General features: G+C 53.1%; 2 protein-coding genes and 2 long non-coding RNA genes across 5 annotated transcripts; 2 read left to right on the top strand and 2 right to left on the bottom strand.

Annotated features, from left to right (window-relative positions):
* Window positions 1–22,829: 22,829 nt before the first annotated feature.
* PHLDA3 (pleckstrin homology like domain family A member 3) lies at window positions 22,830–26,668 on the bottom strand. The gene is made up of 2 exons (XM_054024677.1): window positions 26,106–26,668; window positions 22,830–24,287 (listed from the first exon to the last, which is right to left on the bottom strand). Exons 1-2 carry the CDS (start codon window positions 26,455–26,457, stop codon window positions 24,163–24,165), a joined length of 477 nt encoding a protein of 158 aa, XP_053880652.1. The 5' UTR covers window positions 26,458–26,668; the 3' UTR covers window positions 22,830–24,162.
* Window positions 24,294–34,589, top strand: LOC128835308 (uncharacterized). The gene is made up of 2 exons (XR_008444629.1): window positions 24,294–25,249; window positions 32,779–34,589. It is a non-coding gene; the product is annotated as an uncharacterized LOC128835308 (long non-coding RNA).
* On the bottom strand, window positions 33,507–63,819 carry CSRP1 (cysteine and glycine rich protein 1). 2 transcript variants are annotated; one of them, XM_054024675.1, is made up of 6 exons: window positions 63,778–63,819; window positions 45,589–45,701; window positions 42,141–42,309; window positions 39,715–39,844; window positions 36,659–36,752; window positions 33,507–35,146 (listed from the first exon to the last, which is right to left on the bottom strand). In XM_054024675.1, exons 2-6 carry the CDS (start codon window positions 45,698–45,700, stop codon window positions 35,070–35,072), a joined length of 582 nt encoding a protein of 193 aa, XP_053880650.1. In that variant the 5' UTR covers window position 45,701; window positions 63,778–63,819; the 3' UTR covers window positions 33,507–35,069. The 2 variants fall into 2 exon arrangements, with proteins under 2 accessions (XP_053880650.1, XP_053880651.1); XM_054024676.1 differs by lacking the exon at window positions 63,778–63,819 and adding an exon at window positions 54,004–54,105.
* Window positions 63,820–64,143: 324 nt separating this feature from the next.
* On the top strand, window positions 64,144–67,066 carry LOC128836663 (uncharacterized). Its single transcript, XR_008444820.1, has 2 exons — window positions 64,144–64,193; window positions 66,128–67,066. It is a non-coding gene; the product is annotated as an uncharacterized LOC128836663 (long non-coding RNA).
* Window positions 67,067–69,935: the final 2,869 nt, after the last annotated feature.

Raw genomic sequence — 69,935 nt, 5'->3', positions numbered from 1 at the left:
GCAGGGCTGTGTGGGGAGCTCAGGGCTGGGATAGCTGCGGGCTGCGGGTGGGAATGAGATTCACTGCTAGAGCAGAGCCGCCTGCGCTGTGCCTGCCAGCAGCTCTCAGTCGAGGGTGACCAGATGTTCCGATTTTATAGGGACAGTCCCAATTTTTCACATTTGCTGTCTGGTCCCCCTATCTCAATCCCAACTCTTTTTACTATCAAATTCACTGAAAAATGAAGACAAACCAAAGAGCAGCGGGTACCTGCGTTGCCCTTAGTGAGGGCTCGGCTGCCCCCCCCACAAAAGCCTGGGCTCCTGTCTCTGAGCAGACCGGGGGCTCTGGGAGGCCAGGGCTGCACCTGTTGGCCTGTGTATTTTTAGGGAAGATCTTATGAGCGAACAATGCACAGATTATAGCCCAGCAAGGACAATGCCTGCTATGTTAATCCCCGCGGCTATTATGGTCATGGCAGGGCACTGGCCAGGCTGTGCATATCCTAGTGGGGGAGGGGGCGGGGGGGAACAGCTGGGAGTGAAGGGAACCCGCCCCCTTCCCTACACTGGGCACAGATCACTGGGGTAGGGAGTGAATTCACCAGCCCCCAGCTCAGCAACTCATCTCCCCTCACTGGTGCAACTGCTGCTGGAATGCTGTGTCCAGTTCTGGTGCTCATAATTCAAGAAGGATGTTGACAAATTGGAGAAGGTTCAGAGAAGAGCTGCGAGAATGATTAAAGGATTAGAAAACCTGCCTTCTAGTGATAAAGAGTCAAGGAGCTCAATCTATTTAGTTTAACAAACAGAAAGTTAAGGGGTCACTTGATGACAATCTATAAGCATCTACATGGGGATCAAATATTTAATAATGGGCCCTTCAGTCTAGCAGAGAAAAGTCTAACATATCAATGGCTGGAAGTTGAAGCTAAACAAATTCAGGCTGGAAATAAAGTGTACATTTTTAACAAATTAAATAATTCATCATTGTTCCAAATGTACCAAGAGTCCATCCTGATTGGTCACCTCGCTTCTGCTCTCTGATTGGACAAATGAGCTGTAGAAAAACCCAATAATGTGCTTTCCAGAGCAACTCTTTGGACAAATCATCATTGGTCCAACACTGGTGAAACTGTGATTTGTGAGCATTCTGGCCCATGCCTACCGGCTGCCTGAATCCTGGGTTTCTCCACCACTTACAATTTTTAAATCAAGATTGAATGTTTTGTTTCTAAAAGCTCTGCTCTAGGAACTATTTGGGGGAAGTTCTCTGGCCCGTGCTATGCAGGAGGTCAGACTAGATGATCCCAATGGTCCCTTCTGACCTTGGAATGTATGAAAGCTGTTAGATCCAGAGCTCAGTCTGGACTCAGAAAACCCCAGTGCTTTGGGCTGTTTGGCTGTGGGGGTTTGGTCTGGGCCTGTCTCTACTTCAGGAATAGAGCTGGGATGATCACCCAAAACTTTGGGTCCCTTTGCCCCACCCCATTTCTCCACTCAATCGCTCTCTCCTGTAGATTTTGTGCTGCTCATCTGTGGGAGATGTATCAGCCACCTGTGTCTCTGAACCCCTTGGTGAACTGGCTGAGAGCCTGGACCCCACATTCTGTCTCTTTGGAGAGGCACCTTCACCTGCGAGCCTCCTCTAACACAAAGGGGGCATCTGGGAGTGTTGTCTAATCTCCCTTGACATTTCAGAGCTGGCTGTGTAAATAACAGGGCCCTGGGGGTGGGGAGGATGGGCGTATTGGAGGCATGCTCTCCAAGAGGCTATCTTTACAGACAACAAAAGCTCAGCTGTTGTTTCTAAGTCTGTCCCGGCACTTTGGGAAGGTACCTTTGTAAAGGTCAGTGGGGACGGTTAAACGAGCCTTTGCTGGAGGGGGCTGGCTCAGGGGGCTGGAAATGGGAGAGTCAGCCTGACACCTCGACATCACTGCCTCACGTCTGTGTCAGGCTGGGACTATCCGAGCAGCCTAGGGGATAGTTGGGCCCTAGTCGAATTTCACTGGGCATTTGGGTGCCTGACTCCTTCAGGAGTCCTTGAAAGCCCCCGCCTCAGAGCTGGTGCCATTGGTGTGCTCAGTGTCTAGAGCTTTGGTGGCCACGCCAGGCCACCTGCTGGGCAGGTGTCCAAAGACCAGCCCCAGGACAAGCATGCACCTGGTTGGTCTCACGGGCCCGGAAGTCCAGAAACGCTAGTGGCGGAGGGCATGCTCATGCAGAGAGTGACCAGGGGCCGTTCAGAGCAGGGGGATTATAAGACCAGGGCCCATCTATGCTAGCCCTCCCATTGCTGGCAGCTTGGTGGGGTTCCCAGTGGCACTGGTGGAGCAGCATCACGGCTAGAGCAGTGAGGGGAGGATTTCAGCACATCCTCAGCGCAGGGAGTCTCCGGAGAGCCGGGCCGTGGCAGCATGAGACCTGAGCTCGGTTCCCCACCCAGTGGCGATGCCTGAGAAGGGCTGGATCTGATTCCCTGTGATTGCTCTGACAGTCCTGGGCTCTTGCCTGGCTGTGGGGACGTGGATCTGTCCCCCCAAGAGACAACGGTCTCTGCCCTAAAAGGTCTCAGGCTGGAAAATTACCCGCCCTCCTGCTAATCTGCGGGCTCCCCTGCTCAACCCATCAGGGGAAGGGCTGGGAGGGAAAGAGAGGGGAGGGGACAGCAAATGGAATGGCACAGAGATAAGGTGGGGTTTATCTGTCTGTCTGGGGAGGGGCGGGAAAGGGGGGCTTTGCACTGATTGATCCTAACACCTGGTGTGGGTGAGATGGGATGGGCATGCTGGGTAGGGACAGGCACCAAGGGATGGGTCTGGCCTCTCAGTGGCCAAACAAATGCAGGGCTGAGATCACATTGTGGTCAGAGATCCCATGCGGCATAGGGGGATGGAGGAGTCTAGATTTCCCCTTTCAAGCATTCAGGGGTAGGACCTGGCTCTGCTGTCTCTCTGATATTCTGGATGAGCCCTGGGGAAGGGGAAGGGGGAGGGGCACTTCCAGAATCTGGAGGTGGGCTCCCACCTCCCAATCTGAGGTGATGGTGGGGAAACCTGGCTCAGGAGGGGACACACCATCCATGTTTTACACAGTCTCCAGCCTCCTGGAGGCCTGCTGTGAACTAATCAGGGATGAAACGAACTGGGTTCTACAGAAGTTCAATCAGCAACACGTAGTGCCCTCATCTGAGTGCTACGGCACAGACTCCTGCATCATTCTGGATGGAGGCGGTCCAAGAAGAAAAAATATACAGGAAATAAGGTGCTAAACTTGGAAGTGGAGGGTAAGAGAAGGGTTGGAAGACCCAGCCCTAGATGGAGAGGTGTCATACCAAAGGATTTGATTACCTGCGGAGTAGCTGAGGAACTGCTTTAAGACAGATTGGAATGGAGAAGAAGGACGCCAAGAGCTGAACTAAGGTGGAACTAAGCCTGGAAAATGAAGTTCAACTAGGGTCTATAGAAATGGCCCTGCAAACCTCCAGAGTCCATGGAGGACAGGTGCCCACCGATAGTGAATTCTCTCCCCACAGTGGAATTCTGTAGATGATTATTAAATTTCTCTAGCTCCATCATCAGTGTCTGTCCAGCTGTGCAAGACTTTCCATTCGGAGTGGCACCAGGGGCCTGGCACTGATCTGCAGCCGTGGTTTCCTCTGTCTGGGAATGACCTGACATTTCTATCTCCCTAGAGAGGGGTACGAACCAAGCTCCCATCCAGATGGGTGTGCCTGTGCTAACAGCTCAGAAATGAGGGTAGGTCACCCTTCAGAGCCAGGAGGCACTCGCTACACTACCTGAGTGAATGAGCTGGGTGAATGGTTTGTTGCTGATCTTTGTTATTGCTTTCTTTGGCCACTGAGTCAGCCTGCTGTGAATCCATCCTGACTGGTCACCTCAGGGTGATGGTATTATTCCTGCATTCTGATTGGATGAACGAGATGCGGACAAAGTGGAGGATACCCAAGAACATGCTTTTCAGAGCAACTCTTTGGCACAATCATCACTGGTATGAAAACAGGTCGAACTGCACAAGTACCGGGGCTGCCTGGATCCTGGGAAACAGCGAATCATCTGGCCCCATGCCTCCGGGAGGACTTCCATTGGCTATTGCAGATTACACCTCTAGCCTCTCTCTCAAACCACACCTACCCCAGCTATCGGGGGAGGCGTAACGCATTACAGTATGACGGCTGCACCCAGAGGCTCCAGGCTCCCATTGTGCCAGGTGCTGTATAGGTGCAGAGGGACTCACACTCCCTGCCCTAGAGAGCCCAAAGTCCATTGAAGTCTATTTGGGGTCAGGAAGGAATTTTCCTCCAGGGCAGATTGGCAGAGGCCCTGGGGGTTATTCGCCTTCCTCTGCAGCGTGAGGCACGGGTCACTTGCTGGTGGATTCTCTGCACAATGAAGTCTTTAAACCATGATTTGAGGACTTCAATAGCTCAGACATAGGTCAGGGGTTTGATACAGGAGTGGGTGGGTGAGATGCTGTGGCCTGCGTTGTGCAGGAGGTCAGACTAGACAATCATAATGGTCCCTTCGGACTTTAAAGTCTATGAAATGCTCTCACTGACTTCAGTGGGCTCTGGATTAGGCCTTCAGAGATGGGATGGGGCATTCTTAGAGCCTGTGATATGCTCTTTTCCTCCCCCAGTGGCTGGAGCCGGCTCCGGTTGCATCACATCTCACCGCCCTGTCAGACAGGGCCCAGTGGGGGCGCGGGCTGTGTGTGCATGTGAATTAAGGGGCTGTTAATGACTTCCTGTGATTAGAATCAACTTCCACTATGTGCCTTGGAGGCAGGGGCTGGCGGATTACACCGCGTTCCCTGTGGGAATGGCCATGTCGGCAACCAGTGGACACAGGCTGGAGTTAATCATTGCCCGGGAAATGATGTAATCACCCCCGTTGTGCATGTTTCAAATAGCCTTACGTGTGTGTTCCCACAGTGGGGCTGAGGTCAGACCTGACCTCTTCCCCGGGGCTTTGAGCATTCCCGTATGGCTTGAGGAATTTACCAATTTTCCCTTAGGAGAAAGCAAAACCCCCATCCTCGTCCCTCATCTCCCGGGGGCTTCAGGTGTCAGCACAGCAGCACTTTGCCTTGTGCATCATGACTAATCTGAGACTGACACAATGCCTTTCAGCCCACAGCCTTTCCCAGCATATGTACACACAGGACCATGATGCAGCCACCTCTGGGGTGGGGAATCAGCAGCCAAAGTGGAGCCCAACTTACGGCACAGCGGAATGGGCGAGGAGGGAATTCCGGTTAAAGGCAGTGAGGTGTAAGGCAGGGCCGCCCAGAGGATTCAGGGGGCCTGGGGTCTTCGGTGATGGGGGGCCCCCGCTGCCGAATTGCCGTCGAAGAACCGGAGCAGAAGAAGCTCTGGGGGCCCAGGCCCCACGAGATTTTTCCAGGGCCCCCAGAGTGAGTGAAGGACCCCGCTCCAGGGTCCCCGAAAAACTCTCATGGGGCCCCCTGCGGGGCGAGGGGCCTGGGGCAAATTGCCCCACTTGCCCCCCCCGGGTGGTCCTGATGTAAGAAAGAAAGCCAGATGGGGATGGGCACTGCCAGGGACCAGCTGGGACCTCGGTCTTCTGCAAAGGACTCGCACACAGGTTAGGGTTACCATATTTCAACAATCAAAAAAGAGGACGGGAGGAGCCCCGCCCTAGCCCCGCCCCTGTCCTGACCTAGCCCCGCCCCTGCCCCTTCCACTCCCTCCCACTTCCCGCCCTCCTCAGAACCTCCAACCCTCCCCCCACTCCTTCTCCCCTGACTGCCCCGTCCTGGGACCCCTGCCCCTAACTGCCCCCCAGGACTCCACCCCCTACCTAAGCCTCCCTGCTCCTTGTCCCCTGACTGCCCCCTCCTGAGACCTTCCCCCCATCCTAACTGGCCCCCTAGGACTCTACCCCCACCTGTTCCCTGACTGCCCCAACCCTTATCCACACCCCCACCCCCAGACAGACACCAGGGACTCCCACGCCCCATCCAACCACTCCCCACCCCCTGACAGCCCCCCCCCACAGAACTCCCGACCCATCTAAACCCCTCTGCTCCCTGTTCCCTGACTGCCCCCTCCTGGGACCCCTGCTCCTAACTGCCCTCCAGAACCCCAACCCCTACCTAAGCCTCCCTGTTCCTTGTCCCCTAACTGCCCCCTCCTGAGATCCCCCCACCCTAACTGCCCCCCAGGACCCTACCCCCTACCTGTACCCTGACTGCCCAAAACCTTACATCCCCAACCCCCAGACAGCCCCCCCGAACTCCCGACCGATCCAACCCTCCCCCCTGCTCCCTGTCTCTTGACTGCCCCCTCCAGAACCTCCCTGCCCCTTCTCCGACCCCCTGGCCCCCTTACGGTGCCGCTCAGAACAGAGTGCTGTGGAGCTGCGCGCTGGGCAGCAGGGGAGGGGGAGCAGGGGGAAGAGCTCCAGACTGCCGGAGGCCCGAGGCGAACGGCTGGCCGGAGATCTGCGAATGCAGGGGGGGGGGAGGGAGGGAGAGAGAGGAGGGGAGTGGTCTCAAGTTGCAGGGGAGAGGAGTGGGAAGTGGAGAAGGGGCTCTGGCTGTCAAAGCCCCGTGCGAGTGGCACGATCCGTCCGGCTGCCCTGTCAGCCACCCACTCTCTGCATTGCGGGGAAATCCGGACATTTACAAATTCCCCCCGACGCTATTTTTAACTCAAAAAAGCCGGACATGTCCCGCAGAATCCGGACAAATGGTAACCCTAACACAGATATGCTGTGGGGCAGCCCCAGCTCACATAGCATTTCCCTATGTGTTAGTGGATCGCCAGGCGTTAGCTGAGGAGATCCCTTCCTCACTGCTACCGTGACAGAGCTCCTGTATGTGGGATCTACCCTGAGCTGCCTCCTGGAATCCTCACCCCCCCCCCCCACAGTGTGAGCTGCTGACAAATGTACAATTAACCCAATGCCTGCCTGCCCCCAGGTAGCGCTTTGCCTGTGCTCAGAAGAAAGGCACAGCCCTGCTCCGATGCTGAGTGCTGGCGCCGGTTGGGAATTTTTCAAGGGGATGGTTTTGCGCTGGAAAATCCCACTTCCTCAATCCTGAAACGTCACAGAAACGTGGCAATTTTGACAAAGCTGTTGTTGGGAAAGGTTCTTAGGTCCCTGATGGAACTTCTGTTCTGAGCACCCCACCTGGGGATAGCCAATAACTTGGTGGGTAGGGTACTCACCTGGCGTGGGAGAGAGCTAGAGAGCACATCAGACACAGGACCTTCCCTACATCCCAGGGCTCTCTAAGCCCTAGGCTAGTAGCTACTGTAGGTTTCAGAGTGGTAGACGTGTTCGTCTGTATCAGCAAAAACAACAATGAGTCCTTATGGCACCTTAGAGACTAACAAATTTATTTGGCCATAAACTTTCAAAAACCAGTAGGAGAGCACTTCAATCTCCCTGGACACTCAATTATAGACTTAAAAGTGGCCATTCTTCAACAACAAAACTTCAAAACCAGACTTCAATGAGAAACTGCAGAACTGGAATTAATTTGCAAACTTGACACCATCAAATTAGGCCTGAATAAGGATTGGGAATGGCTGGGTCACTACAAAAAATAATTTCCCCTCACACCTTCTTATCAACTGTTGAGAATGGGCCACATCTACCCTGATTGAATTGGCCTTGTTAGCACTGACCCCCCCACTCGGTAAGGCAACTCACATATTTTGATGTGCGGTGTATTTATATCTCCCTACTGTATGTTCCACTCCATGCATCTGATTAAGTGGGTTATAGCCCACGAAAGCTTATGCCCAAATAAATTTGTTAGTCTCTAAGGTGCCACAAGGACTCCTCGTTGTTTTAGCTACTCTAGGGCTCTCTCTCTTGTGTTTTTTGCTGCAGGCTCTGAGAACACTGCTCAGTTGCTACATTCTTTGTCAGGATGGGTTCTGGGACAGATGTGATGCTTTGGGAGCACGGCATATTCAGAGACTAGCAGTTCCAATAAGGGACTAGGAGTCAGGACTCCTGGGTTCATTTCCCTACTCTGCCACTGGCTCCCTGTGTGACCTGGTGCAGGGGAGAGGAGTGGGAAGTGGAGAAGGGGCTCTGGCTGTCAAAGCCCCGTGCGAGTGAGACGATCCGGCCGGCTGCCCTGTCAGCCTCCCGCTCTCTGCATACACTTCCCCTTCTTGTGCCTCAGTGTCCCCATATGTAACATGGGCCATAACGATGCTCACGAGCCTTTGTCACTCTATGAAAAAGGCCTTCCCACTAGGTGGTGTTATTATCACTCCCCCTCTTCCCCTGCCTTCACCCCCCTTCCTGGAACTCAACCAGGGCCGGCTCCAGGCACCAGCTGACCAGGCACGTGCTTGGGGCGGCACCTTGGGGCAGGGCGGCGCTCGGGTTTTTATTTATTTTATTTTATTGGTTCCTTGGGGCAGCGCTGGAGAAGGGTTTTTTTTTTGTTTCCGTGGCGCGGCGCTCGGGGGTGGTGCTTCGGGCGGCGCGGCGCTCGGGGGCGGGGGCTTGGCACGGCACTCGGAGGGGAGGCGGGGGCTTCGGGCGGCGCAGTGCTCGGGTGCGGGGGCTTGGCGCGGCGCTCGGGGGGTGGGGGCTTCGGGCAGCGTGGCGCTCGGAGGGGGGGGCGGGGGCTTCGGGCGGCGCGGAGCTGCGGGGGTTTGCGTGGCACTCGGGGGGCGGGGCTTCGGGCGGCATGGTGCTGGGGGGGCAGAGATTTCAGCGGCGCTGGGTGGGGGGGAGGGTTCAGCTGCGCGGCGCTCGCGCGTGTGGGGGGAGTGTGCAGCAGGGCTGCACTCTTCTTTTTTGCCTGGGATGGCAAAAACGTTAGAGCCGGCCCTGAACTCAACAGAGGAAATCTGAGACTGGAACAAATGATGTCTCTAAGAAGAGCAAGTTCTTTTGTCTGGCTCCTGGTTCTCCTGCTGCTGGCTGGGTCACTCACACAGATGGGAGGGAGGGAGGGAGGGAGAGAGGGAGGGGAGGAGGGAATTGCAGCTCTCCTTTGTCACTGGCTAATTTTGGCTCTTGGGTGCTCTGAAAGCAATCTCAGGGTGGGAGTAAGAAAAGGGGACAACAGCTGGCATTGGAACCTTTATAAAAGTGGGCAGGGGGTAAGGCCGAAGTGGCGGAGGAATGAAAATACGCCTTAAACATCCCAGAATACAGCTGTAACCTAAATAACCAGAATACACAATGTAGCCACATTATACAATGTGAGGTATCATTATAGCACGAACAAATGAAAAAAAAAAAAGAGACAACTGTGGTTCTAAACGTCAGGACTGCATTTTATTTTTGCACTTCATGTATTGTCTTTCACTTGCATTTATCATTTTACTGCGTATGCTCCACTATTAGTACTGCACCATTGTTATTGACCTGTAACTTGCCATTCAGTAGCATTATACTCAAACTGTCCTTGGAATGCATATTTTAACAATTGTAACCCTAAATTGTAAATCTCCTTGGAAAAAGGCATCAGCAAAATAAACAACAATAAAGAAGTTTGAAGGGGGGTAAACGTGTCCCCATCTGAGAGCTACCACATAAAATGATTTTTTCTAATGTTTTATAAAAAATAAAATCAAAAATATATGTTTAGAAACCCTACAAAACACCATCAACAGGCTGTAGCAGATAGAAGCAATACAGTATCTATTAAGCAAAAAATGTAAACTTTGTGAAATTTTATTTTTTATTCATTGAATCATTTTCATTAGCTTTTCACATTTCCAAAATACTGATTACGTCTTTACTGGCAAAACAAAAGTTGTGTAAAACATTTTTGAGGTCCATAGAATCCATCAGATTTTTATGAATGTGGAAGAAGAGTAGATGGTTTAGATGCTTTTCAGTCATGGATGATCGTAGGGATGTTTTCATCCATCGGAGTCACAAAAAGCTGCGCCCAGCAGTCACAGTAGACATTGGGACAGTAAGGTAGATCCATAAAAGGATATCAACTTATGAAAACAGAGAACGCATCTCTGCTCTTTCAGTCAAGATTTCTATTATGGTGCCAATTTTTGTCAGATTTCTGATGCACATTGATTATTTATTTTGAGTTTTCCGGAGATCTGGCTGCATTGAAAGCTGTATTAAACATCTGTCAAATGCAATGTCACCGGAGTAGGTATCCACAGTCTTTTGTAGTATTTGATTACATGGCTGACCATTGATAGCAATGATGAGCATTTTTTCAACGCTCATAAGAAATAAAGTGGGCTAGTAAAACTTCCGGTTAATTACCGTGGTGAGCAAGCCAATCAGCTCAAAGAACTGACTTCTAAAGTAGTCCTCAGGAGTTGTCCACTGATGATGTTCTGTTCCACATCATAGCAATGTGGTGCTCTTTGTCTCCAGGGAATGGCAGACGCCTCTATTAGTCTACTTCCAGTTTGCTGTGCATCCTCAAAGATTGTGTGACATTTTTCTGATCCTCTCATTCTGGTCAGATGAGTGTGCAGCATTGCAACAGTAAAATTAACAGTCTCTGACGTGATATCTTCTTCAGCGGCTGAGAAAATCTTGTAAGATACTCTGAGACCAAGAAACAGATCGAAGCGTGTCATTAGCGCTCGAAGGCCAGATGCTTTCTTTGCGGTTTCTGTGTTACCCCCAGCGGCAGTTAGCTCCTCTAAAGTGTCATAAATACTTAGTTAGTATTAAAGGTGCCACAGGGGACCCTCTGTTGCTTTTTACAGATTCAGACTAACATGGCTACCCCTCTGATACATAAATAGCTTCGTAATCATACAATACTGATTCTAGTGCCTGACTTCTTGCTGTCCAACAAGTGGAACAGAGAGGCTTCAGCGAATGAAAGCCATCAGACTGGGAGGAGAAGGACGCTTAGATGTTCTCAAAAAGGGCAAGACTTTTTGGCGATGAATTAATAATTTCATGAAGATCATGCAGCAAGCTCAAAGCACTTCAAATCATGACACACTTGCTATCAGCTTCCTGCAGAATAAGATTCAAACTGTGGTTCATACAATGAACTGAAATAGCTTTTGGATTAACCTCTTTGATTCGTTTAGCTACACCCAACATTTGGCCCTGGGGGACTGATGCACCATCGTAAATGTGTCCTCTCATGCAATCTTTATCCAATCCACAACATACTAATATATCCTTTATTGTCAAGAAGATTGATTCTGCATCTGTTTTTGGGTAGTCATGTATTCCAATAAAGTCTTCATGCCCAGTATAATCCTATGACACTCACCATACTGAAAAAGATAACTGCTCATGTCCAACTACATCTCGTGTTTCATCAACTATAATTGAGTAGATTTCTTCAGTCTTAATCTGTGATACAAGATTGTTGAGACACTCAATACATTTCCTTGATTCGTTCATTAATAATATCATGTGATGAATACTTCCTATCTTCATAAAGGTTTGTAACTCAGTGTTATTTTGCGAAACTAGCTCGACAAACTTTCGGAAGTTACTTTCTTCATCAGGGTGACCTCTAACAGTGATACCCTGCCTTACAAGACGTTGTAAACAGCACAATTGTTCTAAAAGATATCGCAGGTTCTTTTCCTGATCAGCAATGTTTTAATGAACAAGCTGGACATGCAAAGGTACTTGTTTCAAGTAAGCACTGCATTTTAACAAACACTTTCTGTGAAAATGCAATTTTTTGTGCAAATCAAACTGTGCAGGACAGTTTTTCCAGTTAGGTATGCCGACTTTCACATATCTGTCATCTCCACACTTTGGGAATGTAACAAGATGTTTTGCTACTGCAAAACGTCAAATTACACTATAAGCTCTTATTCAAATTTTGCACAACACAAGCCACTCTCGGTTTTTGTACCACAGAAAATTAAAATGACTTTCTCGAGCCTTTTCTCCTTTCCTGTATACTCTAACAGTATCTTTTTTAGGGACTATCAGTTGAGTTCCCTTACCGAAGTCGGAAATGACACAGCACACTTCAATACATTCTATCCTGCTGTCCACATTAGGTGCACCCTGAAAATCTCGTGGCGATGATGTTGGCCTCATTAGGGTGGACTGATCAGTCACATTGTTACCTGCTGAATATGTGGTTAATGTTGAACAGCCAATGATGATGTTGCCACAATCGTAACGTACCAAAATTCAGTTTTGACTGTGTCAGCTTTTGTTGCTTAACAGGTGGTCCAACAGCTGCTTCTCCCTGTTTACTCATTTTTTTTAGGTATACTCAAAAACAAATTGTAAATGTGTACATTGAATGGACCCTTTCAGCAGAAAATCACTCGTGTAGCCTGCATTGCGATTGCTTTACTTTTCCTGTCCCGGAATACAATTATGTGAGATATGATCACACAGGTTGGATCTGGTCATGCAATTTCACAGTTATTTAGGATCAGGGCCGGCCTTAGGGAAAATGGTGCCCTGGACCAACTTGTATTTTGGCTCCTCTAGCCACCGCTGCCCCCCCCTTTCCCCGAGCTCCCTTCCATGGTGTTACACCCCAGACCCCGCTCCTTGCCCACAGCGCCCACCCATAAGGCCAGCACTGTGCTCAGCCTAGTGCCAAACTCCACTGGCTTCATGGATTGGCATCAGGATACACATGCCAAAATTAAAACTCCCGGGGTCAGAGTGGAGTAAGATCTAAACAGCAGGCTACTAGCATCTAGTGGCCAAGATTCGTGCTCTCTGTAGATTAGGATGCACCCAACAGGGCCATAGTGCCAGGATTCACATTAGAGAGGCAAGGTGGGGGAGGTAATATCTTTGATTGAGCTTTTGAGCTTACACAGAGCTCTTCCTCTGGTAGGAGACCTCTGTGAAAGCTCCAGAGTGTGTCTCGTTCAACCAAAGATATCACCTCCCCCATCTTGTCTCTCTGATATCCTGGGACTGACAGGGTTACAACACTGCCTACAAAAATGCAGGATTCACATGAACAACCCACAGCGACCATCACACCCGGGCGCTATTTTCAGGATTCATATTCTTAGTATAATGTCATCATTATACCAGGGAACCAGCACTACCAGCACTGTGAGAGAAATATAGTCGTGTGTGCATGCCAAAAATTCACAGTCCAAGCACACTGGGATCCACGCAGCAGGACAGCAGTGTCAGGACGCATGCTCACAGTATAGCGGGGATGCACTCAGTCCCTGAGAGTAAGGATTCAGCAAACACAAGGGCACCTGCAAACAGCTGTACTAACAGCAGGATCTGCACTATTGGTCCAGTAGGAGTTGCACATCAGGGCAATGCATTAATTCACAAGCCCAGTGCAAAGGGATCCAGGCACCAAGTCTTTAGTACCATCCAGAACTTGTACTCCCAGAATAGTGGGATGGAATTACAGAAGTTCCAGGAGAAAAAGCCAATCCAGGGCTGATCCTTATGGTATGTTTTGTCCAGTCTCCTTTTAAAAGTCCCAAGCCTTGGGGTTTCTTCTTGCCCTTCCTTGGGAGACTATCCCATTGCCTACGGCAGAGATCACACTGCTAGGAAAGTTTCCCCAGATAGTTTTGAGTTTCCTCCTCCCTCCCTGCCCCAACATCTTCCCCCCTCCCCATCCCGCCCCACCCTGTTCTGGCACCCAGTGTGAGGGCTTTGAGGAATAGGCTACTACTCCCTGGTGTGGTTTTGCCACAATTTTGCCTGCTTTGCAAATAAAAGATGAAGCCCTTTGATAAAGCAGGTGGAGCATGCGGGTTTTCCATTGGCCACCGGAGGGCACCTTCCAGCTCATTCCCAAGATCCGAGCCTGTTGCTGGAGAAGTTAACATACACTGATTCCTTAGTGATCTCCAGGGCCTGCTCTAGGCACCAGCAAAACAAGCTGGTGCTTGGGGTGGCACATTTTTAGGGGCGGCATTCTGGCGCGGGCCATGCTGCCCCTAAAAATGTGCCCCGGCCGCCCTAACTCACCTCCGCTGCTGCCGCTCGCGCGCTGCTGCTCGCCCTCCCTCCCAGGCTCTCAAACCCGGGAGGGAGGGGGAGATCCCGAGCGGCCGCGGCGCACGTAACAGCTGATTTGAGAGCCTGGGAGGGAGGGGGAGCAGCGGCGCGTGAATCAGCTGTTTCACGCGCCGCGACCACTTGGGATCTCCCCCTCCCTCCCGGGTTTGAGAGCCTGGGAGGGAGGGGGAGACCCCGAGTGGCCGCGGCGCACGCGCTGCTTCTCCCTCTCCCTCCCTCCCTCCCTCCTAGGCTTGAGAGCAGGACTGGGGATTTGGGGAAGGGGCGGAGTTGAGGCGGGGCCGGGGGTGGGGTAAGAAAAAAATGGGGGAAGGGGGGCGGCCAAAATTGTTTTCGCTTGGGGCGGCAAAAATCCTAGAGCCAGCCCTGGTCATCTCAAGGCTAAAGTGCCCCAGCAAAGCAAGTGGTCCATGCATGCCAAATGTCAGAGACATTAGACTATTGCCCCAATCCTGGTAGAAGGACTTCGCCACCCCACCGAGGCTTGGCACTGCCGGCATGGGCAGGACTTCACAGTGCACGGAGGGAATTCGTGACTGAGGCAGCTGGACACAGACAGGCCCTGTGGTTCTCTCCCAGGCACCGCGTCAGGTTTCCCTAAATCCTGGCCAGGGTTCCACAGGGATGGAAGGGGCCACACCATGCCACTGAGTGCCCCTCGCAGCCGGAGCCCATCCCCCGCAGCAGGGCAGGAACGGGAATAACTTGCCAAGTTGCATGAGCTGAGATTGTCTTCAGGCACTGCCCAGCTGAGGGCCTGTGTTGCTTTCCACGCTGGTATCCGTTTTCTGCTGTTGGTGGGAAATGTCTTCTCCGGTTAGCAGAGATTTTTGCTGGGGAGATGCTGCATTGGCAGCAAGGGTGGGGGCCTATGGCCCCTATGCCGCAGGGAGCACCTCACAAGGCCCAGAGGGAGACAGATACAGAATCCCCTTTGACCGCCACCCAGCCACCATCTTTCTATCTCCGAGGGTCACTTCAGCGCTGGCAAGAGGTGCCAGGGGCACAGTGCCGAGCTCTGCTTAGCTACAGAACAGGGACAACTTGGGCCAGTTCAGGTCCCTGTGATCTCTCCTGACTATGGCCCAGGAGCTGGGGGGGTCTGGTATCCATGATACATTCAATCCTTGGTCTCTCTGCTGTGCTTGCCAGCATGGGCGCGGTGGGGGAGGGGGATCAATGTGGACACTTGTCCATGGGACCTAGACAAAAGTCCTGCTCCAAAGCTGCTTCCCCACAAGCACCTACCAGGACTCTCATGGGGACGACGTGGGTTGTGCTCCCAGCCAGCAGCCTCCAGGTCAGAGACCTCATAGCCCCTCACCAGGCTCCTGAGCCAGCCACATCCCGGGGGGAGGGAATTTACCACCACCCCCTGGGTTACAGTCATACCCTGGGCAGCTACAGAACAGCAGGCCCCACCAGAGCCTGCAGACATGCACAGAGCAGGCTGCAGCAGGAGCAAAGGCTTGTAAGGGGTTAACAGGAGAGATTTCCCCTTCCCGCCAAAAGAAAACCCCAGACTTCCTGTCTGGATGCAGCTGCTGAGAGCCCAAGCCCTGGGCAAGGGCAGCAGCAGGCGCTGCCGGGACATATGTTCAGGCAATTTGCTCTCAGCCTGAGCTCCGCACACCACGTCCCCGACCCAGACCAGCATCAGCTCTGAACTCCAGCCAAAGCTCCAGTGCACTGAGCCCCTCACCCCATCCCCATCCCCATCCCTTGCATTCTGCCAGCACAGGGACCTGGAGTGCAACCTGGGTGCAGCAGAACCCTGGAACAGAGGAGGGACCAACCTCCCCCATCTGGATCCCCCCTCTGCAACCAGCAGCACCCAGGGATAGCGTGACAACCTGTCCCTTGTTGTAAGGGGGAGTCCCTTACTTCATTGATTTGTGCCATAGGGTTCCCACCGTCCCTGGTTTTAAGATGTAACTGATCAGTACCACTTTAAACATTCCATTAGGATCATTGCCCAGTATACTTGAGGGCAGCAGAAGTGTACATTTGAGAGAAAAATACATGCTATGCCAAGGGAAATGGTGTGTCCCTGGAACGTCCCTTAAAATAAAGCCTTGTCCCTTATTTTTCCATGTGGTTTTTCCTTCCTTCCTTCCATCCTATCTGGGAAAGGGTTAACCCCACGGCGGCTCCCTGCTGGGGCGCAGCTGTCTGCGTGGGTGAGAGATTTACCGCCAGGCAGCTGACTCAGGGAAAGGTTCCCGCAGGGCAGAGGAAGGGGAAGGGGGAGGGAGAGAGCAAAAGTTTATCCATGTTTTCCTTAGACAGAATCCCAGAAGGCCCCAGCAAGAGCCTCCCCACCCTGTGTTCGCAGGGCTTCCAAACCAGGCCTGAGCCCAGATGCTCTGCCGGGGTAAAGGGGCTATTGGAGCAAATGGAGCAACAGCAGTTTACGCCAGCTGAGGATCCAGCCTGGGCTCTTTACTGGGCCGAGCCAAGATCAGTCCCATCTGCCTCTATCCTTAGGCCGGAACACGAACCCCACCGTTCTAGAGTGCCTCCTTGTGGTGAGACCTAGCATGGCAGCCCCTCTGGACTCCAGCAGTCTGCAGCTACTTAGAATCATAGAATATCAGGGTTGGAAGGGACCTCAGGAGGTCATCTAGTCCAACCCTCTGCTCAAAGCAGGACCAATCCCCAACTAAATCATTCCAGCCAGGGCTTTGTCAAGCCTGACCTTAGAAATCTCTAAGGATGGAGATTCCACCACCTCCCTAGGTAACCCATTCCAGTGCTTCACACCCTCCTAGTGAAATAGTGTTTCCTAATATCCAACCTAGACCTCCCCCACTGCAACTTGAGACCATTGCTCCTTGTTCTGTCATCTGCCACCACTGAGAACAGCCGAGCTCCATCCTCTTTGGACCCTCACTTCAGGTAGTTGAAGGCTGCTATCAAATCCCCCCTCACTCTCCTCTTCTGCAGACTAAATAACCTCAGTTTCCTCAGCCTCTCCTCGTAAGTTATGTGCCCCAGCCCCCTAATCATTTTTGTTGCCCTCCGCTGGACTCTCTCCAATTTGTTCACATCCCTTCTGTAGTGGGGGGACCAAAACTGGACGCAATACTCCAGATGTGGCCTCACTAGTGCCGAATAGAGGGGAAGAATCACTTCCCTCGATCTGCTGGCAATGCTCCTGTGAATACAGCCGAATATGCTGTTGGCCTTCTTGCCAACCACTCCAACTCACTCCACTCTGCAAGCCTGGCCAAGTCCCCAACCCCAGGCCCTCCCCAGCTGGGTCTTGTCCTTCTCTGAGCCCACACCCTTTCTCTGTGCCTCCAGATGCACTAACTCAGCTCTCCAGTTCCCCTTAACGCTCTCCGTACCGGTGCGGGGGTTGTACACCCCAGCACAGGGAGCTAGTTTTGGAGCATAGTGGGCAGAATTCAGGGGTTCAGGGGTGGCACCTGGGGAAGGAGCCTCCTGACTACTGCTGGGGTTGGACAGAATTAGGATGTTGTTCCCATGACCCCAGGAGTGGGATAGAGCCACTAGTCACTCCTGATTTACACCAGCGTGAGAGGAGAATCAGGTCCAAAGATTCTAGATCTTTAGGTTGCAAAGAAAACCATCAGTCGTGACACTGATGCAGTGATGTCTGCAAGGAATACCAGGCCTGTTTCTGATGTCTCTTACACTGGCTTTATAACATTGTAGTTCTACTAGTGCTAAAAGAATTTGTCTTTGTGCATCGCTGTGGCTTTTAACTCTGAACCCTACTGATGATGTTTTGAACTTCAGTGTTGCAAACTATCTCCCTGCTGATCATTTAACAGATACAGCCAGTATTGCCGGCCCCGTCTCCTTTTGTGATCCCTGAATCAATCTTTCAGTAGCTCTTTGCCTCCTCTAAGGCCTCACTTCCTTGTTGACTTGGTGGCTACATATAACCCCCCACCACCACCGCTGGAATTAACCAGTGAAAGGCAGATGGGGTTAGGAAAAGTTCTAGTAAGTGTTTTCTTTGCTTTTCTGGCTGCCTCTGAGCTTCCTCATTATTGCCAGTCCAAAGCCATCAAAAATCACAAGACAGGTTTAAAAATCATGAGATTTTAACATCATCTTTGGGGCTCTTTTTCTTTGCCTTCTGGTGTCTGATCCTTTAGGGTGTGGTCCTACTCAGGTCACGTATCCAGCTTTTCTTCACAACCACCACAGTGGGAAACTCACTTGGTTTTTTTAAATGCAAGCTGAGATTCTCACTGACTCACCTGACTCCCGGAGCTGGGGCTTGTGTGTGTGTTTGTGTGGTGTCTCTGTTTGGGGGCAGAGTTCTGTGTGAGGTTTCCCTATGTGCGGTGTGGGTTTACTCACAGGATTCGTGAGGCTGATCGCAGGCTAGCCCAGTATAAGGTGCTGGTATGGCTGGAGCAGGCCCCTCCCCTGTGCATGGTCAGCAGCAGCCTAGCTGGGACGACCTTGCTGCATGCTCATTACAGACTCTTGGTGACCTTTCCCTCTGAAGCTGTATATTAAAATTCAGCCCTCAAAGGCAGAAAGTAAAATGATCTCAACCTCTCTCCCATGCCCAATGTGCTCCAGAGCATGCTTGGATATTAACCACTCCTCTCCTGGGTCAGCCCCACCACTAAATATGTCTGGGGCTTCGTTCCAAGTCCCTGGTGTCTATCTACATCCAACAAACCTCCTCCTGGTTTTGTAGCATCTGGTCTCTGCTCAGGAGAGACTCCAAAATAGGAATAGCAAGGGGGGAGCGGGCTGGGAGGGGTCAAGTTTGAGGAGCAGCAGCAGCAGAACTATGGCGAGATGGGATGGTTCTCAGGGCAGATCAGGATTATGGTGCACCCAGCAGTGCAGTCCACACCCATTCACTTTGCTCCTTTTCTTAATTATCCCTTTTATCACCCATTTGTCTTTTTCACTTGTTCATGGCAATGGCTGCCCGTCTGCGCATCAGCCTCTTTCCAGCTTCCGGCACAGCTCTCTGAAAAGAGAACCACAGAGACAGAGGCAGCTAGTGTGGGAGGCTGGGGGCACTACCTGAGCCACTCCTGCTAGAGAGAATCTTCCCAGCAAATGGGGATTTGTGGAGTGGGTTTAGTCAGATGCTGCAGCTTAGACCTGAAGTCTGTTCACAGCCTGAGTGAGCAGGGAGGTAAGAAAGGCCCCATTAGCTTTATAGAGTCCCGGAATGGCTAGGAGTCAGAGCACAGGTGCAGGGGATTGTGGGGCATTAGTGTGAATGCGGGGACTTGCATTGGTGGGGATTGCTTTTCCAGCTGTGCTTTCCCTATCTGTATAGCCGGTACCTGTGTTGGGGGTATAAGATACTGGGACTTGGGCAGTCAGGGCTAGTGGTTAGAGCAGGAGTCAGCAGCCAAAGCCAAGGGTCAGAGTCAGAGTCAGGAATCGGAGCTGAGGGTCAGGAGTGAGACAAGGCAGGAACAGGGCTGGGGGGCAACAGGCGCAGGAGCTATTGCAACTGTGGGCAAGTGCTTTTAGCAGCCACCAAACATCTGCTGCTGCTGCGCTTAGGAGCCAGTCTGCTGACTCTTCAAACCAATCCGATGGGGCAGCCAATCAGGCAGCCTGCTACAGGCCAGCTGTGCTCATTAGGTTGCCCCAGGCTGGCTCTGCTGCAGGCCCTGCTTCCTGACCAGGGACGGGGAGGTGCTTGTCGTGTTGTAACAGGTTGGAGGTGAAGTCACAAATAAAGCTTTTCCCCTCCAGCTGTTGAGGAGCATGTGGGAATTCACCCCCCCTGTAGCACGCCCAGCCCCAAGCATTCACAACTCCCAAGTCAGGCCCCAAAACACCAGATTGGCTTAAAAATCAGGAGAGTTTGTAAAAATGTTGGGTTCTGTTTCTTTGCCTCCTGGGTCATGTTTTCCAGCTTTCCCTCTGCAACCAGGACTGGATGCTTTGTTGTTAAATGCGAGCCAAGATCCTCATTCACTCCCATGACTCCGGGAGCTGGGGCTTTAGGGAAAACGCTAAATATCACAAGACTGGCCAAAAAAATCATGAGAGCTGGTGACACACTGCATGTGTTTCCTCCCTTCCACTAATTCTCCACACCGACAGCAAGAAAACAGGCTGCGTGCAGAGAGGGACCTGTCCCCTCCCGGGAAGTGTGTGCCTGACTTGGCTTATGCACATATATGTCACTGGCCTTTGCTTGGGAGAACACCTATCACACGCTCAGGCCTACGTCTGTTACATTGAGGCGCTGCAGAGGGCATGAGTGGGGCTGGCAGCACTGAGAAAGCCACAATGGGGTCTGGTTCGGAGTCCCAGCTGCAGAATGTGCAGGACATGCCCAGATACATGCACACAGAGTGAACCTGAGCTCCTGATGGGAGGCCCCTGGGCCTGCTTTAGTGCCCCATCCCCAGCTGGCAGTGAGTTTACAGGGACCCTGGGGGGCGAGGAACCATCCCCAGTAGTGGATACCATGAGGAGCTGACCCCAGCTGTGCCATGCTGGGCACCGACCACATCCTTAGGGGCCAGCAGATGGGATGTGGAAATGCCCATGTTTCATCAACAGATTCGCTCCGTTTTGGAAATAGCTGAGAGCATGCACCTCCATCTCCTTCCAGCGCTGAGTGATTCACGCCCATCCCAGCTGAGCAGGGGGAGCGACGAGAGCACACAAGAAGCATGAGTCTTGCCTCACACCTTGGTTCCGTTGCAGCTCACAGGGGTCAGCGCAAGCCTTGGCTTCGCTCCGGACGTGCATGGAGCCCACCCCCTGCGGTTCTGGTGCAGATAGTCTCACCCACCCACACTTCCCCGTTGGGGGAGTGACCCCTCTGGAAGTATGCATCCCATTCCAGAGGAACCTGCCTCTGATAAGAAGCTGGCACCTTGGCCCACATTCGTACCTGCCAGTGCCGTGCTTCACGTCCGTGCTCCCACTGCTCAGCCCATAAACAACGTGCCTGCCAGGAGCAGCTGGAGAGAAGGAGCCCTGGCCAGAGGCAGCACATACCTTAGGGCTGCGTTTTACAGACACAGAGCGAGAACCAGATGCTTGAACGTGTTTTTTAAATACCTAGAAACCTGGTCCCTGCAAAACCCACAGCAGCAAAGCTGCGATGAACAGCAAGTGCCCAGAGCAGCACAGGCCAAAGAGAAACACTGCCTGTCTCCCCACAGGGTTCGAGGCTCACGCAGGGTTCCAGGCTGCAACTTCTCTGCGTTCTAGGCTGTCTCCCCACTGGATTCTGGAGGGCCGCCTCGCAGAGTTCCAGACTGCCTCCCCTCAGCGATGGGTCTGCAGCCGGCCGGGTCCAGGGACATCAAAGGGGTGATGTTAACCCTTCCCCGTGAGGCCAGAGCAGGTGCTGTCATCCCGACTGTGAGAGCTTTGCAAAATATTTGTGTCAAACTCAAACCAGCTGGAGCAGAGCAGGGTTTGAGGGCCAGTGTTTTCCCAGAGCTTCACCTGGGCTATGGGCACTCGATGAACAATCTGGGGAGCCACCAAACCACACCCCGAGCTGCCACGGCCACTCTCCCCCAGCAAGGCCTGAGACCTCATTGTTACTTAGAAGGATAAGGAAGGTTGAGGGAGTGCCATGCCATATAGGGCAAGAACCATCTGTCACTAGGGAACTGGCCTCTCATTGCTGGGCCCTCAGTGAAAGGTCCCAGGGTGGATGGGGTGGAGGATGCTACATGGAAGGGATGGTTCATCAGCCCCTGCAAAAGGAAATGCACAAGCACCCTTGCACAGTGGGTGGCCTCCCCCTGCCTACAGGGCCAGGATGAGGCCTGGGCATCCCTGTAATGCCACCTAATCCCAACTGTGTTGCCTGGTGCAGGGGAAATCCTAGCCCCAGGGGGCAATGGGCTGACGGTGGGCACAGCCCCCCAGCCCAGCACTAGCCCTTCCTGTTGGCGCTGCTGCTGTGTTTTCTAAGCTGTTTGCCACCTCTCAGGGCTTTGAGACCCTCCATTGATTTTAATCTCAGGCTCCCAGGCTTCATCTGAGAATCCCTCCTTCTCCCTGGCAGTCCAGGAGCACAGGCCACTGTGCACTGACAGGACAGCGCAGGCTGTGGAAGCTAAAGAGACCCGCTGGGTCTGTCTGTGACCTGCAGCCCCCTTTGCATTCACCACAGCCCAGGCCTGTCTCTGCTGTAGCACAAGGGACACTCCATGGGTCTCCTTGCTGTGGTGTACTGGAAACTGGTTACAAAGGACAAGCCATCACTTTAAGCTTGAGGGATTTCCTGGTCCTGCTTGCAGGCTAGGGGCCTCAGAGAGAAGCTGCGTGATCTGCGTCAGTCGGCAGCCTGGAGCGAAGCAGCCTAGAAAATGATGCAAAGAGTCCTGTGGCACCTTATAGACTAACAGACGTATAGGAGCATGAGCTTTCGTGGGTGAATACCCACTTCTTCAGATGCAAGTGGGTATTCGCCCACGAAAGCTCATGCTCCTATACGTCTGTTAGTCTATAAGGTGCCACAGGACTCTTTGCTGCTTTTACAGATCCAGATTAACACGGCTACCCCTTTGATACTAGAAAATGATGGGATGAGTTGTGCCTCTCTGCCTTCAGGGAGCAGCCTGCTTTGTCTCTCTCTGGTTTAGCACTATGAATTCTCAGAAATAAAGGAGTGGGACGTTGCAACCTTCGAGCAAGAGTATTTGTGTTTTTATCTCACTTCTCTGTGTGCGAGCCATGAAACAGAACACGTCCAGTGCTCCCCTTCAGATTGTTACACCTCTAGTTCAAATGTTTCATTTCAATCCCCAGTGGTCATTTTTAATCATATAAAAATCCCTTTACAAGGAGCATTCAGGACATGGCTGCTTTGGGCTGTCAATCAGTTCTCTTCTTTCTTTGGAGCAAGGTGGCCACTCCCCACCCAACAAATGATCACAGCAGAGGAGCTCTCCCTGTAATGTTTATTGGTCCATGTCACAAAATTATCACTCAGCTTGGCCTTCACACAGAGGCCCAGGATGGGCACAGCAGGGTGCAATAGAGGGGCTGTGGCAGGTCGAGGTGGGGGGAAAGCCCAGGGCCAAAAAAGCAGGGGGCTGCAGGTCAGGATTGAGGGGCATGGGCAGAGCTGTATTTGGGGGAGTCCCTGGCTGGAATAGCAGGGGGCTGCAAACCAGGACTGAGGGGCATCTGCAGATCTGTGCATGGGGGAACTGCCCCAGCACACTGCCCACATCAGACCTGTCTCTCCGGTAACCTTCACCCTGCCTCCGTTCACCCCAGACCAACCCCCACAAGGTGAAGATGCAAATCAAGCAGCAGCAGCGTGCAGAATGGGCATCGTCTGATGAGCCATGACCAAAGCGTTCAGACACAAACCGCCCTTTGCTGTCAGTGGCCCAGGTGCCCGCATTGTCGATTGTCCCGACACACCAACAGCAGCGACTCCCCATCCTGGCAGGAGAGCCAGTCTGACCCAGTGGGGCAGGGCGTGCGAGCGCTTGCACTGTCTGTTTCAAGGGGAGGAATTCATTCAGGGCTGTCCTCACAACCCCTCTGTCCAGACAGGTCACTGGCTGAGACAGGCTGGCGCCTTTTCGCTGAAGCCTGTCGTCACACAGGCCCCAGCCAAACTGGGGAGTGGCACCACACAATCACTCCGCTCAGGAACCTGCCCCCACCTACACCCTGACATCCCACCAGGCTCAATCTCTGGATGCTGAAATTTAGCATCTTCAGCTTGGATCTCCAGCCACTCCAGTCCCGCAGGAACAGTCTCGGGAGAAGAGACATAGGGCAGCTGATTTCCAGTTCATCACGGCCCCAACCAGCTCAGCTACGGGGCAGCTTGTCGCCGAGGGATGCACCTGTGGATCACGAAGATGCCTTGGCTGAGCCTTGGCAGCAGAGCCATGGCAGGTCCGGCGGGTGGGATGGGCTCCCCGGCTCACTAGCATGGTCGAGTCCCTTCTGACGTCCAGCCAGCAGCAGGCTGATGAAGCGCAAAACAATCCTGCTTTGGTTCTTGCTTTTATCCCCCAGGTGCTCCCCTTCCTGCCTCTCCTGCAGGCCCTCGACTGGACCAGTGGGCCCCGGATCCCTGGGCCAAGCTATACGGAGCGCTTGGAGAATGGTGCAACCGCCTATGGCTGTTGGGAAGCAGGAATGGCCCAGCAGGGAGGGGGGCGGTTCTCAGCAGCTAGCGGCACATGCGGTCCAGGCTCATTGGGCCTTTGGCGCTGAAACGCCTGCTGTCCCTCTTAAAGCCAGGGCTCCACTTTCACTCATAGCCAGGGACTCCGTTCTCCCCGCTGGCGGGCGAGTGCCCCTCCGCCATCCCCGTCCTTCCCTTGAGCCCCTCCGGGTCTGTGGCCTGGCCGCTCGGGGCCGGGTCGTACTGGAACGCTGCCAAAGGGAATGCACCGGTTAGCGAGGGTGGCTGCCCAATTCAGGGCCAGGGGACTGGCTGGCATGGGCACCTGGGAGTTCATCTGGGCATGGAGGGGCCCAGCTCAGACCTGGGGTAAGCGAGCTAGACTCTGGGGAAGTGTATGGGGGCATTCCACCTATTTACATCTGGGGGAATCTGGCCCCAGCTTGGGTTCAGGCCAGAGGAGGGAGCTGAGAAGGGGGCACACAGGGTTGTGATATAAGCCACTGCTTGCTCTACCTGAGCCAGGACAGATGGAGAGCCCAGGCCAGGCCCAGAACACGGGGAGAGCAAAGGTGGCTTGAAGCCCCCCCTCCCTGCCCCAAACACAGGAAGGGGGTAGTGGAGAATTGGGCTCCCAGGCACCCTGCAGGATCGAGCCCTGCTTTGGGTCTGTGGGAGCAAAGAAGAGACCCGGGGGTGTTTTCCAGCTTGAGAGCTCCAAGTTCCACAGCAGCAGCGCTATGGTCACCATGGCCACCCCGAGGGCCAGGGCTTGCTGGGAGGGGACCTCTCCCATCATGGGGATGCTGTCACTAGCCTGGGGGCGGGAGCCTTGCCCCACTCACCAGGTAGAGGGATCAGCTCTCCCAGCCCCAATCCCCCATGGAAGCAGTGCCAAGTGCCTGAACAGCACTGTGGAAATCAGCCAGGGGATTGGCGCACATGCTGGAGCAGGGTTTAGGAGCCAGGTCCAGCTGCTTCCCATCCAACCCGCCTCTCCCCGACACTCCAATCCACCGTGGAGCTCAGGACTGCTCCAGCCAAGGGGATCTGCAGCTGTCCCAGCACCTGCCCAGGTTGGAGCATGCCCAGGAGGCAGGCAGCGGGACCTGGCACATCATCTCCAAAGCAGGGGGGAGGGGTTAGGGCACTGGCAACACAGTCCTGAAACAACCGGGCTTGCCCGCTGAGATCCCAGGGCAGCAGCATTACGGTAAGGAAGGCAGGCTCCTGTAGCAGGGCTCTGGCACAAGGAGAGGGGTGACTCTGCTAGTGGATCATCAGCCCATAGACAGGTTCCAGGCAAAGGCTACAGAAACCCTATGAGCTCAAGGCAGTGCCTGGCACTCGGGGGAGACACGATCTGTGCCTGGCCCTCTCCCAACCTGCCCCTGCCCCTCCCCAGTGCTGCTGAGGTGGGATCATCCTGCCAGGCCAGACAGAGGCACTGAAATTCATCCCCACCCGGGCACGGAAACAGCAGCTCAGGGGCCCTTGGGGGAGGCTAGACCCCGACTGGCACAGTGTAAATACATGCAGCACCCAGCCCAGCACCCGCAGCTCCCCCTGAAATCCAGGAAAGTTGGGGGCACCCCAGGAAATCAGGCAACAGGCCCTGCAGTGAAAACAGGGAGGGAAAAGCGGGGCCTGGAGACAGAGGACTGGGATGGCTCTGGGAAGGGCAAGCTGACTGGCACATCACCCTTGGCATGGGCGGGGTAACACCCGGCACCAGCAGGGGGTGAAGGTAAGACACAGCAGAGACCCCTCTCAGGCAAGCTGAAGGAGTGGCCCCTTTGGCTGGTAGTAGCGGTAAGTTGTTATCCTCCAGGGGTCATGCTCTAGCAGGACTGCCCAGAGGATTCAGGGGGCCTGGGGCAAAGCAATTTCGGGGGCCCTTCCATAAAAAACAAGTTGCAATTCTCGTGGGGGCCTGGGGCAAATTACCCCATTTGACCCCCTCCCCCTCTGAGCAGCCCTTTGCTCTAGGGAAGTTTCCTTCCTCGGGGACAAGCCAGTTCCAACGCAAGGAACCGCGGGCTGCGCCCCGGATTCACCCCGCTGCTCACCCGCCCTGGCGCCGTGCCGGGCCCGCACACTTTGCATGGCCAGCCGGTTCTGGAAGCGCACGAGCCCCAGGCCGATCTCCGCGCTCCAGCCAGGCTCCTCCCGCGGGCCGCGGAAGTCGATCTCGCAGCCGCTGTCGGTCACCACGGTGAAGTAGACGTGCCGCCGCTTCCACTCCACGCACTCCACCGCCCGCATGCGGGCGAAGCCCAGCTCCTTGCAGCGGGAGCCGCCGGGCTCGAAGAGCCGCAGCCCCTCCTCGGTCAGCAGGCAGCGCTTCTTCTTCCAGCGCTGCAGCAGCCCCCCGCTGCGCTTCTCCAGCACCCCCTCCTTCAGCACCTGCGGGGGGGTCATGGCCGCCGGGCCGGCCCCCGCCGGGGCATCCCCTGCAGCCCGGGGTCCCGGGGCGCCCGGCTCCGGCTGGGCACGAGAACCGCGGCCCCTTCCGCTTGCAGCGCAGGGCAGCCAGGCGCGATCCCCCGGGCTGCTCCGCCCGGGCTGTGTCGCGGCATGCCCCGGCTCGGCTCCCTTCCCCTGCGGAGCCTCGCCCCACGCCCCTCCTGCCTGGCAGGCATCCTTCCCAGCCAAACGCAGGCTGGGGGCGGCCTCGGCTTGCAGCTGAGATTCATTCACAAATTGGCGCACACACGCGGCCGGGGAGGGAGGGGATCCCTGCGGAGCAGCCCCGGTTCCACCCCAGTGCCGTTTGGACAGCCAGGGCTTTTCTGACTGCCGGGTAGCGGCAGCCCCTGGGTACAGAGGGAGGGTTAGTGGGTTGCAGGGCTGATGTGCCAGTCTGAGGCCTGAATCATTGGCAGGCGGGCAGCGTAAATCCCTTTGCTCAGCAGCAAGATGCACCCGGGAATGGAGCTGTTTGCACAGCACGGGTGCCAGGCGAGGATCAGAGTCATTCGTATGGCAGCAGCCGGGCCAGGTGGGGTCTGAGTCTGGTATGTGGCAGCCATGCGGGGGTGGGGGGTCTGCCCATACGACCATGCCTCATAGGCCTGGCGCACCCAGCCTCTGCCACGCCCCTGAAAATGAACCCCAGCAGCAGGCAGGCCCAGTGGCCCCAGATACGAGCAACCTAGGGGGGTTGTGTGCAGCTTTGCCAACCCCCACACATTGGCTTGATCAGTTGTTTCACATATGCACATCCCCACAAAGGGGCTCTCTCTTGTCTTCTGGACCTTATTATGGTCTGGTGCTTCCCTCTGGCTTTGGGGAAGGGGGGGGGGGAATTATAAAACTAGAAACACCAGGGCAGGTGCTGGGTTTGAAACCAGACCCTTCAGCATTACGCTCAGGCCTTTGCCACTTGAGCTAAAGGGGTAATGCTTTTAACTGACAGCAGTAGTAGGTTGTCATCCTCTAACAGCACAGATACTAGAGAGGGCTCATTGCAGTGGAAGGGCAAGATGACAGGCTTGGTGGGATGGTCTGTGAGGCAAGCAGCCAGCATCACAGACTTGGGGGGTACAGAAACCAGGACAAACGCCTCGCTGACAGGGACAGGATGGGAGATCAGGTCCATGCAGTATAGAGATGTCACCACCCCTTCCTGTGTTGTCAGCAGGGTCTGAATCAGGGGTCCCCAATGCGGTGCCCGCGGGTGCCATGGCACCGCCGGGGCATCCATGTGCGCCCACCTACTGGCCGCCGGAGAAGCAGCCACCGAAATGCCACCGAGAAGCAGCAACGTCATGAAGCACTACCGCCGAAATGCCACAACATTTCGGTGGCGATGCCTCTTGACATTGCTGCTTCATGGCGGCATTTCGGCAGCTGCTTGTCCGGCGGCCACAGTCCTCGGAGATTAGTCGTCTGGCGCCCGCCCCATGGAAAAGGTTGGGGACCACAGGTTTGAATCTAGGACCTTCAGCACTAAACTCACCAGCCTCTCTTGCTTGAGCTAAAGAAGCAGAGATCTGGGCAGGCAGCAGAAGAAGGCTCTTAGCCACACTAGCTGCCATAGAGGGATAAATGCCCATACTGTGCTCTTGGGTTGGCAGAAGTTAGTGGTGGAGGTGCCCACGTGCTGTTTGTGATCCAGGGTCCAGGGCCCCTGCTTGGGCTGGTGTTGGAGGAGCTTGGGGATCAGCTATGCTGCACCCAGCGTAGGCAGGTGGGAGGATGCCCCTGGCCAGGGCTGAGGAGAGCTGGGCCAGCTGCCCAGCGAATGGCTCAGACCCCCCACCCCCGGCATGGCTGCCATTCGAATGTCACCTCCAGCCACTCCCTGCATCCTAGTGATGGTGCTGCCCAGGGGAGCGGAGCGCAGGTGCTGTTGGAAAGAGCCTCCCCGAATGCAGCCTGCAGCCACTGATCACCCACATTTCTCAGCCATCGTCAGCCTCAGGGCAGCCACTGGATATGGCCAGAGCTGCAAGTCTGTGATAAGAGTGAGACACGGCTAATTACCCCTCGTTAAAAGGGCTGGGGCCGCAAATCCCAGCGGAAGCTGTACCCAAGAACTAGTTAGTGTTTCCAAGGGCCAGTTCCTCCCTTACTTACATGGGGTAAATCTGGAGTAACCAAAAGCATGAGCAGGCCTCCTCGGGTTAACTTCAGTCCCACCTACCCTGTCCTACATTACAACCCGCTTCAGGAGTTGAACCCAAGACTCAAGCACACACCTTTCCTATGTGAGCTAAAGGACCATTGGCTGCCAGCGGTAGTAGGTTATCCTCTATGTCAACCAAGAGGGACCCGACCCGCACTTTACCGTTGTGTCCCCGCCACACAGGTTTGATCTTGCAGCATAGACTGGACCAAATGAAGTCCCTGACCCAACCTATAAGCCAAGGTTATAGTAAGAACCAGGCACAGGGCGCTGCATGACTGACCAGCGTTTAACCATGGTGGAGGCTGTTGCACAGAACATTTCTACAGTGTCAGTTGGACCTTGGCAGGTACCTGGCTGTTAGATTTGGGGGCTGCAGCAAGGAGCTGGCACCATAACAGAGCTGTGTGTGGGCAGCCCAGGGCTGCAATAGCAGAGCAGGGCTGAAGCGTGTTGGCAGAACTGGGGGAAGGGGGGCAAGACCGGAGCAGCAGGGGGCTGTGGGTTGGGATTTAGGGGCATCGCCAGAGCTGCAGGGGAGGGGAGCCCATGAAGTTTAGGGTGATCATTAGTCCTCGATGTCATGAGAAGCAGCAACAAAGCAACTGCAACTTGGGAAGACCCAGGCACTCGTAAGGGTTGGATTGTGGTTTTATGGTCTATCCCCTACACCACAGGCCAGGTCCGGGTTAGCAGGGGGACAGGCCGCATCTCCTGCACTCTGTGACAATGCCAGAGCATCACACCCTGGTGCCAACTCATGACAGCATGCCCCCACATGAGCTGCAGCCAGAGCTCAGAATGGCTTCTTCCTTCCCAAATCTATCTAGCCCTGGGCCTCAAATTCCCCACTCCTGGCCTGCAATACAATCACCCCTTATGGGAACTGAACAGAGCAGGGCCCTTCTCTGCAATGACTCCACAGTGCCACCTGGTGTCAGAGACCTGTAACTGTCCCATTGTCAACAGGAAATCCAGAGAGCCTGCTCGGTGATCTGGAATTGGGATGTGGCCACCTTTGACTCTTCCAGTATTGCAGCTGCCATGCATCCGTGCCATGCTCTCAGTAACACTTCATCCGCCCTGCAGTGGATTAAGAAGCGAAACTCCTGGTCCGTGAGGTCACCCTGCCATAGCATGGTGTCACCACGTTGCGATGTCACAGCTCATCACACGGTTGGGTGATGTCATTGCACTGCGAGGTCAGCCCACGGCAGGACTCAGGACTCGGCCCTCCCACAGCCATAATGCAATGCAGCAAAGAAGAGAGAGAGAAAGAAAAAGGAGGAAAGAGGTGAAAACTAGAAGGGAAAGAGGAGGAAGGAGAGGGGTACGAAAGAAAGCAATGAAAACCCAGATATAAAACCACAGCCCTGACTGCTGGGCAAGGGAGTACTAGAGAAAGATCTTAGCCCATTGACCTATTGTGAATGTTCTCAAGAGATCAGATCAGAAAATCAGAATGGCCACACTGAGTCAGACCAAAGGTCCATCTAGCCCAGTGTCCTGCCTTCCAATAGTGGCCAATGCCAGGTGTTTCAGAGGGAATGAACAGAACAGAGCAATTATTAAGCGAGCCATCTCCTGTTGTCCAGTCCCAGCTTCTGGCAGTCAGCAGTTTAGGGACACCCAGAGCATGGGATCCTATAGACATGGTGCCACAACACAAACAGCGATGCCTCAGATGGTGGCAGTAACACCCTGCTTCACTGCTATCACCCTGCCCCATGGCAATGCCACTCTGATTTGCAGGGCAAAACAGCAAAGGAAGGAGGCTCCCCAGTTAGGTTAGCATGGCTTTGCATGCCGGGGAGCCAGGACTGCCCAGGGAACCAAGAGCACAGCCCTGAGAAAGTGCATTGTCTCTTGGAGGCACTGACTGATGAGGTCTCCCCGGGTGTGGAGATAATACAGCAAATGTCTCCATTGGCCCTAACACCTGCATAGCCACCCATCTCCTTGGGCCTCATGCACAGACCTAACAATGTACATGGGCCAAACCAACCCCAGCCAGCCTTGGCCCAGCCTGTGAAACCTGCCAGCATTTGTGCTGAATCAGGCTCATGTGCTTATCTTTCCCCCAGTGCAGAAGTATCTGAGCACCTCAGAGCCTGTAATACATTTACCTTTGTGCACTCATGAGGTGAGGGCCATTAGCTCCATTGTACAGCTGGGGAACTGAGGCAGAGCAAGGCTAAGGGACGTGCCCCAGCTCTTGCAAATCAGGGCCTTAAACCCAGGTCTCCCCACTCCCAGGCTCACACACTAACAACTGGGGCATCCTTCCTACCCAAGTGGGAAAGAAGCTTGCTTTGAACAGACACGTGCCAGACTCTTAAGTGACCTCCCCATTACAGCTGGCTGGAAAATGACACTTCCCTTTCACAAAAAACATCAGAGCTGGGGATTTGGTTTTGTTCTGTCTAGCAAGGAAACCAAGATCTTTTTAAAAAGCCAATAGACCAGTGGTTATAGCCCTCATCTGGCATGTAGGGGATCTGCTCTGCCTGATACAAACCAGTGCTCCCAGGTGATGGCCCTAGCCCTTGGGCTATTGGCTATTTTGGGTCAGTTGGCCTCTCTCTACCCATCCCCCTCGAAATTCCACCTGCACCTGAGAAACCTTCTGATCCAGATGTACTCCGTGGGAAAATTCCCAGCCACCTCCCCTCCCTATCTAATGCCTAGGTACCCTGGAGCTCCTCCTGGTATTTCAGCCTGCAGTGCCCAGGAGTCTGCCAGCAGAGGGCACAGACACTCACCCAACTCTGTTGGGTTCAGATTCTGAATTTCCCCAGCCCTTCCCTTCCCAAGGAGCAGCCGAGTGGAGCCAGTCACTTAACACCGCTGCCAGTGGGTTTAGGGACAACTTCTCATCATTGTCATGGAGCCAGGGATCAGAGCTAACGTCAGTTCGCCCCAGTTGTGCCAGGGTAACTGAAGGGCACGGTAGATTGGACATCACCCCCAGCCTTGTGCTTTACCAAGTCCTATTATCAGGGCATACCCTGCCCCTTGGTGGTGGCTGGGAACTTGGCAAAGAAACCAATACCATTTACCACAAAAAGGTCTCTGGATCCCTATGGGTCCAGCTAGGAGCCAAAAGCCCCACAGAGGTGTGGCAACTCTTCCCCCCCACCCCTGTTCTGAAAGTGCCCCTCGCTCCTGGCCTGCAGCCCCCCCTTTCAGTTCCAAGCCACACACAGCCCTTGACCTCAATCCTGACCTGCAGCCCCCTGCTATTCCAGCCCTGGGCTCCCCACACAACTGTGTTGCTGCCTCTCAACCCCGACCTGTGGCTTCCCATGGCCTCTCTTTAGCACAGAGGGTGCCTATTAGGTTGAGTATTAGCACACGTACCGCTCCGTCCATCTGTAGATCTCCGTCAGTGTCAATACCCCCATGTCGCAGCTGGGCTTTAGACAGATCTCTTGGGGGCAAATGAGACCCATTCAGCCTTGTTCTCAGCAGTGTCCTCGCTGTGCTCTGACAGCAGGGGCAGTTGTCCCCCGTAGAGCACTGACCTCGGCACCACAAACAGCTGTGGGGGCGTTTGCCCTGCTGCTGCACAACCAGGCAGGCAGAGGGAGACGTCTTGTTGTTACTGTGGTGTCCTGAGGAGAGCACACCCTGTCACTAGCCAGCAGGGCCGGCTCCAGGCACCAGGCAACCAAGCACATGCTTGGGGCGGCGCCTGGTAAGGGGCGGCCAATCTTGGGGTGGCGGGTGGCGGCACGGCATTCCGCGGGGAGGGGCGGGGGTGCTCTGGCGCGCGGCACTCGGCGGGGGGCGCTCCGGGGGGGGGGGGCTGCAGCGCTCGACGGGGGGCAGAGTGGCACGGTGCAGCATTCCGCGGGGGGGCGGGGGCAACACGGGCCACGGCGCTCAGGGGGAGGGTCTGGCAGCGCAGTGCTCAGCGTGGGGGCGGGCTCCGGCGGCGCGGCGGTTGGGGCGGCGCGGTTCGCGGCGCTCGGGGGGGGGGATTCCAGCGGCGCGGTGCGGCGCTCGGCGGGGAGGGGTTCGGGGGGGGCGGCGCTTTTTTTTGCTGCTTGGGGCAGCAAAAAAGTTAGAGCCGGCCCTGCTAGCCAGGCTCCATTCCTTCCTTCCTGCAGAGCTCTGCCGGCGCCATTAGGGAGACAAGCTGCCTCCGCTTGCTGCTGGGCTAAGAGGAGGGGCCTGACTGCACACTGGGGTGAGAGCCCTGCACCTCCCCACGGAGCGCTCTGATGCCAGAGCCATGATGGAAAGAGCTCCTGGGAAACAGGTGAAGATGGTGAATGAAGGATCCAGACCCCTGGAACCCGCTGAGGGGCAGCAGCTCCAGCCTGGGTCCCTTACACACGCTGCAGTGCTTGGGACTGAAGTTAATGAGGGATAAGCCAGGTAGTTCTGCTATTACAGCCCAGGCCTGACTCAGAGTCGCTCCTGTCCTGGGCTTAGATGTCCACAGACTGGGCATCAGTGGGGTGAAGAAATTGGGGCCCTAGGGTGAGATTAAACTCATGCCACTTGTGATCCGACTAATTAATACAGTATAACCTACTTTAGCACAGCATATGGCCTGTCTCCCCCATATGCTGCTCCTAGTAAGAGTCTAGTAGTGCTATCAGCTAGAGGAGATACAAGTAGCTAATAGTATAACACTGATAGTCCCAGGTTCAAATCCTGCTGATGACCCAAGCAGTGGGGTAATAAAGTAGCTTTGATCCAGCTCTCTAAAAGTAGCAGCCTGTTCCCTTCCTACAGAGTCAGTTTCACATGAAGCCAAAGAAGGAGCTTCCCCTCTGATGTGACTAATCCCTCCTCTTATTGCTAGGGAAAGAAGAGACTGAACAAAAGCCTCATTCTCAGAGCTTTATTGAATACATAATTTTGCTTGAACAAAATCCTCATACATGGCACATACAGTAGAAATATTGCGACATAATGTTTCTCCTGCACTGTGGAAAAGGTATGTGGAATCCTAGACATCTCTGCTTCAGGAGGAAACAGGAGAAATGAAAGCTGTGATCTTTGCCCAGGTAACACCGTGAAGGGAAGGAATGATGCCCAGTGAATTAGTGAAGTTTTAGGTATAAACCCATAGAATGCTCTGTGTGATCCCATGTTCTATTATTCCTTGCTCAGTTTTTGCATCTTTCTATTCTGCTCAAGATGGTATCTAAGCTCATCAAAGCAAAGCTGCACCTGTAGCCCCATAATGAGAACTGTACTGGGGAAAGTTTGTTCATACAGCACTGTAACTGAGGGCAAAACTGGCCCCGTTTTTTTTAAAAACATACAAAAATTTCTGGGCAGAGTTTTCAACCCAAACACTGCAGCATCAACTGTGAAACAAGCATGAAATTGACCTCAATGTTCAAACTGAGAGAAACACAAAACCGTGGCATAAACAGTGAAAAGCAAGTTGGATTGTTTCTACGCTCTCGGGTTAATAGGCTACGGTGCTGTTAGTAATGAGGGAAGAGAAATCTGGGCCAAATGTTTCCAAGTTAGCCAGTGACGCTGGGCATCGTTTTTTTAGGAACACTGTAACAGGCAGCTTGGGTCTGGAGTCTCAGATGTGCCAAGTACCCTTTTGAAATCAGTGGGAGCTGCAGTGGTTCTGAAAGAGATCAGCACCCTGTCGGCCCCCCGACCTGAGGCAATCTGAGTCAGTGGCCACTTTTGAAAGCGCACTAGTTTACTAGATTTAGAACCAGGATGTAACTTCACATTTCTGTATTGAAGTCAATAGAGCTAGAACGATGTACACCACTGGGGAGCTGGCTGGTGATTTATATTGGACTGTCCCTCCAATTAGTATTTTTAATACAATACACAATTTAAAAAATATTCTCCTCTCCCGCTATCTCTCACTCACATCAGTCACTGGATCTCTGTCTCCCTTTGTCTCCAGAGGAACAATAACCCACCCACAAGCCCCAATCATTTGCCAGCTTTGATTTTTTTACATCTAGGAACGATTGAATAAGGCTTGTTATACACCTCTGACGTCCCAATGGCTGGCTGCATTCAGAGCCCCAGAGCACCCAGGTTTCACAGGTGAGCCTATTACCTACAAAGTGACACTCCCCAGCTGCGTGGAAAGTTCTCTGCACGAGCATGTGAGGGCATCAAGGCCATTTGGCCTATGCTAGGGCTTTTCACTCCTGAGACAAAGCCCACGGCTGTCAACAGGAAGATTCCTGTTAGTTCAGTGAGCTTTGGGTCAGGAAACCAGCAGGCAAGTGGGTGGTGGTCTAGTTAGAATAAGCAGGAGTTTATTGACAGAAGCACTGGCAGGAAGTGGGGGAAGGACCGGGCTGTCTTGATCCACGATTGAAGGTCGGTCTGGACGAGCCTGGTATCGGCGAAGCACTCGGCCCTGCAGGGGAGAGGCGGAGATGCCAATCCTGACAGCTCACTCGGAGTGGATGAGCGCGCCGGCTCCCTGCCCGAAGCCAAACCCCTTGGGCCCGAAGTTCTTAGCGTAGCATCCTGTGGGAAGGGAGAAGCCGTGAGTGATGACGACACAGGGAAGGGAAGGGTGTCAGCCACTGGGAACATAGGGATGATGGGGGAGCTGGTTTTACGGTGTGGGGTCATTGTTGAAATAGGCTCGTTCCCAGAGTTCAGATCTGGCCCCATCTCTCAGGCAGGCGGAAACAGGGTGAAGAAACAAGCACATGGGGACTGGTTAACACCTTTCATCAGAGGATCTCAAAGCCCTTTATGAACAAGGGAAACTGAGGCACAAAGGGGGGGAACTGACTTGCCCAAGATCACGCAGCAATGTCAGCGGCAGAGCTGGGAGCAGAACCTAGGCGTCCTGGCTCCCAGCCTGGTTCCCTATCCACTGCAAATCTCCCCCAGCCTGGAGATAGTTGCCCTTGTTAGCTGACTGCCAGGGTGGGGGAGGGGGTTTAAAGTTTACCCTGTGTTAGTTTCTCACCTCTACTGCTCGATGTGGACAAGAGTTCCCAGCCGAACCCCAGAGATCAGGCTCACATGGAGTTCTCTCCCTTCTCCTAGATCCCACCCACACCCCAGCCCTCATCAAGTGACAATCCCCCAGAGTCACTGTCAGTGAGCCCTGGGCAGAGCTCCCGGGATAATCATCAGGGATGGCAGAGTCTCTGGTTTCGGGCAGAGTTTGGTGCAATGAAAGTTATGCGATTGTCCACCCCGGAGACCAACCGGAAGGGACACAAACCCGGGCAGCAGCAGGGCGAGTTCCCCCGTATGGAGCTGGGGCCACACACACAAGGAGACTCTGCAGCCAGTCACACATGGGCAACCTGGCTGCCGGCTGCAGCACTTTGGGAACAGCTGCAAAGGAGCCTGGCTTTCCCCCCGGGGGGGTATGGGGAGAGGAGGGGAGGATGTGGTGGCAACAGCCCCATAGGCAGGAAAGGGAAATGAAGGCAGTGATGCCCTTCCCCCCCCAGGGGGCTACTAGGGCAGGCAGGGTGGGCACTGCCCACCTCTTTCAAAAGCAGAAGCATTAGGGGTTTTACGGACTCCCACTGAAAGATACTGACATGTTAGACTCACTTGGCACTTCCAGAGGCCACCAGCCGCCCCCACAAACCTAGACCAGCATGGCTATGGCCCCAGTGGAGCAGGGTGAGGTCATCTGTAGGTGCTAGATGGGGAGAGATCCAGTGGTTCTGCAGCCCGTGTGGCCGGTGCGGCGTTAACCCACAAGGTGCCAGGCCACTAGAGAGTCCGAGTGCTCGCTGTTCCCATACGCGGGGTGCTCCCCGGGTACATCCCTGCCCCTCTGGGGCCATTCGGACAGCACCTCCCTCCATTCACATTTCAATATCAGCTACCCTCCAGTGTTTTAGCAGGACCTACAATTCTCAGCATCTCGTGTGCTGGTTTGGGGTCAGCAATTCATTCTCCCTGAAGATGCACCCCCACAATGCCCCCTCCCCGACTTTGCTCTGGACTCCTCTCTCCCCCAGGTCCTGGGGATGCCAGCACGCCAGGAAGGGGGGCACTCACCTTTGCAGTAGATCTCCCCATCTTTATCAGCCAGCGTGGTGGATTCCAGGCTTTTGCCGCACTTGGCGCACCGGAAACAGGCCTTGTGCCACGACTGCGGGGAGAGGAGCAGAGAGCAGTCAGAGGGGGCGGGGAGCAGAGCAGGGAGCCGTTCAGGCAGTCGCCCACCGGTAGGACACCCAGGGCATGTCCAAGCGCAGCAAGTGTGTGCCTGGGGCGGCAAGCCGTGGGTGGCAGCCTGCCGGTCGCTGTGAGAGCGGCAGTCTGGCTGCGTTCGGCAGCATGCCTGCAGGAGGTCCACCAGTCCCGCGGCTTTGGCGGCAATTCGGCGGCGGGTACGCCGAAGGCGCGGAACTGGCAGATCACCCGCAGAAACGCCGCCGAAGGCTGCCTGATTGCCGCCCTCGCGGCAACCAGCACACCGCCCCCCACCTAACTGTCATGCTTAGGGTGGCAAAAAACATAGAGCCACCCCTGGGCATGTCAGTTCCTGGCTCTCCCCGGCAGTACCCCCAGGGCCCCGCTGCAGAGGAAGCTGTACAGTGAAAAGCACCTGTCCCGAGGCCACAGTCACAATCCCATTCTCCCCAGAAGGGATTCAGCCATGCTAGAGCCCGGGTCAGACCAGTGTCCCACTCCATGGGACGGTGGATTTAAGGTGAGCGTGACTCTGTGGTACTCAGGTCCCCGCAGTGTAGCTGTTTCTAGCAGCACACCCTTGGCTTTACCCCTTTGTAGTCCCTGGCTGGTATCCCCAACATTACATGGAAGGGTTGGCTTTTATCACACTTCCTTTTGTCTGGGCAGGACCCTCAGTGCCCGGCCCCTCCTTAAAGAGGTTTTAAAGCTTCTGAGCACAAGTCCCAAGTCACAGCCAAATTTCCCTGGGAAACAGCGTCCTGCCCTAGCCTAGCTCACATATTCCATCCCCCGCGGAACACGATGCCCCTCGACGGGTTGTCTGCATCAGGGACTGACCCCAGGACCTCAGACAGAGCCATGCTGTGAGCATGGGCTACCCCTGCACCCAGCGGATCAGCTCAGGGAAAACCACTCATTACCCTGGTGAGACAAAACTAATTGGCTCATCAGAAAAGATTCCAGGCGAGTGGGATTACAGAGGCTGGTCTAACCCGGATCTCAACCAGTCAGGCATGAAACACATCACAGGTAAAACATGCTCCTTTAATCTTGTTTCCAAACTACCAGCCACCCATAGTTTAGGATTTGCTCCAGTAAAGAGTTAACTCTTCAACATTAGGCTGCTGTTGATCAGCACAACTCCTCTAAAGTCAACCAAGCGGTGGCGATTCGACTCGCACCAGCTAAGGCTCTGGCGAGAGCCCCTGGCTCCATATTCTAGAGATGAATGCATCCTAAAGCACTAGAATTAGAACAGGCACACCAAGGAAACTTACACCCCGATGTTGAGACCAAAGGCACCAGGCTGACTTTTAAAACTAGGGCTCTCCCAGCTGCTCCCCGAGTTCCTAATGGATAAATCAGTTAAACTGCAAATAGTGAGAGCTGCTGACACAGGCGTTTAAAAAAAAAAAAAAAAAAAAAACTGCTTTGGGAAACATGGAACCATTTTGGGAAAATAAAATGTGGACTTGGGGTTGAGGCAGGAGGCGGAGACAATAGGCGGAATTATGCCACCTCCACCAGCAGCAGAACTATCGGTACATTTCAAGACACGCTTGTATCCTCTCTCAGTTTGTTTAGACACAGCAACGTTTCCAGCTTCAGCTACTTAAAGATGTAGAATGCGAAGTCTCCCACTAAACACTGTGCCCAGATCCTTACTCTAAGGGTCTGTTTTCACTGCTGGGTCACAACGGGTTCTTACCTGGGTGTTTCCCTAACCCCCCTCCCATCCACACACAAAACCCTCTCACTCGAGTTTATGGTGCTTTCAACCCAGGCTAGCTGGCCACTTCAGCTCAGGCTGGTGACCCACCCACTTTGCAGTGAGGACACAGGCTACCAGTGGTTCTCAGCCTATTTACCATTGTGGGCCACATCCAATACAACCTCTATGGCCCTGAGGATGTCACATGGGCCGAGCTTGGTGCTGATTGGGCCGCAAGTGGCCCGCGGGCTGCAGGTTGAGAACCACTGAGCTAAACCGACTTGAAAGCCAGTAGTCCTCCGATGCCTTCCCACAATTTCAAGTGCCCAGGACAGACAAGTTCTCCCACAATTCACTGGGAGAGACTCAGAGCACCTCAGCTTGCTGCAGCACGTAGAACCATGGGACATGGCCCCAGTAGTCCTAGCTACACATATGGGGATCACAGCCCTACTGAGGACCCAGTAACACGAGTCAGGCTGGACTAGTGGAGGGTGCTGCAGGTCAGGACTGCACAGAGTTCCTGGTGGACGGGACAGAGTCTAGGACTGGAATAGCAGGAGATGCTACAGCTGAGTTAGCAGAGCTGTATGTGTTCACAGGGCAAAGCCAGGGGAAAACCCAAAGACAGTCTGGAGACTTCATCACCCTGCCTCATACAGGGGCCAGCGCTGAAGGAGAGAGGAGCCAACGGACTGAAGACCTAGGAAGCCAGCAGCTGGGTGAACTGGGCTGTGGAAGCCAGATCCAGCCTTTTAGAGCCTAAGGGGAGAATGCCAACGTGGCAATTTCCTTGTAGCAGACGTGTGTTCCAGCCCAGGCCTGTGAGGCATATCATTCTCCTCCCAGGGCATGGGGAGGGGGGCAGGAGAAGGGACCAGCCATAATCCCCCAGGATTAGGGAGATGGAGAGGACCTGTGGCTATCCCATGCGTGCGGCTCTCTGCCACCTGTATGTACCATAAAGACAAGAATTTTCAGAAGGGGCCAGCACCACCCATAGGGGTCAGATTCTCCAGAAAACTCACAGCAGGTTGGGCACTAGCTGAGCTCTTAAAAATCCAGCCCCATTTGTGGGTGCTGGACATCTGGCCCATGATAGCATCTGGGCTTGGCCCATGGACCCTTTCAGAGCTCCCAGCCACATGCTGACTCAGGAACCACCACCCTGCAGTCAGCTCCCCCCATGGCACTGCTGTCTTACCTTCCCAGCGCCAATCACCTTCTCAGCAGCATACACGGCCTGCCCACAGCGGGGGCAGCCGTCGGCACTGCCCACCTTCTGGGCCAACTTGGAGGCATTGGGGTTGTTGGTGGGCTTGTGGGGCTGGCTCCTGTGGGATTCCAGTTAGGGAGAGTTAGTTACCTGGCCTGCACGACTGGGAAGCAGCGGCAGACAGAGATGGCTGATGAGACAGGGGGGCTCCACATTCAGGGAAGAAGAGAGTCTCTGCTAGGGCCAGATTGCGAGAAGGGCTCAGCACATGAGTTCCCGTTGGAGGCTGAGCCCTTCAGAAGCTCTGGGCATCTACACACTGGGAGAGAAGGGTTAGAACATTCCTCGCAGGGGGCACACAGGCTACAGACTCTCCCGCCGGTGTGCTCTATGGGAGACCTGCCTCCGTTAGTGAAGCGCGGCCCTGACAGATCAGGGAGAAGGCAGACTAGAATCACCGTCACTCCCATCATGCTGCAGGGAGCCAGCAATTCTGGCCGGAGAAGTTCCTCCCACCCCATGGGTGGCTTCCCAGGTGCTATAAGCCGCCCTGCTCTGAATGGGGGATGCACATGGGAGCTGCCCCCTTGGGGTGAAAGTTCAAGACTTCAGCACAACATTTTGTCAAATCCTTGCTGCTGTTTGACCAGCTCTGCAAGGAGCGCCAGGCGAGGGCTGCACTGCCCCCGAAGGTGGGTGTTTACAGCACGGCTGCTGGCTTGAGTTGGCTCCCGCCCTAAAACCCAAGTGGAGATGAGGCGCCGGAGTCCTTCGCTCGATGGAGCTAGGGGAGTCAACCCTGTACCCTGCACCTGAGGTTGACCTCGACTGGCTTTTTGTAGCCGAACCCAGCACCCACCGTCAGCACTGGTTCGGTGTCAGCAGCTCTCTTGGTATGGACATGTTATTAGGATGGAAGACCAATGAATTACAAAGTGTACTTACCAAGGGATGCTGCTGCATGGCTGGGGATCACGTGCACACCAAAGGCTTCGGTGGCCAATGATGGACCAAGGGATTAGGGACTGGGGATTGGTCCTGCTTTGAGCAGGGGGTTGGACTAGATGACCTCCTGAGGTCCCTTCCAACCCTGATATTCTATGATTCTAAGGGAATGTCTACACTGCAGTATGTGTGGGCGAGCGCAGTGGCAGCTCATGTAGCTAGCTGTATTCTAAGTAGCTCTCTGAAAAGAGAAGTGAGGGTGCAGTGCTGCAGGCATCACCATGGGATGCACAAATGAGAACGTACCCAGAGGGTCAGGCAGCCTTGCACAGCCTACACAGACACCCACACCACGACGGCTTCACTTCTATTTTTGCCAAGCTAGCTAGAGTACGGCTAGCACAGGTCTGGCTACACAAGCTGCACGTCCCACCCCTGGCTGCAATGCAGACTTACCTGTAGTCTGAACATTGGGCCAGATCATCTGAAGGACCTAGCTCGAGATTGATCCAGGTGGCGCTCGATCGTCAAGGGGGCTACGTCCCTTTGGGATTTGCCTTGATGATGATGAACTCCATCGAGTTAAGAACTCCAGCGCCTCTGGGATTTTACAGTGAGGCCACCTCAAGATAGCAATGACACAGTAAACATACACCTTTGCTTGGCAGTGAAGACACGGCTGAAGGGCTGGTGTACACAAGAAAATGTGTGCGACCCAGCGACATTGCTCAGGGGGGTGAAAATCCACGTAGTTAAGCCAAGCTAACCCGCAGCGTAGACAGCACTAAGTCGATAGAAGAACTTGACCTAGCTATTGCCTCTTGGGGAGGCGCATTAACCACAGCAAGGGGAGATCCCCTCCCGTCACTCATTTGCTGTAGCGAGTGTCTACACCGAAGCACTGCAGCTGTGCCACTGAAGCATTTTGAGTGTAGACATAGCCTAAGCCAGGCTTTGATTGTATTGGGCCCAAGAGTAGACACCTCCCGTTCTTCCTGGCCATTTGAACTACCCAGGAGGGCAAGGGCTACTGGTCTCATTAGGCTCCTGCTAGGTTACGTTTTAGCTGCCAGCTTGATTCTGTTCTCAGGGCTGCTTTTGTTAACGGTAGGGGGCCTCGTCTCAGCAGGTGAATGGCTCAGCTAGACGCCCAGCTGCAGCCAGGCACTGAACTGACCCAGTCAGAGGATCCTGGGCAGAGGTTGGCATTTACAAGGCTGGGAAGAGCCTGCCAGCCTAACTGCTGACTACTAGGGGTCAGGAGAGTGCAGAACTTTACACGGAAATAGAAGGATGTGGTAGAAAGCAGGATCTCTTTAGAACAGGAAATGCTCACAGAGTTGCTCAGCTCCCCGGGGTCCCCAGTGCCCCTCCCCTCTGGGGCCCCCAAAGCCCAGCGCTGGGATGGGGGTGCCTCTCTCCAATTCCCTTTTATAGCCACTATTTTTGAAATGAAGGCTCCAACTCACTCTTCGGATTGGATTCCCAGCGACTCTCCCTTGTCGGTGCTCAGGGTCCCTGCTCCCTGCCCATAGCCGTAGCCTTTGGGGCCATACTTCTTGCCGTAGCAGGACTTGCAATAGATCTCTTCCCCATGCACAGCCACGGTGGTGCTGTCCAGGTTCTTTTTACAGACCACTGGAGAGGAACAAGGGGCATGTCACCCTCAGACCTTGGTCAGGAGTTTATAGGTCATCTCTGGCTTCTGGGCAGCCAGAACACACTGGCAAGTCTGAGAGCATCAGTCCTCCCAAGACATATCATGTGTCAGATTTTAAGGAGTAAGGAAATTCCCAGACAAAACCTTTGTTAATAAGGAGTGTGCAGAGAACAGGAACATTGGTATGAGTTAAAAAACAACCAACCCACCCATCCAGCTAAAAGCCAGGAAGTTCAGAGCTAAAAGGTGAAATTGACATTAACCCCAGTGCTGCCAGTGGGGAGAGTGAATGCAATTTGAGAAATGACAAGTTATGAAATCCCTTTACAAAGCTCATCTGCACTGTTCTAAGGGTTAATCAGGAATGGTGCAGGCAGGGGAGGTCTGCATGGACGGTCAGTGATCCCAACCTTCGAGGGATCGGCTCCATGGGACGACAGCAGAAAGTGTGCGTGCTGGGAGAGAGTCCAGCTCGATCCGGGCCAACCCCAACTGGAGCATGCTCCTGCCAATCAGGAGACTGGCAGCTTAGAATTAGCCGATGACAGGCAGCACAGACAGCACTCTTGGAGGCTTAGACACACTTGACCTCCAAGCCCTAGCGCTTAGGGTTACCATATTTCAGCAAGCAAGAAAGAGGACAGGAGGAGCCCCGCCCCATCCTGCCCTAGCCCCGCCCCTCCCACTTCCCACCCCCCTCAGAACCCTCAACCCTCCCCCCTGCTCCTTGTCCCCTGACTGCCCCCTCCTGGGACCCCTGCCCCTAACTGCCCCCCAGGACTCCACCCCCTACCTAAGCCTCCCTGTTCCTTGTCCCCTAACTGCCCCCTCCTAAGACCTCCCCACCTAACTGCCCCCCAGGACCTTACCCCCTACCTGTATCCTGACTGCTCAAAACCTTATCCACCCCCCCCAGAAAGCCCCTCCCGAACTCCCGACCCCCCCCCCACCCCCCATCTCTTGACTGCCCCTTCCAAAACCTCCCTGCCCCTTCTCCAACCCCCTGGTCCCCTTGTTGTTGGCCTTCGCCCAATGTCTCTGTGAGCTTGCTCAGGAACGGCCTGCGCCGTTCGTCCCGGCACGCTGGGCAGCAGGGGAGGAGGAGCGGGGGAGGAGCTCCAGACTGCCGGAGGCGATCTGCGAATGCAGGGAGGGAGGGAGTGATCTCTGCTGCAGGGGAGAGGAGGAGGGGCTCTCTCTGGCTGTCAGAGCCCCATGTAAGTGGCACCATCCGGCCGGCTGCCCTGTTAGCCACGCATGCTCTGCATGGGGGGGAAGTCCGGACATTTACAAATTCCCCCGGACGCTATTTTTAGCTCAAAAAGCCGGACATGTCTGGGGGAATCCGGACGAATGGTAACTCTACTAGCGCTGGATCAGATAATCCAAGAGGAAGTTGTTGGGGCAGGGAGGAGGCTGGAAGGGGCAGGATCAGAGGGGGGGCAGGGCTCACAACATCCCAGCTGGCAGCCTGCTGATGTTTACCTACCTCTGGCTGTAAAGGAACAAAGAGGCTGGAGGAGGGAAACAGCAGCTAGCCCAGCAAGAGCCAGACACTGGTGTGTGACTGACAGACTCAACCCCCATCCCACATGCATGCCTTAAATGTCAGCAGGAAGCCGCTCCCCATGGCCTGCTTGTCTCCTTGCCAGAAGAAAAATTTCTTGCCCTTAAACAATGTTTCAAGAATGCAAACACAGAGCTGAGCACTCCCCTCGGAACGCTCTGCCGGCCCAGCGCTTTTCACCTAAATATGGGATCTTAAATCTGCACTTCCCATCCCCATGACTAAATATGGTGCTTTTCCTCCTGGGCAGCTGCTCCCGGGGCGCTCTCTGTGCTTGGAGAGTAGGAGGGGGGAAAAGGAAAAGGACAATTTTTGCCATGTAAGGAGGGTTATGTCAGGAATTTCTGTGGGTTAGGAGCTTCCTGAGCCCTCTGTAGCAGAGCTGGGCTGGTATTTGGAGCCCATCTAGTCCAGCGGTTCAGCAAATCTCCACCAGCTGAGCCATCGGGCATTTAAACATTTAATCTACACTTAACACTTGCACAGCTACATCTGTATAGGGGGGAGGTAGGAGGAACACACACCCACAGCCAATAGAGCAATGCTGGCAAAAGCCCCAGTGTAGACGCAGTTATGCTGACAGAAGTGTGCTTCTGAGGGCACAGCCCATGTCCTTTGGGAAGGTGCTGTTCCTACACAGGCAGAAAAACTCCTGTCAGCGTATGCTGCACCCGTGCTGGGGGGTACCTGGGCTCTGTAGTTCACATGTTGCCTTCCACTGGGGAGAAGCAAACCGACCAGGGCTTGCGGGCGGGCCCCATTTCCTGTGCGGGGAAGCAGACACCGGAGTGCACCTGTCGGGTGGGGAGATCCTGTGTCGTTGCATAAACTCCGGATTCCGTGGAAACGCCTCCCCTTCCCCTGCCAGTTATGATCTCTGGGGATCTACATTTCTTGGGACAGCAGGTGCCAGCAGTGGAAAGCAGCTGCACGACCCAACCCCACATTTCTCTGAGCATAGGTGACGTCCACCCAGGTGGGAGCTAGCACGTCAGCTGCCGCTCCATGTCTACATCCTTTCCAGTGCTGGGCGGAATGTGGAGACTGCCGCAGGGATGGGCTGAGGCTACAACTGCCAGACGGGTGAGGGGGGCCCAGGCATCGGGCATGCTGCAGGCATTTGGTCACCAGAATGGCCAGCAAGCACAACGCAAAGCAGCATCCTCCGTCCACAGATCCCCAGGTCCTGTAGGGTTCAAAGGCCACACTCCAACCACCTGCAAGGCTCCTCACATATCCTTCCCTCTTCATTCAAAGGCGGTGCTGAGATGTGCCCTCATGGAGTTTCTAGCCCTCAGAACTGCTAGCATGGCTTTGCTGTGGGGTGGTACAGTCAGGGCTTTAAAATGGTGCCTTTAGGCATCTAGGGGGCCTGCGCTTTAGACCCTAGTGTGGTTTAGGGTTAGTGTTTCATTTAGCAATGTGGGGGTGGAAGTTGCATGGATGTTTTCCCAAAGCACCCCTGACATTTCAGTCCCTAAATCACCCACGGTGCTTTGCAAAAATTCCTTCCCCGAGTCTGGAGGAGAACGGAGAGCTGCTCCCAGCCCAGCAGTAATTAGCCAAATGTCAGCAGTCTGGGTCTGCTCTGCAGTGGCGGGAGCATGTTTACATCGCTGGCAAGAGCAAGCAGGCCAGGGCGTTGCCATGTCAACGGAAAGGCCAGGACCCCGCGGGGCGCTGTACTCACGGCACAAGAAGCAGGACTTGTGGAAGCTGTTGCCTTCGCACTGCACCTCCTCGGCGAAGTACACGGCCTTCTGGCATACGCCGCATTTCTTCCCTCCGCCCCAGTTCGGCATCCTGTGGAAAACAGACAGGAAAAAACAGATTCACCCCAACGGGACTGAGCAAGGCAACTGCTGGACGGTGCAATTAGAATCCTGGGAAAGGGCGAGGACACCCTGCAGGTGCCAGGGAAAGATCCTAATGTCACGGGGACAATTCAAAACCCAGGTGTGTAGGCTCCAACCGAGAGCACACGCACTGCACCTAAGTCACGTAATGCACAGATTGGAGTTGCATACGCTGGCATTGCCCGCAAATCCTAGCAATGTTTCCACTTGTGTCCCAGAACTTTCTTGCCTTGAGCTGGAGCATTGCATTCTGGTGCTTGTAGTTAGTGCAGGCGCCCCTGGGTATAAGGGAAGAGTGGTGGGATGCATTTGGTACATGAGTCAGACACTGGCTGCCAGTCACTGTTGTCCTCAGCAGCTCCAGCCTAGATCCAGCTCTCTCTGCTCCGTGTGGCGATTCAGCTACCCATGAGTGCTAGATGGGGCATGGGAAGGAGATCAGATTCCTGTGTCACGGGGCACGCAACAGAGATTTGCACCCCTACAATGTGGAGAAACGAGATACCTCTTCGTTGCTTTGCCGGAGGTACAGGAATTTCCCCATTTCCTTGGACCCCTGAGCCCAAGGAATCTAGATGAACAGCACTGCAGGATAGGTTAACAGCACTTCTCCTGGGCCCCAGGTCTGTCTGAGGTGCTCCTCACCATACTATCACCACTGGACATGGGAACTTTTGTACCCTTTGGGCACAGCTGACCCTGCACTGTTCACCAGGCCAGAGTGAACCAGCAACTCCCTGTTATAAAAGGGTAAAGGAATGAGAGCTGGAAAGCGGGGAGGAGGAGAAGAGAATCTGCACAGGCTGAGACAGACCAGGAGAGTTTCACTGCACATTCTGGGCCCTAGTTATCTCCCAGTGGAATGACAAAGCAACAGGCCTGGGGCAACATTCCTCAGTGTCTGACTGGCTGGAGTGTGGGGGATGAGAGGGCTGGAGGAGCAGCCTGAAAAGTGTCACTAGAATTGCCCACTCTCTGAACATCTGTCCAACAGCTGCTGGTGAGGATGAGAGAGGGGAAGGGGATCCCAGATAAAGGCAAGAGACAACATCTGTGACTGTGCCATGTATACCCAGATTCCGCAGTCCTCCCCACACCCCAACTGCACACGCTATTGGAGTATTAGCCCTGTATTAGCCTTCCACCTGGCCTCCCTGTTCCCGGGAGATTTTAGTTTTATCTTGGATCCAACACCGGAGAAGAGACTCAAGGAAACCCAGGATATCTGGAGACATGCCCACAAACTTGGCAATTAAATGTTTTGTGACATTTGTCTTGTCTAGGCCAGCCCTGAAGTTCTAACTTGGCTGTAGGGGGTGGAAAGTGGAACTTCCTTTGGGGTCTCCTCTTTTCCTCGCAACTCAATGCCAAAAAGGTATCAGAAGGGGACCATCGAGTTGAGGCCCTCCACTGGCAACCCCAAGTTTTAAAAAATGCAGAGGAATCAATCAGGATCAGGCCTTCAGCTAACCCCCAAGGACAGAACAAGACATAAGCCATCATGTAAACTGGTTTCTCAATGCATTGCAGGCACCGATACCCTTCCTAGGCCAGTCTCATCCTCTGCCCCTGCCAGCCCTACGGCACTGGGCTGTAGAGCAGTTGGGACAGTGCTTGCTTTGGTGCCGTGCAGCCAGGTAGAGAGGTTATTCCAAGGACCATGCACCCTGGTGGGAACATGCAGCCTTGTGCTCTTTGGCGCAACATCAATGAAAGCAGCAGGGCAAGTTCCCAAGAGATACAAACGGGTTTGCCCAGATGGATGCCACACACCAGCCAGAAGAGTTAACTGCCTCCACCAGCTTTAGTACTACAGCTCTGATGAATAGGATGCATGGTTCAGTGGTTGCAGGGGAGGAGGCAGGGAGGGGGGGGGGAGAAATAGCCTGGGTCTGGGGGCCATTCCTTATTCTCTCTCTGACTCCCTATATAACCTTGGGCAAGTCACAGCCCCCCTGTGCCTCAGGTCCCTTGTCTGTACAATGGGGTAATACCCCTGCCCTGCCTCACAGATGGTTGAGGAGAATAAGTGCACTGAAGACAGTGAGACCCTCAGATCTGTCCCCATCACTGCAGTAGAAACACTTTAGACTGAGAGGTGAGGCTGCAAACTCCACCTGCCCACACAGTCCCAGGGAGACTGCTCTCCCAAGCATTGGCAGCGTCAGGCTGTCGTTCTTCTGTCACAGGAGAAGTCGAGATCTTGCGGGAATGAAAGAGCTACATAAAATATTCCACAAAATCCCTGAATTAGGGCTTGTCCACACTTGAAATGCACAAGTGGCATGGCTGCGACGCTGTAGTGTAGACACTCACTAAGGCGACAGGAAGGGTCCTCCCATCGCTTAAGTTAATCCACCTCTGCCCCATGAGACGGTAGCTAGGCAGCAGAAGAATTCTTCCATTGACCGGGGGTTAGGTTGGCTTTACTACATCACTCAGGAGAATGGGTTTTTCACACCCCTTAGCAACACAGCTGGGTCAACCTAGCTTTTTAGTTTAGGCCAGGCCTTCCAGTCAGTCACTAATGAAATGAGTTTGGGGATCTTAGCCTAGATTCAAGTAGGCATGGACTCAGGACTGGGACAGCAGAGAGCTCCAGGTCAGGACTGAGGGATGGTCTCCACTGAAAAAGTTACAGCAGCATAGCTTCATCTCTCAGGGGTGTGAAAAATCCACGCCCCGGAGAAACGGAGTTAAGCCGACCTCACCCCCGGCGTAGACAGCACTTGGTCAATGGAAGAATTCTTCCGTCAACCTGGCTACGACCTCTAGGGAAGGTGGTTAAACACCAGCAATATGAGAATCCCTCCCGTCCGCATAGGTAGCATTGACGCTGAAGCGTTTCAAGTGTAGACGTAGCCTGAGGGACAGACCTGAGCCCAGCACCGGGCTAGCAGGGGAGGCTGCAGGACAGGACTCACGCATTGGCAGAGCTGTGAAGAGGGCTGACCCGGCGGCTAGGCCTTGCTAGCAGTTCCTGAGTCACAGCAGAACATTCCAATACCAAATATATTTAAAAAGAACAGGAGTACTTGTGGCACCTTAGAGACTAACAAATTTATTAGAGCATAAGCTTTCGTGGACTGCAGCCCACTTCTTCGGATGCATATAGAGTGGAACATATATTGAGGAGATATATATACACATACAGAGAGCATGAACAGGTGGGAGTTGTCTTACCAACTCTGAGAGGCCAATTAAGTAAGAGAAAAAAAAACTTTTGAAGTGATAATCAAGATAGCTCAGTACAGACAGTTTGATAAGAAGTGTGAGAATACTTACAAGGGGAGAGAGATTCAATGTTTGTAATGGCTCAGCCATTCCCAGTCCTTATGCACTGATGATGCACTGGACCCATGGAAAAGAAGCCCTTGAGGAATTCCACCATGATTTCAATAATTTCCATCCCACCATCAACCTCAGCCTAGATCAATCCACACAAGCGGTCCATTTTCTGGACACTACTGTGCTAATAAGCGAAGGTCACATAAATACCACCCTATACCAGAAACCTACTGACCGCTACACTTACCTACATGCCTCCAGCTTCCATCCAGGACACACCACACGATCCATTGTCTACAGCCAAGCTCTAAGATATAACCGCATTTGCTCCAATCCCTCAGATAGAGACAAGCACCTACAAGATCTCTATCAAGCATTCTTAAAACTACAATACCCACCTGCTGAAGTGAAAAAACCAGATTGACAGAGCCAGACGAGTACCCAGAAGTCACCTCCTACAAGACAGGTCCAACAAAGAAAATAACAGAACACCACTAGCTGTCACCTTCAGCCCCCAATTAAAACCTCTCCAGCCCATCATCAGAGATCTACAACCTATCCTGAAAGATGATCCTTTACTCTCACAGATCTTGGGAGACAGACCTGTCCTCGCTTACAGACAACCCCCAACCTAAAGCAAATACTCACCAGCAACCACACATCACTGAACAAAAACACTGACCCAGGAACCTATCCTTGTAACAAAGCCCGATGCCAACTCTGTCCACATATCTATTCAAGTGACATCATCATAGGCCCTAATCACATCAGCCATACCATCAGGGGCTCATTCACCTGCACATCTACCAATGTGATATATGCCATCATGTGCCAGCAATGCCCCTCTGCCATGTACATTGGCCAAACCGGACAGTCTCTACGCAAAAGAATTAATGGACACAAATCTGACATCAGGAATCATAATACTCAAAAACCAGTCGGAGAACACTTTAACCTGTCTGGCCATTCAATGACAGACCTGCGGGTGGCTATCTTAGAACAGAAAAACTTCAAAAACAGACTCCAACGAGAGACTGCTGAGCTGGAATTGATATGCAAACTAGATACAATCAACTCAGGATTGAATAAGGACTAGGAATGGCTGAGCCATTACAAACATTGAATCTCTCTCCCCTTTTAAGTATTCTCACACTTCTTATCAAACTGTCTGTACTGGTCTATCTTGATTATCACTTCAAAAATTTTTTCTCTTACTTAATTGGCCTCTCAGAGTTGGTAAGACAACTCCCACCTGTTCATGCTCTCTGTATGTGTGTATATATATCTCCTCAATGTATGTTCCACTCTATATGCATCCGAAGAAGTGGGCTGCAATCCACGAAAGCTTATTCTCTAATAAATTTGTTAGTCTCTAAGGTGCCACAAGTACTCCTGTTCTTTTTGCGGATACAGACTAACACGGCTGCTACTCTGAAATATATTTAAAGTGGCCTGCCTGGGTTGCAGGGATAAAAAGCTACCTAGGATGGGGGATTGTGTCAAGGGACCACCTAAGGGTGTCTTATGGGCAGGGTGACCCACTTAGTTAAAAGATTAACTCCAGCAGTCTGCCGCTCCTTGCTCCTCCCCGGTGCCCTGCAGGCTGGGGTTTGTGCATTTTCCTTTCTGCTGCGTCTGGCTGCTGCCAAATCCCTCCCTTTCAGCCAGATCATCCTGGTCCAGAGCCCTGGATGGCCTTAAAAGGACTGTTTCTCAGAATCTAATTTCACTGGGCTGGGGTGGGAGGGAGCTCAGTCCCACTCAAAAAGGGCGGCTCCCTGGAGAACAACAAAGCCATACAGCACCAGGCCAGAGGCAGCCCAGGTACAGACACTGCAATTCCCAGGACAGAGCTCTGGGGAAGGCCACTTCTGTGATTAGAACAGAGCTTCTCTGACCCTTACAGTACAATCCTAGGCATTTGCCCACCCCCCTATGTCAGATACCAGCCTCCCCTGTTTCAGAAGGGACAGAGAGATCCATTACACCCTACCCCTCAGTCCGTCCCCTTCCTGCTCTCCCCCCACTACTCCTGGGCAAATTCCATCTGTAGTAACCAGCCAACCAAAGGCCACCCTGTAGTTTCAGACAGATACACATATCTGTTGTTCAGTGCTCCTGCGTGTGCTGGGTTCAACCCCAGAGGCAGCTGCAACCAAGTTCAGTACCAAGCTGTCTAGCAGGATTTGCTACAGCAGGCACTGAATCCAACTGATTGTCCCCCTCAGTGGAACAGCTTTTTTCAGGAGCAGTTGTCGGAGAGGGGTTGGGATGAGCCCTGTTTGACCCCAGTTGTCTGACAGGTTTAATGGTGCAGACGTGGCCTAAGAGAGGTTGCGCATGGGTTGGGGTCTCCTAGCAAGTCTACCACAAGAGATTTCAGCAGTGAACATGGTATAAATAGATTCCCCAATATACAAAACAGCCTCAGTTTACCTCACAGAAATATGGGCTTGTGGGACCGCTAGCGGAGAGAGGTCTTCTGATAGATTGAACAATGTCCTCCTCCCCCTACCACATGCGCACTCAGTCCACAACTCACACATGAGAGCTTGAACACTACGTGGGGAAAACCCAACTGGCAGGAACTGCAGCAGGGATCAGAAAGCAGCAAGAGCGTTATTCTAAGGGTTCAGTGTTGGTAGGAAGACAGGAGAGTCAAGGAGGGGGACAGGGTGTAGTCAATGAACATAGGAAAGACCAGACCAGATCAGGGGTCTGGCCAGTGTAGTCCAGTGTCCCATCTGACAGTGGCCAGTACCAGATGCTTCAGAGGAAGGTGCAACCCCCTCCCCCCTGTAGACAGATGTGAGATAATCTGCCTCCCCATTAAGGCATCATCCTAACCCCTGCTAATAAATGACTGGATTAAACCATGAGGTTTTTGTAGCCCTTCAGAGTTTGTTCACAAGACTCAAAGAGGGATCAGAGATTTAAATGGATTACAAGAATATCCAGAGTTATAACAGTCAATGCTAAATTCTTGACCTCAGTGATATCCTGTGGCAATGAGTTCCACAGTCTAAGTCACACATTGTGTGTGTGAAAAGGTTGGTTTTTTTGGTGGGTTTTGAGTTTGCCACCTTTCAGTTTCATTGCACGTCCCCTTTGTGTGTTACAAGATGGTGAGGAGAGAAGCTCTCCAATCTACTTTCTTTATTCCACTTGCTCAGCAGATACTTTGATCATGTCCCATTGGCGAGTGGGAAGAGGAGCATGGTTAATGGTAGCACTCAGCTGTCACAGGATTCTGGAGAAGGGAATCTTAGTGAGTTATTTGAGGAAGGGAAGTTTGTCAGAATCTAGCATTTGCTGAAAGCTGCGCTGGGCATCTTAGAACATAGTTCTTTGTAAAGCTGCTTAGTTCATCTTATCCCAATCTTCAGATTTTGAATTCACTAGGTGATGTCTTATTCTAGCCACAGTAAGTATGAAAGCTGCAAATCAACATGGGAAATGGGCATTCAACATTTAGCGCGTCCCAACAATTCACACATTGATGAAGTTGAAGGAAACAAGCAACCGAATGGACAGAGTGAAAAAAAATAATTCCACTTCTACTTGAGGAGAGCTAACAGTCCATATTAGTGATGAGATTGAGAGAATTCATGATCAGAGGGCAGAGAATCTGTTTCTTTGAATTCTCCAAGAACAACCGTGCCACTGAATGAAACACTACCATTGAAGCAGAACATTGATTCACCTGACAATCCTGCAGGAGAGACATTTTCAATGCCATCATCACTGAAATATAGCCACAATGACAACTTAAGTCCCTATTCCAGCTCTTTAGCATCAGCTGAGATCAAATCAGTGATCGTGCGGTAAAGACAACTGATATGAAAGGTAGACTGGGACCTGATAAGAAGCTGTAACCGCTTGTGCCAACACCCCCTTCAATGCAACCCAAACAGCAATCTAAATAAGTGATTCAAGCACTTAGTCACAGATTAAATCGGTTTGGAGGAGTGTGACACTCCGTACCTCAAAGTAGTGCCCTGGAACCCCTATATTCACCACTATCATACGATTATGATGTGTTTTGTACAAAGTTTGCCTTGTGAGGTATCATTTAAGAAGTCTTGATCTGTTGAACCTTAATATCCTGTATAAGTAGGGGCATTGCCAGCAGATCAAAGGACGTGATCATTCCCCTCTATTCGGCATTGGTGAGGCCTCATTTGGAGTACTGTGTCCAGTTTTGGGCCCCACACTACAAGAAGGATGTGGAAAAATTGGGAAGAGTTCAGCGGAGGGCAACAAAAATGATTAGGGGGCTGGAGCACATGAGTTATGAAGAGAGGCTGAGGGAACTGGGATTATTTAGTCTGCAGAAGAGAAGAATGAGGGGGGATTTGATAGCTACTTTCAACTACCTGAAAGGGGGAGTTCAAAAGAGGATGGATCTAGACTGTTCTCAGTGGTGGCAGATGACAGAACAAGAGGCAATGGTCTCAAGTTGCAATGGGGGAGGTTTAGGATGGATATTAGGAAAAACTTTTTTACTAGGAGGGTGGTGAAGCACTGGAATGGGTTACCTAGGGAGGTGGTGGAATCTCCTTCATTAGAGGTTTTTAAGGTCAGGCTTGATAAAGCCCTGGCTGGGATGATTTAGTTGGGGATTGGTCCTGCTTTGAGCAGGGGGTTGAACTAGATGACTTCCCCTTCCAAGCCTGATATTCTATGATTCTCACAAGGGTGAAATGCATTCCTTCTGAACACTAATTATATTGCATCTGAAAAGAAAAGTGGGGAATATTCTGCCCACACAGTGAAAATATAACTATAGATGAGAACTTCAGGTGCATGCATCCCAGACTTTGACACGTGGGTGTGCAGTGCATCATTGGAACCTCGGTGAGCAATTGACACCTAGCAATTCTACAACACCTGGTGGCTGTTAAAAGCTGCCAGCCAGCAGCCTCATGGTTAGTTTAACTGAAAGAGGAGAATTGATGCACCTGTTTCCCACTTGGTTGAGTTCTCAGGAAGACTGTATCTCTGGTCCTCCACTGATGGCAGTTAGCGTAGCTCCATTAGTTTCAATTGACACTAGCTGAGGATCTGTCTGCGTCCACATTTGCATCCAGCTACTCCTGCAAGTAAAAGGAAATCTGCACAGGGCACCAGGGGTCTGATCAAAGGGCAGCATGAATGTTACATAAGAAGGGACTCTACAGAGAGGAACTAAACTTTCAATGGTTTTAGTTGCAGGGCCGGCTTTAGGACCTGCGGGGCCCGATTCCGCAGTCCCGGTCGTCGGCAGCACTTCGGCGGCGGGGGTCCGCTCCGTGTCTTCTGCAGCACTGAAAGACCCCCACCGCCAAAATGCTGCTGAAGACCCCGGAGCGGACACCCCCCCTTGCCGCCGAAGCTGACTGCCGCCGGGTGAGCCTAAGGCGTGGGGCCCTCTTACCCGCGGGGCCCGATTCTGGGGAATCACGGGAATCGGCCTAAAGCTGGCCCTGTTTAGTTGGAACTGGCAGATTTCAGGCTGATGGCACTGTCACAGGCTCAGTGGATGAAGTCTGCCTTCCAAGTTAACAAAAGTTTGTAACCACACAAGGCCAACACTGAAAAACAATTCAGAGACACGATGGAAGCTTTCCAATATTTAACCAAAGGCAAAGGTCAGAGATTGGGCCTAGGAGAGGAAGAGGCTGAAATATGAAGAGCGCTCACTTAATGAGCAGTTATTCAATGTTTTATTTTCTCCTTATTGTTCGTGTGTGGCCCATGCTTTATACACTGCACACTTGCCAAACGCTGCTCTGAAGGCAGAATTATTAATTTCCTCATGGCCTTTCCTGCTACAGTATCTGAGTGACTCACAAACGAATTTATTTTCATAGCATCCCTGTGAGATAAGGGAGCATTATCCTCGCTTTACAGATGGAAAACAGAGGCACAGACAGATAAAGGTCAAAAGTATCCACTAAATCTGGATGCCCAATCAGAGATGCCTAGGACCTGATTTTTCAGAGTGCTTAGCATCATACAGCACTGATATGTTCAAAACCCAGCTCCCAGTGATTCAACCACAGCTGTGAGCACTCAGCACTTCTGCAAATCAGACCCCAGGATATCAAGCCAGGCACCCAGAAAATGAGGGATACACTTGTTAGTGATCACCTGTGAAAAGTTGGGTTTAAGTGACTAGACTAGCGTAAGGCCAACAGACCCCAGTTGTCAGTGGGCAAGATCGAACCTGGGACCTCTGGAGCTAAATGCATGAGCCTCTACTGCAGGGGTTCTCAAACTGGGGGTCAGGCCCCTCAAGGGGCCGTGAGGTTATTCCATGGGGGGGTCGTGAGCCAGGGCCAGCTCTGGCTTTTTTGCCGCCCCAGGCAAAAAAGCCTCCTACCGCCCCCCGCCCCCTGGCGGGGAGCACGGCAGGGGAGGGCGCTGAGCCCGGCCAGCGCCCCGCTCTCCCCGACCAGCCAGAGCGCCGGGAGGAGGGCGCTGAGCCCGGCCGCGGGCCCGCTCTCCCCGGCCGGCCAGAGCGCCGGGAGGAGAGCGGAGAGCCCGGCCGCGGCCCAGCTCTCCCTGACCGGCCGGAGCGCCGGGGGGAGGGCAGCGAGCCCAGCCGTGGCCCTGCTCTCCCCGACCGGCCGGAACGCCGCCCCCCTCCAGGTTCCGCCCCAAGCACATGCTTGGTAGGCTGGTGCCTGGAGCCGGCCCTGTCGTGAGCTGTCAGCCTCCACCCCAAACCTCACTTTACCTCCAGCATTTATAATGGTGTTAAATATATGAAAAAGTGTTTTTAATGTATAAGGGAGGTTGCACTCAGAGGCTTGCTGTGTGAAAGAGGTCACCAGTACAAAAGTCTGAGAACCCCTGCTCTACTGCATGAACTAAAAGCCACAGGGCTCTTAGCTAAGGCTGTAGCAGACTCATTAATCTCTCAGTGGTCTCGGTGCCACATGAGGGCGACAGAGCACCACACCCAGGAGATGTGTGGGTTATACTAGCATCACACTGGAACTTTGTGGCAGAGACATGGATAGAATCCAGTTCTCCAGAGCAGCATTCTACTGCCTTAACCATCAAACCCTCCTGTCTCTTGCTGCCGTTCCCTGCCTTGTTCACACTATGCCTTTCAACTGCTGCAACAAACAAGTCGGGGTCCTACAGGCAACCGCCTCCTTCACTACACAAACCTGATTCACTCCCACAGCAGCTCCAGCCTGTGCACTGACCAAAGGCCGGCTCCTTTAGAGAAAAAATAAAAAGTATCTGATCGTATTATTACAGACTGTATCATAACTAAGGCTACATTTTAGTCATAGGTATTTTTCATAAAAGTCATGGACAGGTCACAAGCAGTAAACAAAAATTCACGGCCCGTGACCTGTCCATGACTTCTACTATATACTCCTGACTAAATCTTGGGAGGGCAGGGGCACCGTGGGTGCTCGGGGGAGGGGAGTGGGGGGTGGCGCACGGCCCAGGACCACACTGGTGCTGGGAGGGCCCAGGTGGTGGCCAGGCAGTTCTGCACACCGCTGCCTCCACCCAGAGCGCCAGCTTCGCAGCTCCCGTTGGCCGGGAACCGTAGCCAATGGGAGCTGCGGGGGCTGTGCCTGTAGGCGGGGGCAATGTGCAGACCTGCCTGGTCACGCCTCCGCCTAGGAGCTGAGCGAGGGGGATGTCCCCACTTCTGGGGAGCCCCACCCGAGGTAAGTGCCGCCCAGAGCCCGCCTCACCCTGTCCCATGCCCCAACCCCCTGTCCCCTCCCACTCCCAAACTCTTCTGCTGCTGTGGGGCGTGTGTGGGGGAGGACAGGGTGGCCCAAGACTTCCCCAGCAGCAGCAGTGCAACTGGTGCAGGAGCTGCTTGAGCTATCCCTGGGCCAGGTGCACTGGCCACTGCAGAAGTCACAGAATCCGTGACCTCCGTGACAAACTCGCACTCTTAAACAGAACATGCACAGATTAAGGCTGCACAGATATCTCCTAACTTTTGAGTGCTTGACTGTGCGACCTTAATAATGTTCTTTCCATGCAGTTTGTGCTAACAGTTTAACTAAAGTGGTGGGACACCATGTGGACACTCTTACGCTGATTAAAGCTTCGCTTATATCGGCTTAGCTTGTATCAGTAAATTCACAGGCCCAACCAGTTTTAAACAAATCAGATCGGTACAATCTCGTGCATGAACAGTTGAAAATCAGGTTTTAAGCCAATTTCAGTGAAACTATTTAGACAATAGTAGTAGGAGGCCCAACTTGTTAGTAGACTGGGGTCTTGCTTATTGTATTTTGCACCCAGAACAGCAGGCTTTTCACGTAGTATCTTTAGCTCAGTATGCTCATTCCACTCAGGCCTGCTCTATACTCAGTATAACTTCATCAGTTAGGGGGTGAGTTATTGTTTTTAAACCAAAAAAGTTAAAGTGGTTCAACACTTTTCTAGTGTGGCTACAGTTCTACTGGTACAAATGTGCTTCTACAATTATAGCTAGTTTCTCTTCTCACATGGGAGTAAGCCAGACCCGTATAAGGCACTTTTATACTGGTATAACTGCATTCACCCTACGCGGTTGTACTGCTTTACTTATCCCAGTATAGTTGAACCAATCTGAAAACACCAATTTTACAAGCTCTCCCTGGAGTTTCACTTGTAAAAGTTTCATGGGTTTTTCCACCTTTCAGACACAAACCACAGCAGGTCAGATCAGGCTGCGGGATAATCCCACCGCTGGGCTGAGGGGTGTGAAAATCTGAGCATTACTTCTCTGAAGAGAAACAAGTCATCCTGACCTGTTACCCCACCACACTCACTGCCCTTCTCCCTCAGGAGACCAACAGCTGCTTGACCTTGCTCAGTGCCTGCTCTGGCTGACTTTGAAACAAGTCTACAGTGGCCAGGATCAGGGAAGGCGATACAGGGCCAGATTTTCAACAGAGTTCAGTGTGCTGGGTGCTGAGCACTTGGCCCCAATCACAGGCTCTGAGCACTTGGAAATTTGGTCCCATGCTCTTTAACAAGTCTGGCCCCTCATGGCTTGGACCAGATCCTTAGAACATGCATGAGGTCTGTGTAGCTCCATCCCATTTCCCCTCCCTCAGGCTACACACAGCTGCAGATAAGAATCCAGCCTCATTAGCACCTCTGAAGATCACCAAGGTGACACTTTCTGTCCATCCTCTACATTCCATAATGGGCGAGCATGATTTATACAGCAAGTGCCTTGGATTTAGAGATGAGGGGACAGCTACTGGGAAAAAAGGTTAGACACCAATTAATTTTGGCCATACTAAAAGGTTATTTAGCAGAGGAGGAGGGCAGATTTAATGCACTTGGATTGCCATAGAGTATTGAACAGTGTGGCATGAAATCCCGCCTGTAAAGTTAATTCACACGTATTTGTCCAGGAGAACTCTCACGTGGCCTGGAAACTAGTGACAGTCTGGAACTGAGGGTGAGGGATCTAGAGAGGGACCACAGGGACTGGGGTCTGATTTAAAGTCTTCCTGATTACTGGAGGTAAACAGCACGCTAACGAGATTTGCAGAGGATAAGTAATTGGCAGGAGCTGCAACTCCAAGGGGCCTGGAGAGGTTAGACATCTGGGCAGGAAAGAAATGGAGAATCACTTTGAAAAGATATATCTAGGGTGACCAGATGTCCCAATTTTATAGGGACAGTCCCGATTTTTGGGTTTTTTTTTTTTTAATATAGGCTCCTATTACCCCCCACCCCCGTCCAGATTTTTCACACTTGCTGTCTGGTCACCCTAGATATATCCAATCCACTGAGGAAAGCCACAGGGACAGATTTTTGAGGCCTTACCACCTACCATTGGGACCAGCTTTTCAGGGGTTCTTTGCACCCAGAGTTCTGAGTTCTTTTGGTAGTTTAGCCAGGAGGGCCCAACTCTCGCCTACCATATGTCACTTCTATCTGTGCAGATCGAGTGTGAAGTGGGTGTAGTACAGTGTCACTCTGATTTGGTAGCAATTTACATCACCTGTGTACCGGTGTAAGTGACTGCACAAGGAACAGGTCAGCTGGGAGTTAGCCCCCCTGTAGTAAATGGAAGGAAGACATTTGCTAAAGTGGAGGTTCCAAAAGAGACCTGGGGTACTCACACTGGTGCAAATCAGGAGTAATCCCATTAAGTCAGCGGCGATACATGCACGTCAGAGCGGTGCAAGAGAAAGGAGAATCAGGTCTCAAGCCTCGCAGCATGATGACCAATGCAATCGGGGACCAAATCAGTGTAGCCGAAGAGAGCAGCACTCACTGTGTGAGGCCTTTCTGTGGGTTTTGGCTCGGAGCAAGGGAGTCAGTACAGGATGAGTTATTAACAGGATGAGTTAGGGTCCATGAAAGTGAGAGACTAACAGCAGCCCGTGGCTAGCGCAGGATCCGCATACGGAGCACACCTGACCTTCCGAGAGGAGAGCTTCCCTGAACCCAGATGGACTCAGTTTGAGTGGCTGAGACAGGCAGAGAATTTCCACTAGAGACCAGGCCGAGGCCTCTGCTGCTACCAGGGGGGACAAGCCCATGTCCCTGATCCTGCTCCACCACGTAAACACCAGACCACTGTGCTCAGTCTAGACAGGTTACCATACATGGCCATTCATTAGTGCTAAAGGGCAGTGAAATTCCTGAAGAATGAGGTATTGCAGCCACAGAGATCACAAGGATCCCCAGGCATTCCACAAGAGGGCTGGCTGCAAGTTTTCCATCCAAACCCAGTTTGGGTGGAAAAACTGGAGTTTCTACTAAGTGAAAGTTTGATGGGAAGTGTGTGCTCTCCATGGAAAACCCAGGCTGGGGTTCCGCGGGGGGGAGGCAGAATCAAAAAAGAAGCTATTTGGTTTTTCAGCAAAAAGCCAGGTTTTCCTGCAGGGAATTTCCCCTGATCCCTCATTTTCTGACCAGCCCAATTTAATGCAAGTAATTTAGCACATACCAGGTACCTTTTGAGAACAGAGTCAGATCCTAGGCTCTATGGGCTGCTTTGCCCTCCCCAGGAGACGGAATCCTGAAGCAGACCTCCACAGTTCTAAGGCAGTATTCGGTACAGATGCACTGGGGGTTTGGCTGGGAGAGACACAACACCCCATAGAAGAACCCCCACCCTCCCAAGTAGGGAGACAAGCCACACATCCAGTTCATATCAAGCCTCTTAACAGCATGCCCAGAGGGCATGGGGAGGAGTATCTTGGCACTACCTTTGCCAAGCTCTGAGCAGCTGCAGGCTCCAGGCTATTCACAGGAAGGTGGATCCCACAAGCCAGACCTTGCAGCCACCAGGAATGGGAGAGAGGAGCCAAGACACCCCCTCCCCGAAGCTCTGCGTGGGGGGGGGGGAAGAGGTGTCCACGCGTCAGACCTCTAGTAGCCAAAGACACACAGGATGGTGCCGGGGACAGCACCTAGTAGCAACCTCAACACCTTCCCTCTCCCTGGTATCCCAGTGCTGGGTTTCTCATCAAGGTGTTGGCTCACTGGCCCTTGACCCTCATGTTTTGAGCTGACCTCCAGCAAATAGGTTTACACCAGATAGTAAGTGTCTGGTGTACCTTGCCCAGGAGGGCCATCCCTAGGTGGGTGAGGGGCCTGGGGTGGAAGTGACGGCTTAGTCTCTTCCGGGACCAACCACGCTAGCCAATCGCACCGGCCCGCAGGGGCCCCCAAAGTGCGGGGCCCAGAGCGGTTGCTCCAATTCGCCCTACCCAAGGGACGGCTCTGTTGCCCGGTTCTAGTTAACACCCCCTCCTACAATCTCTGCTCTTAATTTGTGCAAACACCACCTATCTGGATTTCTTGTTTTAACACCGGCCGAAACTCATTTATTTGGGCCACATCCTCAACTGGTATAAATTGGTGCAACTCTATGTCGGGGAAGCGACTGGTACACTGATTTGGGAGGAGGGATAGCTCAGTGGTTTGAGCATTGGTCGCCTAGGGTTGTGAGTTCAATCCTCAAGGTGGCCACTTAGGGATCTGGGGCAAAAATCAATACTTAGTCCTGCCTAGTGAAGGCAGGGGGCTGGACTCAATGACCTTTTGAGGTCCCTTCCAGCTCTATGAGATAGGTATATCTCCATATATTATATTATTATTTACACCAACTGCGGTTTAAAGTCCTCGAAGTTTACAGGAGTGCAACCTTTACCCAGACTGAAATGGGAAGTTAAAGCAGGACAGTTAGGAGACAGGACTCTTGGGTTCCATGCCAAGCCCTGCCACTGATCTTAAGCAAGTCCCCTCTGCTCAGAGCTTCAGTTCCCCTCCCCACAACCATCTGCAAAATGGAAATACAAATTCTTACCTACCTCTGAGTGGATTATAACTAGTGATAGCAAAATGCTTTGAGAGCCCCAAATGAAGGGCACTAGGGAAGTTCTCTTTGCTGCTTCAGGGAAACACACAATTTTGAACTCCAGGAACTATAGGTTGGGTTTCCCCATTCGATATAAACACACACACACAACCTCCCTTCCGGGGTACAGAGCGCACATGCATTTCCGCTTCCCTCGTGACAGGAAATTCACTGAGTAGGATGATGTCAGCCTGCTTTTCTTGTTTAAATGTTCAGAGATTCCTAGGTTCCTAGGCCAGAAGGGACATTGTGATCATCTCATCTGACCTCCTGGATAACATAGGCCGGAGAACTGCCCCACAGTAATTCCTAGAGCTGATCTTTTAGAAAAACATCCAGCCTTGATTAAAAAATTGTCTGTGATGGAGAATCCATCACAACTCTGGGTAACGTGTTCCAAGACTCTCACCATTAAAAATGTACACCTTGTGTCCGGTCTTATTTTCCCCCAGGCCTCACACATTTTCCCCAAAATATTTCAGAAAACGCGGCTGTAGGATTCCCCACAGTCACAGAGATCAGAACTTGGGCCCACGCCTTTATCCACCAGACTGGGCGCCGCTCATGCTCAAAGAAGCAAAGGGTCTAAGCACTGGCAAGAGGTGGTGTGAAGACCAAGCTCATTTCCAGACTTTGGTCACAGGTGAAACGAGTTGGGGAGGTCTCAGTAAACATTCACTGTGGACTCTGCATCAAAACCCCATCACATGATATGGCCCAGGTCTGGAAGAACAGGTGATTTGGGGGAAGGGAGTGGGGGGGGGGTCAGCATTGTGGGGCACAGACAGGGCTGCAGGAAGATGTAGGACTACTGCCATTGCAGGTCAGGCTTGAGGGCCACTGGCAGAGCTAACAGGGATGCAAGACTGAAATAGCAGGAGGTGCTCGAACTGAGGAGCATTCATAGCGCTATATGCGTGCAGATGAAGCCTGCACTGGACAGGACCCCACCATGTGCAGCTCCAGCCAGCAGCACAAACCCTTCCAAGGGTACTACGTTCACCAAGAAGATGGCTACTCTATCCTCATCCAAGCGTCTCTCAGTGTCACAGCACTACCACTCTGTTCAGAGGGTTCCTGCCATCATGCATGCCATGGGTGCAATGGAGGCAGCCTGGAAGCTCAGAGAGGTAGATTGCAACCGTCAAACCTAAACACAGCCCAGGGCGTTGCCTGGCACTTGCTGTGGCATGGGCCAGCCCCTCTCCTGCTATGGAAATCAGTGCACAGGACTAACATGCTGCCCCACCAGGTGTGGGGGAGTCTTTGCACACGCCAGCTGGTGGGGCTGGTGATGGGATTCCATTGTAACAAGCTGATGTTATGGCTGAGACGCATGCAGCTTTACATTACATGACTGAACAACTCCTCTTAACAGTGGCAAGATCCTACCTGCCTGCCAGAGCCAGGAACAGGGAGATCTGGGGAGGAGATTGGGGATGTACAACTTCACAGCCCTGAAATACAATTGGCTAGCAGAGCTTCTGAGGCAGCTCTGTGTAGCTGTGACAGGGCTGATATTTAATAGCACAGGTTACAATCCAAAGGGACCTTCAAAAACCTGGACCTGAAACAAAGCCCTAGCCCAGTCAGCCTTCGGATTTGCAACCTGAACCCAGAGGAGACACTCTTAGCTGGTCCCCAGCTCTGAACCTCTATTCCAAACACCCCAGCTGTGGTTGGTGGGAGGTGTCTACAGCCCCAGCTCATCCCAGGGCTGGTTCCGCAGCAGCAGAGCCCTGCGCTGGGATGACTCCCCTAAAGGTTTTGGGGAGTGGGGAGGCAGAAGGGAGTAACCCTGAAACCCTGCTCTGAATTCGGCACCTCCGAGCCAGCTTTATTTCTAGTGGCTCCGAATTCAGTGCCAGGGGTGCGGCTGGCTCTGTAGCTGGGAGCAGTTCACAGTTGCCCTGCTTTGGAGAACAGCCCCGTTTGATGACTGGGGACCAAGAGAGCACAGGGACTCCGAGCTAAACCAGACCCGCTGCCAGACGCATCCCTGGGCACCAGCTTCCCAGTGCGCACAGCCCTTGCGTAATGACAGAGCCAGGGCCAGGGCTCCCCCCGCCGCCATCTGTCCCCCTCCCACAACTGCCCAGAGCAAGAGGAAACCGGCCAGATCCTTTCTGACTCAGGCACTTGGCTTTCATACTAATATGGTCTGAGTGCGGCTCCTTTGACGCACGCTCCGGGGCCGGGGTGGGGCCGGGAGGGAAGCCCCGGGGCAGAGCGGATCTGGGTCACGCTGGACAGGGAGCCACAGTCACGATGCGCTGCGTGGGCCTGGGGGAGCCCACGCGTGACCCTGCAGCAGGAGCACATAGAGGATCTGGCCGGCCTGGGGCAGAGTCCATGTCCCGGCCGTGGGAGCAGCTGCCCCGAAGGCACTTACCTGCTGCTGGGCTGGGCTGGACTCTCCTTGGCGCTGCGCTTGGCGCTGCGCTTCCCGGCTGGGCTCCGCTGGGGGCTGGGTTTTGTTGTCCCGGGGAGAAGGCGTGTCCCGAGGCACACACACCCGCCCCCCCGCAGGCCCAGGAGGCCGGGCTCTTTGCACTCCGCCCCGAGGTGCTGGTGTCACGGCTCCGGAAGAAAGAGGCCCCGCTGCCCACCCAAGCTCCAGGGGAGGGCTCTTGCCCCCCCCGACTCCGCCCCCTCCGTCCCCCATTGGCTCCCTCCCCAAATCATCGCCCTGGCCCCGCCTCTTCCCCATGCATGTGGCACTCCTCCTCCCTCCCAGGCTTGCTGCTGTAATGGCAGGGCAAGCCTGGGAGGGAGGGGGTGGTGGCCGGCTTCCCATTCCTGGAGCTGGTGAGTAGGGGCACTGGGCGGGCAAGGGGGGCTGCTCCCCCAGAAGGTAGGGGGGGGGGGCTCCGGACCCCAGCAGGGGCGGGGGAGAGCGGCTCGGGGCCCCAGGAGTGGCCATGTAAAGTTTATCAGCTTGGACGGGACCCCGGCCGGCTCCCCGCCCAGCGCCAGCATGTCGTGCCGGCCGCCACAGGCCAGGTAAGGAGCCGAGTCGCCCTCTTCCCCCCTCGTCCTGGCTCCTCAGCTGAGACCCCCGGCAACCCCCTTGCCAGCCCCCCTTGCCTGCTCGGTGCCCGTACTCACAAGCCGCAGGAACTGGAAGCAGGTGTATCAGCACCCCCCCCCCCCCCCCCGGCTTGCGCCGGCATTCCAGCGGCAAGCCTGGGAGGGAGGAGGAATGCCGCTCAGCTGAGGAGCCGGGGGGAGGGAGGACTCGGTTCCTTACCTGGCCTGCGGCGGCTGGCGGGACATGCTGGCGCGGGGCGGGTACACTACCACCCTACAGGGCAGGGCGAGGAGCCGGCCGGGGTACCCCCCTAGCCGATAAACTTTGTGCCCCCTCGCGGGGCCCTGAGCCGCTCTCCCCCGCCGCTGCCGGGGTCCGGAGCCCCGCGCCTCTCGCTCCAGCGGCTCCTTCCCCGTGGGGCAGCGGGACCTGCGGCATGTGCCCTGGGGGGAGGGGCAGCAGCAGCCACGGCGCGGCCTGCACCTGCAAAAGCAGCTTTTTTTTTTTTTAACTTTTACTCCGGCCCCCCCCCCCCATCCCGACATCCCTCCTTCCCCCCCTCCCCCGTGTCCCGATATTCCCCCCTCCCCCGTCAGTGATCTGGTCACCCTACCGGGGACCCGCCCGCGCAGGAGCCCAGCACAGGTTGGGAAAGGCGCCCGCGAAGGGGCGCGGGCCAGGGTGCTACCTCCCCCGGGAAAAGGGGGAGCAGCCTGGCCAGGGCTCCCTGGTGCCTAGCTCCCCTGCACTCCGGAGCGCCCAGCCGGTTAGCGGGAACAGCAGCAGGTGCCTTGTCTGGGCCGGGGCTGCGCTAGCTCAGGTGGCAGGAGCTCTACAAAATGTGTTCAGTGATACCCCAGAAACCGGACCCGCAGCCCCCCGCTATTCCAGGCGGGGCTCCCCTCCCAGCTCTGCTGAGACCCCTCAATCCTGCCCTCAGCCCCCCGCTATTCCAGGCAGGGCTCCCCTCCCAGCTCTGCTGATACCCCGCGATCTGCACCCTCAGCGCCCTGCTCTTCCAGCCTGGGGCTCCCCTGGTAGCTCTGCTGAGACTCCTCAATCCTACTCCAGTGCAGGGCTCCCCCCCACCTCTGCTGAGACCCCTCAAATCCAACCTGCAGCCCCCCTTGTTATTCCAGCTCTGCAAATGTTCCTCATCTTTAACCCATAGCACCTCCTGCTGTTAGTCTTGGGCTTCTGCCTATCCGTCAGCATTCACAAAGAACCACTAGGAGCTCAACTGAGACCAGCAAACTCATTTCATTGGTAACCTACAACAGATTTGGGCTAGCAGTGTTGGGATACTCAGTAGGTGTGGGCAAGCTAGTTTGGATAAACGATTCACCTGGCCAACTATCCAGCTCAGAGTGAACCATTTTGTAGGTCCATAATATGTTCCCTTAACTGCCCTCCCAGATTAGCCCCGTGCCCCAACAGCCACTGTGCCTTACCCACAGTGACAAGGTGTGATAGAGCCCCCAGTTTAGTAGCCATCAGCTGAAGATTCATGGTTACATTAGATAGGGGGAAAGGCAGGAATATTAATAAATGAAGATCCACCAGTCAGGTTGCTGTTTATTCTCATGGAGCAGAGAGGGAAGTGGAAGTAGAGAAGTAAGGGGATTTTCCCAAGTCACACAGCAAATCAGTGACCAAGCCAAGATTAGGACTCGGGACATGCTGATTCCAAGTATTGTGCTGACTCCTCTAGGTCATGGTGTCGTGTAATCAACCAAGCCCTTGCAGAGGACAATAAACTTTGGTCACTGCGGACCTGGGCCAGATTCTGATCGAGACACAGAGCTCCTCGCCTTATCAGCTCTCCAATCCCCTCTTGCATGCTGGATAAAAGAAAAGCCCCCTCACGCTTCAAAGGAGCCCTCACTGGAGCTGGGCAAATGCCTGATATTTTGGTTTGCTAGAGAGACAAGGTGGGGGAGGTAATATCTTGTATTGGACCAACTTCTGTGGAGAAGAAACATGAGCTTTCTTTGGTTTGTTGGCAGTTCCAAAAAATTGGAAGAAGAAGAAAAAAATTGGTTCAACCCAAACCAAAACTTTTCAGAATTTTTGGCAAATTGGAAAAGTCAGAAAAAAATTGTTTCAGACCTTTAAAGCAAAGGAAATGAAGGGCTAGATTCACAACACAGAAGCGGCACGTTCCCTCCACCCCCAATGGTTCGGGCACTACCAGGGCCGGATTAAGACTTTTAGAGGCCCTAAGCACTGAAAAGATTATGGTGCCCCGCAATATGTAATTTAAAATAAAAACAATACTATACCGTAAATGACACAAAACTTACATGTATGCTGAAATTAAAATAGCTTCTTTCTAGATTTTCTGATTGCAAAATTCTGGATAAGTTCATCGAAGCTGATTTGACAAAACATGTCCACTTCCATACACAATAGAGAAAGTGAATCAAGTCTGTCCTGACACATTGCTGTTCTCTGAGGGGTTTTTATTCTTTTCAGCTGAGAAAAAGAGCATTCTGCGGAGCAGTTAGTAATCATCAATGTTAGAAAAATACGTAGTGCAATCTCTACATTTGGAAATACACATTGTATTCTGTCTTTCAATATTGTGTCATGAAGATCAATGTGACTGAATTTCATTTTTCCTGTTTCATTAAACTTTGTGCGCATATAACAGTGGAACTACCGTACTTCTCCACAGAGATTCATATTCAAGTCAACAGGGTATGAGTCAACTAGCTTTTGGGAACCTTGTGAATATTGTTTGTCAGATAAGTCCATATCGTTTAGAAAAGAAAATCTACTTGATACTTCTTTGTACACTTCACCTCTCCTCTTCATATGAGCTTCAAGTGTATCAATTATAGCGTAGTAAGTAGATACACGAAATTTGACTCTAGGATTCAATGCTGTTTCTGTTGCATTGCTATCATTTTCTTGTTTTTTCCTGATTCGCTTGTGGGACTGGGCTTCTTTGTAATTAGTAAAAAGAAAAGGAGTACTTGTGGCACCTTAGAGACTAACAAATTTATTAGAGCATATGCATCTGAAGAAGTGGGCTGTAGTCCACGAAAGCTTATGCTCTAATAAATTTGTTAGTCTCTAAGGTGCCACAAGTACTCCTGTTCTTTTTGCGGATACAGACTAACACGGCTGCTACTCTGAAATTTGTAATTAGTATCAGGCAAAATATCTTTTGATATGTCTTCAAATCTTTCGAAATCATTCCTCAAAGTGTGTAAGTGGTCTGCTAATGATTGACAGAGGTCTGCACAAATCCAATTCTTTTTCTTGGAGAGCTTGACTTGTGTGGTAAAAGTGTTGTAAAATTTCATTCCACATGGTCAACATGAATACAAACTTTAGTTCTTGCATCTTGTTTGCAATGTTTTCTGCCTCTCAAATAGAGGATAAACACCTACTACTGCTTTCAGATACTCCCTTACCTCAAGTGGGAGAGGTCTGTGCAGTAGATTTGAAGATGCTAGCCCTGCTTATGAACCACATACCTGTCCATATGATGGAATATAGTTTGTCAATTTGCTTTTAAAACCAGCTAGGAAGTTACACATACAAAACTATGTTAAAAGAACATCAAAGTGGTCAAGTTGGCCTGCTTAGCTACACAGGCCTGATTCATTCCCAGAGCAGGCTCAGCCTGTGCATTGAATTAGGCCGGGTTCTGTGGGGGAAAAAAGTATGTGATCATGTCATTAAAAATTGTATTGTAGCGTGTATGCACATGCACAACAGACCAAATTAAGGTTGCATAGGCAGCCTTAATTCTAGCATTGCCTAACTTCTGAGTGCTTGCTTTTGAAACCTTAATGTCCTTTTAACGTAGGTTTGTGTTTAAACCTACATCAAGTTAACTTGTGCTGGTAGGTTTATGGATGCAAGTTAAGTCAATATAATTAGTTTTAAATAAATATATTTTGTCCACACGGGCATTTGCACTGGATTAACTAAATCAGTTTTTCAAACTGATGCAACTTCTGTGTTTAGAGAAGGCCTTACAACAGAAGAGGGCGACCAGAAGAGAGTCCATGCATGCCCCTATAGAGAAAGTGAAGCAGGAATTGCCCTGTTCTGTGCATTCCCTCTGAAGCATCTGACATGGGCTGGAAACAAGCTACTGGGCTAGATGGACCATTGGTCTGACCCATTATGGCCATTCTTAGGAAACAAGTCAGACTGCCTTGAAGTCGAGCTTCAAGAGATTGTTGGGCACAGTGGGTGTCCTTCAGCAAGCGGAAATCCAGCCAGAGTGAAACCGTAGAGAGGAGGAGAAAGGACAAGAAGGAAGTTACAGGGTATAAGAAATGTTTTTGAGGAACAAATCACCAAAAAGAGGGCTACTGGCCCTGATGGATGGTCTCCCCTGGGCCGTGGGCTAGGGTCATGCTGCTGACCCCTGGCCCCATGATAGACTAATATTGAATCCTGCTGTCCTGCTCAGAGGCACAACAGGCTTGTGCTGACATGTCTAGTCATCCACTCAGGCCACACCCAGGGAGCCACTTGTTCTGCCACAGTCGGGGCTGGTTCTAGGGGCAGGAACTTCCATAGGATGCCATACCACTGTGTCGCTTGGTCTTTTTTTATAGACTAAAACAAAGTAACACCCGTCTCTCATCACCTTACAGAAGATGCAGATAGGACCATCTGCCTATGCAGTAAATAAAGTAGAGGGAGTACCCATATAACAACCATCATACCTCTCCAGCATGGAGGTGGAGCCACTGCCTCAGTTTCCCCAGGCTGGTAGGGTGATTTGGCCCTGCAGTCAAATCAGTGAGCATTCTCATCTTGCAGGGGCAGGACAGTCCATACAAAACATCCCTCCCCAAGGTCAATAGTCTTTCTCCCAGGATCTGCCCTACTCTTTCCCCTTGAAACAGGGGAGTTTCCTCCCACCATCTCTGGAAGCCATAGTCTGGGACACCTGACCAGAGACAGATGGATACACTGGACCTCCAGCCCACAGAAGTATTCTACTATCCCTAGTCTTTTCTGTCATCACTTCCCAGGGTCCAGCGAAGTCCTGCCTCTTCACAGCCTGTTCAGCAGTGCTGCCTGGGCTGGGTACTCCTCTAGCTCTGTTTGGCAGAATCCCCCCCACCGAAGCTAGCCTCCCTTTCCTACAGGGGAAACCCCACAAAAAGCCTAGCTTCTCTGTCACCTCTTTTGTCTGAGACCTGGGCTACACCTAAAACTTGGATCAACCAAGCTATGTCATTCAAGGGTGTGAAAAATTCACACCCCCTGAGCTATGTAGTTAAGCCAGCATAGACACCATTAGGACGATGAAAGAATTCTTCTGTCGGTCTAGCTACTGCCTCTTGCTGAGGTGGATTTACTACAGTGAAGGAAAAACCACCTCTGTCACTATCCTGCGTTTACACTATGGCTGTGCCACTGTAGCACTTGTAGTGTAGAGATACCCTGAAGGAGGATTGCTATTTATATAGCCTGGCATTCCTTCCCAGAATGCCCTGCAGCAGCCTACAATTCCTAGAACCCCCCTGGGAACAACATCTCTT

This window comes from Malaclemys terrapin, chromosome 4, assembly GCF_027887155.1.
Source record: "Malaclemys terrapin pileata isolate rMalTer1 chromosome 4, rMalTer1.hap1, whole genome shotgun sequence".
In the NCBI taxonomy this organism is placed as follows: domain Eukaryota; kingdom Metazoa; phylum Chordata; order Testudines; family Emydidae; genus Malaclemys; species Malaclemys terrapin.
This window is presented reverse-complemented; position numbering and strand designations above follow the sequence as displayed.

Coding starts and splice junctions, on each gene's coding strand:
- PHLDA3 (XM_054024677.1), bottom strand. CDS start 26,457: ATGACCCCCCCGCAGGTGCTGAAGGAGGGGGTGCTGGAGAAGCGCAGC. Junction 24,288..26,105: donor CCGGCACGGCGCCAGGGCGG/GTGAGCAGCGGG, acceptor TCCCTTTGGCAG/CGTTCCAGTACGACCCGGCC.
- CSRP1 (XM_054024675.1), bottom strand. CDS start 45,700: ATGCCGAACTGGGGCGGAGGGAAGAAATGCGGCGTATGCCAGAAGGCC. Junction 42,310..45,588: donor CAAGTCCTGCTTCTTGTGCC/GTGAGTACAGCG, acceptor GTTCCTCTCCAG/TGGTCTGTAAAAAGAACCTG. Junction 39,845..42,140: donor CTGGGAATCCAATCCGAAGA/GTGAGTTGGAGC, acceptor GGAATCCCACAG/GAGCCAGCCCCACAAGCCCA.